This window comes from Gigantopelta aegis, chromosome 7, assembly GCF_016097555.1.
Source record: "Gigantopelta aegis isolate Gae_Host chromosome 7, Gae_host_genome, whole genome shotgun sequence".
In the NCBI taxonomy this organism is placed as follows: Eukaryota; Metazoa; Mollusca; class Gastropoda; order Neomphalida; family Peltospiridae; genus Gigantopelta; species Gigantopelta aegis.
The window spans coordinates 12,572,924-12,645,012 of NC_054705.1; the positions used below are offsets into that span (position 1 = coordinate 12,572,924).

Consider the following 72,089-nt stretch of genomic DNA (forward strand, 5'->3'; position numbering starts at 1 on the left):
TCTCGGGTAATGGCAGCCAAATGTAACTGGGAGATGTTAAATGATGGCACCCCCACTTTTCTTTCTGCCATTTACCATACGAGGACATGTCTGGAGGTAACCATGATTTCTCGGGTAATGGCAGCCAAATGTAACTGGGAGGTGTTAAATCAACTTGGTAGCGACCGGATGCCGATGCAAACTACATATAATGCTAATTATAATTGGGAACAAAATATGAAATTTAAATCTAAGTGGAATTTTAATAAAGCAGATTGGCCGCAGTTTAAGGACATGTTTGTCAAGATTAATGATGAGCAAATTAGAAATAGTAATATTGATAAATTTCCTGATAATCTAATTAACGTAATTATTAATATTGCAGATAAAGCCATCCCAATTTCGAATAATAAAGCTAAAAGTAATTCAGTTCCGCGGTGGTCTGAAGATTTAACTAAACTAAAAATGGAAAGAAAGAAATTTAGGAAAACACTTAAGAAAAATAAATGTCAAGATAATATTGATAATTTTAAAAATGCTAAGTACCAATTGGTACACACTATTGCAAAAGCAGGTACCGTGATTATATTCCTGTTTATACAGGCGAATCACGGGATGGGAATTCTGTGGCTTGTGCTACAGTTTTTCCGTCAGACACAATACTGTCCATGAGACTGCCTGGCTCGGCATCGATTCTTAGTGCTGAAGTTTGTGCAGTCATTAAAGCCTTGGAAGAAATAACGGATTCTAGTGCATCCAAATTTATTATTTTTACGGACTCACTTTCGTGTCTTCAAGCTTTACGAAGTATGAAGCTGGACCATCCCTTAATTGGAATGGTGATACGAAAGTGTATCTTTTTTCTATTGCCAATAAAGATGTTGTATTTTGTTTGGTTCCCAGCCATGTTGGTATCAGGGGTAATGAAAAGGCAGATTCTGCTGCCAAGTATGCTATGGATTTGCCTCATGCCAGGGTTGGTGTACCTTATACTGATTTTAAACTTAGTATCAACCAATATATCTTTTCGACTTGACAACGTGATTGGGACGGTGCGGTTGCGAACAAGATTCATGCTATCAAGCCAGTCTTGGGAGAGTGGTAGTCCTCCTATAGACAGTGCAGAAAGGATGAGGTAGTCTTGTGTCGTGCCCGCATCGGTCATACTTACTTGATCCATTCATTTATTTTGAAGAAGGATCATCCACCTCAGTGTGAGTACTGTCAGTGTACTCTGACAGTACACCACATTTTGGTGGAGTGTACCCATCTGAAAGAAAATCGAAAAGATATATTTTGACCACGAAATGTGTTGGAATCGTTTTGATTCCATCCAGAACTTATTTTACAGTTCCTACGTGATACTGCGTTTTATTGTACATTTTTACTATTATCTAACTGTGATATTTGTATTTGTGCACAGTTCTTTTAATTTAACTATTGGATTTTTATATTGACGTTGATCATCAATTTGTTTGTATTTACCATAGCGTGACACTCAATAACCGATGCATTTTTCGTGCTGGGGTGTCGTTAAACATTCATTCATTCATTCATTCTTAACATTACATCTCAGTTTACCATGCCATAAATTGGCCCATATTGTTTCACTAGTGCAATCTGTATTCCAAAGACCATTAAGTGGAACATATTATTTATTAAATGGAGGAAACGTAATTTACTGTTCCTTCGAAATAATGATATTCAGTCTAACAAAATGTGTAAAACACATTGAAATAAAACATTAAAGTATAGTTATTAGTGGTCTGCATGTATACGTTCTTGACATTACTGAATAGTCCCAAACAGTGCCCCATGACTCGTATATAAAAACCCCATGATATGTGCTGTCCTCTGTGGAAAAATGTATAATAATGGAAAAACTGTCAATTACGAAATGGTTGACATCCAACTGCTGATGAATAATTTATCAATGTACTCTAGTGGTGTCACAAAGCAAAAAGAAACTTTAGCTTTATAACTACATGTTAAAAGGCATTCGCAGTATCCAGTTAAGTGTGAAGATTGATAATAAAATAACTGATTAACACTAACTGTGGGTTATATTCGTTAACCCACGGTGTGCTAATCACTGGTTAAAAAACCGTTGCTGAAACACTTTAACTCTGGGTTAGCCAACTCAGGGTTAGTCTTCAATAATTCTGGGTTAAGTGCAGTTGGCCAGTCAAAAGTAAAAGGAAGTTTACTGTTGTCAACATTAAATTTGCCTGTCCGTACTGCTAGTGCTTCAGTAATTTCAGTAATTTCCAAAAACAGAAAAGATGAGGAATGCGATTTATTGGTAATGTTAGATAATTGTAGATAACGATGCGTAAAATATTGAGACAATTAGTGAAAACAATAAGACAAAAACTAGCGGGAAAATGCAGTTGCGAAAACATGCAACACTATTAATGATATAAACATCACACACATTATAGGCCTACTTTTACAAGTCAGTGTATGCACTAGAGCTTCAACAAGGCCACCGGCGTAGGAAGCGGGGGAAGAAGGGGACGTCACACGAAATAGGGGTCCTACTTGAAAACGGAAACCAGTCTAGCAAGTCGTTTTCGTATACAGTTAAACAAAAAAGAATAACATCAAAATACGGCGTATTCAACCTGCATTAACTATGGAACTACAAAAAAAAAAAAAAAAACAAATACAAAAAACTGATCGACTTTTTTCTTGTTTGTTGTACCGTAGACCTAATATTTTTGGGTTGCTATATTTTTTCATAATGCATGTTTTGTTAATGTTGTACTGCACATATACGTTGTGAATGATCAGTAAACGTGTTCACTAATTTTCATCTCAATACCCAGTGAAGCATGACGTTGAGTGCACGGAATGCAGTTTGCCATAATAAGGCCCGTGCAAATGAAACGTGCACGGAATTTTATAAACCTTTTTGTTTCTGATAGCTAAAGTGTCACCACACCAAAAACATACCATACTTTTATGAAATTGTTTCAAACAAAATGCCTAGACTCATTGAAAACGAACAGAATCAGGCTCTTGGGATGTTGCGTGCGAACATGTCCATGCGTCAGGTAGCTAGACACTTTCAGTGTCACGCATCTACTGTTTTGAGGCTTATGAATAGAGTGCAATAGACGGGTGTAACCAGAGATGGCCCAAGACCCGGCAAGCCCAGGATAATTACTCAACGACAAGACAACTTCATAAGGACGCGGCACCTCAAAAATCGATTACTGAGCGCAACGTCTACCGCGAGACAAGTTAGGGAACATCACGGGTAGGTTTCTTACAACTGGCACACCAATTCACGTTTTCACAGTCCATATCTTTTATGTCCACTAAAAAGACATTTTCCTGCTTTTAGCCGCACCATTCACCCGGAAACTGTTCGACGTCGCCTGAAGGAGAGACAAATTTACGCACGCCGACCCTATAAAGGACCTGTCCTAACTCTTAGACACAGAGCTCAGCACTTACAGTGGTGCAGGAGACATGTCCGATGGACAAGGAATCGTTGGGGCAACGTACTCTTTTCCGATGAATCGAGATTCAATTTGAGTATAGCTGACGGGCGAAAAAGTGTTTGGCGTCGACGCGGGGAGAGATATGCAGACTTGTGTCATGGAGCATGACAGATGGGGCAACGGGAGTGTCCATCTTTGGGCAGGTATCGCCTCCAACCGCCGTACACCCCTTATAAGTTTCCAACATGCAGTTAATGCACAACGATACAGAGATGAAATCTTGGCACCAGTTGTTTTACCATTTATGCAACACCACATGCCCAACGGTATTTTTCAGCACGATAACGCCCGTCCCCACACCGCTAGGCTGACGACAGAGTTTCTACAAGCGAACAACGTCGGCGTCATGGATTGGCCTTCTCTTTCTCCCGACCTGAATCCTATCGAGCACCTCTGGGATGAACTGGGACGACGGGTCTATACAAGGAATCCCCAACCAGCTAACCTGCAATAACTGGAGCAGGCCCTTATCCAAGAGTGGCAGCGCATACCCCAAGGGATGGTTCAATCAATGCGTAGGCAATGTAACGTGTGCATTCAATCGCGTGGCGGTCATACCAGATATTGAATTTTTGAAAATTGGTTTAAGCACAACTTTTTTTCGCTCATGCTTAAATCCTCAGACTTACCTTAAATTAACTTTAATGTAAAAAGCATTAATATGTGGTCTGTCATAAAATGTAAAATGATTTGTTTTAATAATTAAATGAAATATAGAATGTTTGATACAATAAGTGTTGCGTTTTTAAAGCGGTTCAGTATATATATATATATATATATATATATATATATATATATATATATATATAAACCATCGCTGCTGGTACTGGATCAAAAAATGTGGGGGCACATGACCCCTTCCCTTGCCTTTCCCCCGGTTCCTACGCCAGTGACATGGCATAGTTACCTATCATAAAATTGCAAACGCCAAAGTGTTGGCGAGTATATAGTGGAAACAAATTTAGTATTATTGAAATATTATATTACTTTATTTAATTTTTAAAATTATTATTTGTAAATAATTGGGGGGGGGGGGGGGGGTAATTAATACATATTTAATAAGTTAATTAACATTTATTTCCATTTGTTTCTCAAATGTTGTTCAGTGCCATATTAATAAACTGTATAATTAATAAAAAAGAAAACGGACCTAGATGGAAGAACATCTTACTCCATCCTCTTTTTGGAATCAATCTTAAAATCTACAGATATAAAATAAATTCAGTAGAAAATAATTTCATTATATAGGTCGATTGCCGACATAATTGATATGTATCCCAGCTAGCCCCTTGCCTCTCCCACCTTCCCCACCTCCACCGAGCTATAAATATCAATCCATTTCCTAGTTATGAATTTTTAAAAATGAATGCATTATCATTAAAAACAAATAATTTCAAAGCAAAAATATGCAATACGTTACTTTTACTTTGTGGGCTATATTTGATGCCTATTGCATTATTATTATTATTTTTTTTCAAAGCACAAATATGCAATACATTACTTTTATTTTCTGGGCTATATTTGACGCCTATTGCATTTGTTTATTTTTCAAAGCACAAATATGCAATACGTTACTTTTATTTTGTGAGTTATATTTCATGACTATTGCAGGTCAACGAGTTTTACGTACCATAGATATACAGCGTACGTGTACTTTGGACTATTGAAACAGTAAAATAATATTTACTTTTTAAATTTGATTTTCTTATTTTTTCCAGTGGCTTCCCAATATAGATCACACACACATGGACTGAACATTACTAACAGTCTGTTGGTAATGTTGAAGCAACGGGCGAAGAACAGGTCTAAACTCTATAGTGTTAAATTCATAACTGTTTTAAAAATGAAATAATTGTGTTCCCTGGTTGAATGATAATAGCAATGATATACATGTATATCAAAGGCGTAGCGTCAATTACGCAGAGTACGCACGTGCGTAATCCAAACAATCCGGGAATAGGTCAAGACTGTCTGTAATTGTTCTATAAAATATCATATTTCCTTTTTCAGTAATTAAGTTCCCCCAATAAAGCGACGTGCGTAATGCTAAAACATTTCTGGCTACGCCCCTGTGTATTCAAGAATAGTAAAAACTCGAGTGTTAAAACAGTTATTTTTAATAATGGTCTTCACTCTTGAATAGTCTAATTATAATTCCACACCCATATTAATTAGACTTCAAAAAATGTGTGTGTGTGGTGGGGGGGGGGGGGGGGGGCACACTTTTATATTTACACACTTTTACACTATTATAAAGCAAATATAAAGCAAAATACCTGAAAAGTGTGTGTGTGTGTGGGGGGGGGGGGGCACGTCCCCTTCTTCCCCCGCTTCCTACGCCGGTGGCCTTATTGGAGCTCTATTGCATACACTGACTTGTAAAAGTAGGCCTATAATGTGTGTGATGTTTATATAATTTATATTGTTGTATATAATACGTGGGCATTATTATTATTATTATTATTTTAAATCGAAATTCCCACTATCTCGCCCCTGCGTGTGCTGTAACCTCACCGTGGTGCAGGGGTGTAACATTCTCTTTGAGAATGGCCAATACAGCACAAAATTGAAGTTTTGAGTAAAATTCAGTATCCGTAAAATTCTGTGATATTTGTGTTTTTGCACAGTTCTTTACACTGTTTTTGTTTAAGTCTTGAATTTTTATATTGATGTTGATCATCACTTTATTTATTTGCATTACCATAGTTTGACACCCAATAGCCGATGTATTGTTCGTGCTGGGGTGTCCTTAAACATTCATTCATTCATTCATTCATTTCCACTATCGCAAACGCTAAATAGAGGTGAAAAATAGCAAACTGGTGCGTTTGTAACTTGTGGTTTGCTTTTCAAAACTCATTTGGCATAGCAAAATGGTCTATAAAATGTTTATAAGTATTTCGCGCCCTAAAGTGTAAACGTCATAGTTTTAAAATTGACGTCATCTTGACGAGCTGTTATCGTTGACGTCTTACTGGAACGCCACATTGGAAAAACCGACGAAGTTTTTGAGTAAGTGTAATAATTTTATTGGTTGTTTAGCATTTATGTTTCACTCTGATAAAGTATAAATGTCTATCACCTCAAAAATTATAGCATTCGTTTAAACTTTACTTTGTGAGTTCAGTGATGGTACGCTAACAAATGTCCTTTGCGTGCCATGAATAAAGTCAAGGTCATGAGGTCGACTAAGGTCAACGACAGTCACTTTTCGCAGCCTTGTTTTGGCTTCGTACACAATAAACAAAGCATATCCAACGGCAATGGCGTAGCCAGCATTAGGCAGACGAGGCGCCTTGCATCGTTTGTAATTTCCCCAGATTTATTTGATATTTTCCGATGACACTGATATTTATTTTACAGGTCTAGGTTTTACTCGGCATTTTTTCCTCTTTGGCTACGCCCCAGAACGGTAATGATGTATTCAACAAAATGTTTTTTTTTTTCTTTCTTTCTTTTATTTCATCTTTATTTCAAGTATTTAACATTTGAAAAAATACGATATTTAGGCTACACCTCGGATGCACGATGAAAATATTACATTCTGGTCCGTCCCGTGTCCTAATGTCGGTAATTAACAGAAGCTAGTGCAACTATAATCCATCCCACAAAGAACACCTTTTCTTTCATGCTATGGAATTTACCACAAGTTATTTATTTCTTATTTATTCGCAGACACTAAAACACTTTTACTTTTCGTCTTAGGCCACATAAAAAAAAGAAAGTTGGTTAGCGTCCCCGCCCGCCCCTACGAAACACACCCGACCCGAAACTAGTTTTTTGCTCTTTTTTTTGAAAAAAATCATAAAAAAATATCTTTTCACATTCAAATTTGGCGCCGTTTTGCAAGACGTATTACGTAAACGTCCTCGGTGTTTTTGTGTTTGACGTCATCATTTCAAGAGTAGTATGTCGGGGAACTTATATGTTTATTGTGATATACAAATCGGCTTTAAATGCCTATTGTGATCGCAGTAATAGTCCGTGAGGGCTCTATCAAGACTGTAAAGGACTGGTTTGGGTGCAATATCGAGTTGGATGTTACAATCTCGGACTTCTATGCGAACTTCTCAGACGGCAAGTAGGCCTATGATGGGGATAGGGAGCCATTGCCTGACGATACACGCGGTAATTTTGTATTAAAGCAATGATTTACTAAATTGAATGCACTGTAAACATCACTCAAACCCTGTTTCATAGTGATTTGGGCAATGTTTGTAAATCTGTGAGAAGAGTGAAGAAATAAAATAATTTTGAGGAGAAAGCAGTCTTTATTTCATCAATAAAACTCAATGGAAAGTATTAAAAAAAAAAAAAATTAAAAAAAAAAAAAAAAAAAAAAAAAAAAACCCATCCCTCCCTCCCCAAACTTTAAAACAAAAAGGACGCTAACCAACTTCTTTTTTTTTATGTGGCCTTACGTCAAACCTAACTGAACATATTTACAAAAAAAAAAAATAATTTTTGCATTAATCACAAGTGATTATTTGAAGCAACGCTAAATTACTATTTACCATAGGCACTTGATGACAGGATAATTTAAATATTGTCCATATACCACAATATACCCCTCAAAAAACCCTCTTAGCACGCACTAGCCTACATACAAACCCTTGAAAATATTGCTGTTGTCAAAGAGGAATAGAAAAAAAAAAGAAGAACGAAAAAAAAAATAATGATAACCACTAGCACATAGCCTATATTGTTACAAGGCTTAACCTATTAACAAGCGTTTTCCCTACACTGAACGCAAAAATATAAATTTGAAAACTGACTTGAAATAATTTATGTTTAATTAATAAAACATTTCAAATCTTTGAACTGGTTTATGAAGTTGCAATAAAATGTCAAATGTAGATATTATACAAAGTAATTAAAGAACTTACATTTTCAAAGTCGAATATATAATAATAGAAAAGGCATGCAACTTGGTACTCATCTAGGACGGAAGTGACCTTTAATATTCCAGGTCAGCCAGGTCAACCAATGGGAATTTTTTTTGTTAGCACCGTCAGATCAACGTAAAGGTGAGTAATGAACAAGCGGTAGATTTGTTTTTCATTATCTAATGTCATGGTATGTGGTGAACAATAGAATTATTTGATAACGTGTTGCTTTATAACCTAATGTAGTCTACATTTTTATACTGGTGTTTGTTTTTTTTACTGCAAGGAAATACCTTGAAATGCCACAACAGCGTTAATTGATTTTCAGTACTCCGCGTTAATTAATTTGTAGTTTACTTTTTTATTTCTTTATTTGCGAGTGTGTGTGTGTGTGTGTGTGTGTGTCACTGCAAAATTTATCATTATCATTTCCATTAGTATTATTAGCATTTATTAGAATTGTTAGCATTTATTCAAAACGGTCCCGTTTTACGTCCTCGTAAGGCAGTGTTACAAACAATTGTACGACGTATACTTGTTTATATTTTTATATTAATATTTACTTTTGTGCTAGGCCAAAGAAATAAAATTAAAAAAATTAAATACATTTTTAAAATGTGTGTGTGTGTGTGTGTGTGTGTGTGTGTGTGTGTGTGTGTGTGTGTGAAAACTTCATATTTTTTGCATACGTACTTTATGGATGGCCCAGGAATGGAAAACTTGTTTAATGCATTATTGTTGTACCATGAACATATTCAGTACTTTTTTTTTTTTTTATAATGTTACACTTTTCGAAATTTCCATGAACATTACATAATTGTGTCACTTGCATATTGACATTTATTTTCATTCTCATTTATACGTTATTTAATACACAAACATTCACTTTTTTTTCTTCTTTTTTTTAATTCAATTTTTGTTTGTTTATTTCTGTATTGAAATAATTTATTTATATATATTTTATCATTAATATCATTATCGCACATCGAATTCACTGGAAGTTATGCCTAGAGTCAAGCAAGATACCGAAACACATGTGTTTTTATTTTTACCTTGTGTAGTGTGAATAAATTAAGTTTCAAATATACATGCCTAGAGACGCCTTTTCGAGGCAATATAGTGTTACTTTGCTACTTTTCTGTTTGGAACTCCTTGTGTGATAATTTCTTATGTTTAACAATTATAAAAGGTGATTTAAAATTTGCCCAATTCTGAATAACGACATTTATTCCTATTAGTAATAGTACCAAACACTTAGGCCTACATATATGGTTGCAAACGATCCATTAAGCATTTTTACACGGAATACAGCTAATTTTGAGGGTAGAATGATGGAATTACATGTGAAAAGTTTCTCATATTAGCACATTTTGGCCGAATATCTCTATCACTTTTAGCCCGATTTTGATTTTCTGTTCCAGCATTTTTGACGTAGTTGCACCTTCCGCTCCTGTCCCCGTCTCACAAGCTTATGTTTAACTGGAACGCAATAAGTTAGAAACCTCAATTCCATTGCTTATGTCACCGCCACTGGCGTAGCCATGGTTGAAATTGGGGACGGTGTGCTCATATTTGCAGTTATAAACAAGAAGAATTTTTTTTTTGCAACCCTAACCTGATAAACAGTGGTTGAAATAATAAAACATTTTTAGGGCAAAGTGATTTCGGCCTTGGGTTTGAGGAAATGTTTGGGAGCACCAAGACAACTGGTCAGCGCGCTGTAATGCAACTTCATTCAGATATCTTAAATGTTATATACTGACCTAACATAGCGACCATTACATATATTTACTGGATATTAAACGAGTTTTCATTTGATTTTGTATAATGTTTATTTTCCTAGTGAAGTAATTTTTATTTTTCACGAGTGACATAAACATTATACTAAATGTTAGCGAGTTTAATGTTCTATTTATTACCCGTAAACAATCTTAATTTATATCACTCAACTTGTCTGCTTGATGTCCCTGTAAGGTGCTAGTGCCCCATTCGATCAAAAGAAATAAATGTTTCATTTAACGACGCACTCAGCACATTTTATTTACGGTTATATGGCGTCAGACATATGGTTAAGGACCACACAGATTTTCATAGGAAACCCGGGCGTTGTCGCCACTACATGGCAGGATAGCACAAACCTTTGTTGAACCAGTAATGGATCACTGGTCGGTGCAAGTGGCTTACACCTACTCATTGAGCCTTGCGTAGCACTAAATCAGGGTTTGGTGTCTGGATTAAAAATCCCATGCCTCGACTGGGATCGGAACCCAATAACTACCAGCCTGTAGACCGATGGCCTAACCACGACGCCACCGAGGCCGGTCCCATTCGATCACATCACAAATCAATGTGCTCTAGTGGTGTTGTTAGAAATGTATTATTCACCCTACACATAAATAAAACTTTATAGGGGGTGGGGTCAAATCATGCTCGCCTACAAACAAAAAAATGCTCGATGGAAATATTTAAAACTATACCCTCACCATGCTAAGCTTTAGTCTGTCGTTTGCTTTGTATTCAGCATTAACTCCGTGATTAAGGCCTAATTAATACCAAGATAGCACACTATTTTGCATTATTTTGATTTAAGTTATTTATTACAAATATTAAAAACATGTAATTTAAAAGTTATTGTCAATATATATGTATATATTATTTTTATTTTATTTTTTTAATTTTATTTTATTCCAGTACTAATGTCTCTATACCTGTTCGGTACTTTTGGCTTCTTCTGTTCACTTTTTGTTATTTTGTACGATCTTTTTCCGGCGTTATTTATTTAATTTCTGATTGGTTGACCTGAAAGGTTAAACTTTACTTCCGTCCGAGATGGTCGGAGTTGCAAACCTTCTTCTTTTTATGGTCCTGATGAAGTGTTTTTAATACCTGATTATATCAAAGTCATAAGGTATTTTTCAAGAAGCATATGATACAAATTAAGCTGTAAAAGTATTTTTTTACTTTTTTTTTACATTTTTCTCATGTATTTTCGTGTTTTAAAATTTGCATTATGGGCGGGGTAAAATCCTCATTTCGTCATGGCCGGGAATAAAACGCGAATCAAAATGCTTAGGATAGGGTGCTGTTAAAAGAAAAAAAGAAAAAAAAAAGTACTGAATGTTTATCGGACATTGGGCTTTTAATCACAGTGACTAACTCAATGCAGCAACCACCGTATCATGTACTAGTGTCATTTGGAAATGGTTTATTATCCTGTCATCAAGTACCTATGCTATTTACTAACGCTGTAACGGAAAAACAAAAACGTTTTATAGTTGACGACAATACAATGTTACCGATCAAAATAAGTCTGACAAATTATACGAATTTCCTAATTCATCGCTGATATCAAATCAGAAGACTATTTCTTGTCATTGTATCATTCAATTATTTCTATTTATGGCAAAACATTCATAAATTATATATTTATAACCATTTTTCTTAACGCTTCTCACCAAGTATCAAGCAAAATGGTGGTAGCTGCTGTCAAAGTTAGAAAGAACTCTAAATGAACGCTGGCGACTCTGTAGAAATAATAAAATACCATGTGCAAGAATACCGGCGAAGTTTATCTTAAGTAATATTAATCATTGCTATATAGTTACTTTGTCAATGAGTAAAACGTCTATCAAAAACATATCACTAACAATACAAAAAATAAATAAAATAAATTTAAGGATGGTTTCACGTATAAAGAAAAGTAAACTTGTCAGTGGCGTAGGAAGATGCCAACAGGTGTGTGTGGGAGCAAACTTTTATATTTACACACTTTTACATTATTATAAAACAAATATAAAGCGAAATATCTGAAAAGTGTAGAGGGCACATGCCCCCCCCCCCCCCCCCCTGCCACCCAGTTAAAAAATACAGTGACTGGTATTACCAACATTTTAATATACTTGTACAATTGAGGTCAACTGCAGATGTTTAAATATTGAAGGAAAAAAAGTCTATTCACAATAGCTTATATTGAAATAATATGTATGCTTACCCAACAGGTTTTGTTAAAATAGGTCATTTTTGGATGGTTAACCTCATCAGGTGGATAAGTTATTTGAAATTTAGTACTTAATAAAAACAAACTAATATCCGCCATTTTAGACCCAGAATAAAATGCACAAACAGGGAGATGTGTAAAATTATTTAATAATTCTAAACATCTGAATTTTGTGTTGTAGTCAATCAGCAATGGATTAACAACAATTATATCACAAAATAGACACTAGTCACGATGTCACCACCACTGTTTTTCAATAACTAATTGCGGTCTCTTTAATTTCTGATCTTGCAACTGAATAAAAAAAGAAGAAGCAATTAAAATGAGTTCTGTTGTGTTTTGTACAAAGTTATTTCAACGTATTTTGTACCAGTTACAAATACTGATATTTTTGTAGTACTACAGATAAATGTGGAAACATTGCAGGAACACTGCAATGGACTGGTGGCAGTGTGTGGCACTACCAGGCGTAGGAAACGGGGGGGGGGGGGGGGGGGGGGGGGGGCGTGGTCAAGGGGACATGTGCCCCCCACTTTTCAGATATTTTGCTTTATATTCTCTTTATAATAGTGTAAACGTGTGTAAATATAAAAGTGTGCGCCCCCCCCCCACACACACACACACACACACACACACACAAACACACACACACACACTTGTTGGCACCTTCCTACGCCAGTGATTAGTCTTCATGTGCATGTATTAATAATGTGAAAGTTGACATTTTGACCTGGGTATCATCTCGGTATGTATTTTGGCGCGCTATCTTTAAATAGCTATTGTGCATCATCAAAGAAAAGCTATGACGTCAAATGCATAAGTTTTTGTTGACGGAAGTATTTTTTATTGATAAAAATAAAGACATGTTTACAATTTGCTAGTTTGCGGTAAGTATCAACAATTAAAATACCATGTAACTAAAAGTACTATTTTCCGTAAGTCACTTTTTTTTATCATACATAAACATCTCTGTATCTCCAAATGTTTACAATAAATTGTACTCACCTGCAGCACGAGACATTGTGGTCTGCTACTAATGAAATAAACACAAGATCATTATACCTCTCGTACGTCAATATATTTCTATGGACGCCCCAATGAGTCCCTGTCCTTATTTTGCATGCACTGCATACGATTATATTCGGTCAGTATTAAACGACGTTCAAGTGCACATTACATCTTAAAATAATATCTATTCAACAGGAAATGTCCAGCGGACATTGTTGTGAATATTAGTAATAATTATCAACAAACAAAATACCTCCAAGTGTTGTCAAATTTACCCTATCAACGTACAAATAGTGACTATGTTTGCACTGGGCTATATGGTTTACATGTGACGATAGGGTTAAAATGTATTTTAATGGTGTAATTTTTGACCTGTTTCATTAATATGGAATTTATGGACCACCATACAACGTTTCCAGTTGTTTGGAGTTATGTTTCTTGTACAGCACAAATTGAAATTTTGAGTAAAAGTCAGTATCTATCTGTGACATTTGTATTTTTGCACAGTTCTTTACACTGTTTTTATTTAAATCTTGAATTCATAATAACAATCATTGAAAATGTAAACAATTATCCGCCATCTTGGATTGCAGTAAACACATAATGTTGTTGGTAACGGCGATCAAAGTTATACAATAAATCAAAACGTCTAAATTTGTTCATATACCGCATGAGTAATAATTTAAATATAATTACCTCACAAAAATAAATATTTGGAATAAAGACAACAACACTATTTTTCAGTAATTAAATGCGGTATAGTTACTTTTTTTTATTTTGCCACTGAATAAAACGTAAAGTGGCAAGTAACATGAGTTCTATATTTGGTATAAATATTTATCAATGTATTTCATGCATGTTACAAGTACTGATGTTCTTGCAATACTAAACATAAATGTTTTATACCCCGTTGATGGAACACGTATTTTTCAACAATCACATACGGCAATGGTTTAACGAAAGTGGGTGGCGATACCAGTCTTCCGGTGCTGTCTGTACAGTATAGGCCTAAACTTTACCTTTGTGTAATTTTTGTCTGATGCAGATTTCAAATTACTTAGCGATTGTAGACTATTTTTCACTGTCATACACTAGTACAATAATACGCTTTAACACTAGAGTATTATCGGTATACCGATGTGCCGTTGTTGTTGTTTTTCTGTCGCGGTACGTACCGGTACATTTTGTACTGCACCGGTATACTTCGGGACTTTCCGTGGACGATAACTTTACGGAAATTCCCTAGAAATCAGTGTCATGAAATAAAACACATAATTTCGAGAAATTATTTAAAAAGCAAAATAGTAAATGTCAAATATTAATGATTGTCTGCGTTCCAGAAAAAAATCTTTGAAGAAATAAAAAATGTTTTCCCAAAATACCTAGAATCTGAAAACGTTGCCACTAACAAAAACATGGTAGATGACGAGTTTGTTACATACCTGCGAAATCAGACGTTTGCAGGGCTCGCCCTGTCGTTCGTCAAAGTGGCAAATTGCGAAAAATAATATAATTTGGCAAACAAATATTCAGTTTTAAAGTTTTTTAATGTCGATTTTTTGTCATCAAATATTCTTTGAACCAATTGATTGATCCCCGCCTCGCTGTATAAATAAGCGCCATTTGCATGTTCGGGTCGCCAGTCTACTATTCATTGAGAAACTGGCTGTCGTAAAGCTAGAAAATGCGATAAAATAATATGAAATACTGTTCAAAACATGTTGCATTGTTGATACTAAATGTTTGATTACTAGTTACAACATGGTTTACTTTTTCGAGTCATGTTTGGAGTGTTTTGTTTTATCAGACAATGTTGTAAAATCTAGATCACGTGGATGAGTTCATTTCCATGAAGTGAGTGTGTTAATGAGGATTAGGCCTGCATATTGTTTCCCACATATATACAATCATTATTATTTGAAACTTTCAAAGTGTACAGATTTTAGTTTAGGCATATTCAGCGGGGAAATGATAATTTATTGATGCTATGTCTACTAATAATATATTAGCACCGACATGATACATCCCTCCGCCCCTTGCAGATAAAAATACAAAAGTTTCGGAGCAAATTGGCATGAATTAATGAAACTGAGAGCTTTTTCCAGTTGTGAATGTCTCAAAGACAGTCACATGCCAGTGTTTTGACAACAATAACGTTACATATAAATACGTTTTCTTTGTCTTTATTTTGGGTGACTGGCTATAATCTATAGTTGGACACAAAAACAATTATAAATAGTATTCGATATAAAACATACATATAAGTGAGGAGGAGGGGAGTGGATATGGGATGTGTTACAAAACGATGTAATGGGGTAGACTATGCTATGCTTAAGAGTTACGTAGTTTAAAAAAACAAATAACATGAAAACCCAACTATCTCATTTTTATTCATAAAATAAAATACCGCCAGTGTGGCCATTTTGTTTCTAATTTTTGTGTTGTTCCCATAGCCCATAGCCTATAGCCTGTAACGGCAGCGTTTCTGTCGGAAAGAAATGTTTGGGTATGGCACTATACAATTGAATGCAACCACATGACCTCCCCCAGAAAGAAATGGGTTAAGTTTAGGGTTAGAATTAAGAAAATCATATAGTAATAATAAGGTTAACTAAAAAAATCCCTGTGGCAGAAACCCTGATGGGCCTGTAAAACTGGCACGATATCTGGAGGATTGGGTGGAACAGGCTAACATTTGTATCTTTATATAAGATTGTAATATAGGATTGTCCCTTTATATTTCCATTTATTTTTCAGGCATGGCCCGTAGGCGCCTCATCTTATCCATCACCGTGGTGTTATCTACCTGTCTCGTTGCTGTCACATTCGATACAGGTAAATTAAGTGTTCTAGGCAGTACATTTTGTCTTTCTAATTGTACTTACCTTTGTTTTACACCCATTAGCCAGTATTTGTTTGATGCTCAGGTGTCCTTAAACGTCCATCCATCCATCCATCCATCCATTCGTTCCTTCGTACATTCATCCATCAATTTATTCATTCATGTATTCATTCAATCATTTTAATTATACAATATCATTGCATACATGTCTGTTCATTATGATTGTTAGGGCATAGCTGATGGTATAATTTATGATATAATTTCCCATTGACTGGTCCAAATTTCTAAAAAAGATGCATTATATCAACACTTTTGTGTCTAACGTTGCAGTTGATCTTACATAACCGATGAACAAAAAACAAAAAAACAAAACAAACAAAAACCAGCAGTATCACAGGCCAGGCTTTGGCCGTGCCAATATTTGGTTCAATCTTTAATTTTAAAAAAAACACTCACCAAAAATAACTCTGAAACAAACAACTAAAAAAACCATTTACCAGAATTTGTCATGATGAATTTTACTTGATCGATGCAACACACACACACACACACACACACACACACACACACACACACACACACACAGTCCCACCGTGTCCGACACTGCATGATGTTAGTCCTGATCAAAATATAATATCGCCAAACAGTGTCATCGAATTTTACACATCTCTGCTTGAACATAAGCGATAGTTTAAAAATAACAAAAATAACAAAAATAAAAAATTACAAAAACAATATTATCGAAAATATATCTGTACCCTTCTTCAGAATTTGACAAAATATTAAATTTGTTGCTAATTACTGCGAAATGAAAAACAAAAGGGGAAAAAAAAGTCAACACCGGTTGTCACTCAAGTTCTTTTTTGCTTAAAGTTATACAACTTGTAAGCTTTATATATATATATATATATATATATATATATATATATATATAAAAAAACCCCAGCAAAATATAATAAATACATATTTACAATATCTGATAATGGTGGGGAGCGCTATAGCACTATCTAAAATACATTCATGCATGAAAAATAAATACATATCTAAAATAAACGAAATAAACCGTACACATATGCATGATAAATAATTACGTCGGTAGTAATATGGAAGATATTAAATATAAACACATCATGTGCGTAAGGAAACTAAATACACACATACAACACAAATCTTAAAAAGAAAAATAATAAAAACTAACAGTAATAAGATCATAATAAATAAATAAATAAATAAATAAATAAACTAAAATATAATATAATACAATAAAATAATAACAAATATTAAAGAGAAAAAACACACAAACTATATAGCATCTTATGTGGGTATATATGTAAAAAAAAAAAAAAAAAAAAAAAAAAATAGAGCGAGTTTTAACGACTAAACGGGTAGGTGTAAGACCACTACACGCTCTTCTCTCTCCACTAATCACTAACCAACTAACAACTAACTCGCCGTTCTGGACAGACAGCCCAGCACAGTATGCTTATGCTTGAACATTAATTGGATATAACAGGGCCGTAGCTGGAATTTTTTGTTGGGGTGGGGGGGGGGGGGGGGGGGGCAACTGAGTAGCTAATAGTCTAAAACTCCTTAAACAGTTAAGAAGATAATTTTCTTTAAGCTTCTAGAATGCTTTCCGGCTAGCTACGGCCCTGTATAAGCACCATAATAAGTTGAAATGAAATATTTGCAGATATATCAGCCGAGTTGACTGGCTCGTCAGCTGTGGGACATGAGGGCGGCTCCTACAACTTCATCTGCACAGTCAGAAATGCTATTGGTTTTACTGACAACATACAGTTCCACAGTGGTTTAAACGGGCACATTGTGGTATCCTTATTTCAAGACGACTCCAGCTGTCGGGAATACACCGATGAACATAAGGCCCACATAACTCGATGTGGATCGGGAACAAACGAATGGTCCGCTGAAACAAAGAGATATCACATGGGGGTCCACAGTCTGAAGAAAACGGACCTCACTGGCTGGTGGTGCTATTTGCCTAACTCGGGAGTACACAGCAATACTTTAGATCTTAGTAAGTACTGTTAATGCATTTTCCTATACACCTGTTGTAGTTACTTACGATCTGACATGACAATACAGACCGCAAAAGATCATTTTATAATTACTCACCAGTTGGCTAGTAAACGAAAACCAAATCACTAGCCAACTCAGGATCGTTACTTACCAGACAACATATCAAGTATTAATATTAATATACCTGAAAGGACGGCTTTTGATCACCAACCTCTATTGTTTTACTTTACTTTACTTTACTTTAATTTACTCAAATGCAGATGCAGTCACTAGCGTTATATATTACATAATGGAAATTATCTGTATTCTTATTGGTTAAAAACAAGTCACATGACCTTCCATAAATAATGATATTGCCCTTAGACGGTCCCACCGGTCCATCAAAAGTGATATTGCCATGACCAATGAAAATAAAGATGAGACAAAATTCACTTCAATTAATGAGTAGGTAACGTAATGCAACGTCAACTGCTAATTGTAGTGTAAACAAGCACATACGACAAAAACAAGGTCGTTAATCGTCAAATTGTATAAGAAATATCTCACAGATTTAGAAATGTACATAATACATCAAAATACAATTGGAATCAGCACTCTCAGGATGTTATGTTCCAAATAAGAAAATGCATTTGGAGGTAATCGGTAACTCTTCAGTATTAAATGTATGTTCAGATTTATCACATTTCGTGTTTTATTTTGCTATTAATATGATTTTGACACTCTTGTTGGTTATAATGTCTCTAATTTGATTTTTGTCTTGGTAATGCTTCAACTGTTTATTTCCGCATTCCCTTGCGTGTTATACGATGTCATAGGATTACTTGACTTCACTAAATCCCCAAATCCCGTATTTCGATTCTGATAAACAAAGCAAGAATGTACATGTCTTATGGATGACATTATGTAACAAAACAATTACTGACCACATTTCGGACAATATCATGTTTTATGGACCGAATAAATTGATAGTGAGCGTTGGGCTCGGTCAATATCAATTGCTTCGGTCCATAAAACATATTACCCTCAATGACGGTCAATAATTGATAAAAGTTCCTGTGCATCATTAAAATTTCAGTGAGACGTATATTTATAAAATTTTAAAATATTGTGTTTTACATAGATGTACTATTATCTGTGAAAAGTACAGTGATCCCCTCCTGTCTTCTGAACCTGAAATACGGTCTGCACAATGTTTGGTGCGCCGTCGGTGACGATATAACAGAACAACGTATTGACGTCATGTCATGATCGTACTTTGTGATCACCTAATCGGTTGCGTAAAGTTCTTCCACGGATTGGCCTTAACACAGGGATGTATTGGGATGTTAAACTTGTCATTTCCAAATGATTCCACATGTGTACCCGCTTGATATTGACGATTGGTTAACGTGACGTCACGTGTCGACTCACTAAACATGGAAGATCCCTAGTATTCTTAAACTGTCGAGAACATGTCCGCAGACACTGCATAGTTTTCTGATGAACACCAATGAACACCAAAATGACTAGCAACAATGTTTGAGCCATTCTAACTGCAATCATGCCCATCTTTCGAAGAAGTTAATTTTCTTCGAGGCGTGACATCACACTGATGACGATCAGATGCCAACAAAAGTGACGAGAATGTATACAATAGTTTTAGTGAACCAATGGTAAGAAAAATGATGTCAAAGAGGAGCACGTGACCAAGAATGCTAGTAATGCAACTTATGATCACAAAGCATGAATAGCTCGTGCAATTGCCTGGGCACTGCTGGGATATGGAAGGAAGTGGTAACACGTTTATTTACTGAATTTATTATGACCAGATGTCAAGTAAATTATACTCTATATGCAATTATTTTGTGCACAGGAACATTTTTCCGCGATATATATATATATATATATATATATATATATATATATATATATATATATATATATATATATTACATTTTCAGTGCAATCAAAGTATGTGATATTTTTCAGACCATATACTTTAAGAATTTGATAACTTTGCAAATTAGCAAACGTATTTGTGTGACACTCCATGATTGACGTATGCATTCATAGTCATCCAATAAAAACATTTCAATGGCAGTTTGACACTGAAAGCTGTCCAGCGTTGAGAAAACAAAAAATGTTAGGCAAAACTTTATTTTGATGTAAGGACATCCAAAATGACGTCATTGGAGTTTGACCTCATTTCCATTCAAAAATACACCGCGCCACATATTCTTACGTCATTTGAATATCTAGTAATGGCGGACTGGAATTAAAGTTGAATTAAAGTTGCGTGTACAGTTTACAAAAACACGTTGTATTAAGCTTAAGCTTATATGATAAAGAGATTATTACCCTCGTGTATTTCGGTATCGTCAATGTCATATATTAGGAATAAAAATACAATTTTTATTACTAATATATGATTTTGACGATACCAAAAAACACTCTGGTAATAACCTGTAGATATCCTATAACTTGCCCATGATATCCATGGCATAAACCCATGTGATATGTTAGTGTATTAACCAGGTTAATAATGGTATGCAAATTTAAATTTGCAAGGCCTACAAGACATGTGTGTGTAACATTTTCAAAGATTTATTTAAAATGCATGACGTCAAACTAATTTGTGCTAATCGTGATGACCTCATATTACCGATGGCGGCGACTTTAGTACAGCGAATTACTAAAAATTGAATTATAATGATATTTTGGAAACGTTATAGGATAAATATAATTCGCTACTCGTGTTTTTTAATATCTAAAGTGTCAGCCCCGTGTTGGTAATCGGTGTTTGTCTTGGCAGAGCCTCCACAAATACCGATTAACATAATATCAGTTGATATGTTCCATATTAAAAAAAATACTTGTGACGAATCCTCTCTCACATATCTTTACCAAAGGTCTGTCCATCAGATTGTTTATGATTGGAAACTGGCAGGAGTATATAACCATTTCTTCTCCCATGTTCACAACAGGATTACCCACTTCAAGTCTGTCCTAATATTAGTGTTTTGATGGAAACTGGCAGGAGTAACCAATTTCTTTGATGTGTTGGTCAAGTATCCTAATATTCTTTGAATGGGTGCAATTCTTTGATGTGTTGGTAATATTTATCTTTGAATGTAAATGAGTTATTTCCCAGTGTTAGTTGTGACGATTTCAAAACAAATTCTTCAGCCAAATTGTTTTCGTATTCAGTATGTTATGGCTTCGAGCCCTAGCTTATATGGGATGTTAGTATATAGTGTCTTGTTATATTATTGGACTGGTGAATCAAGCAGTCTGTCATCCCAAATAAGTGATTTTAGAATACTATGAATGAATTACTTACACATTTGAGTAGGGATCGTTAATCCACCTAGTTTGGTCTCATTGGCAAATCACACGAGTTTGCATTTTCTGAAGTATCTTGTTCTTCTACTTCACTTTTTATTTTATAACTTTTATCAATCTTACGAGTCTAATAGTCGATAGAAAGTTGCAGTCTATGGATCACAGCTGATTAAAAACAATCACTTTTCCTTTAGGTGAAGCTCAGTAGATAATGTTTTAACGTGTTTAGTTTTTAATATTTGTTGGACATTGGATACTTTGTTGGAAAGAAAGCAAGAAATGTTTTATTTAACAACGCACTCAACACATTTTATTTTACGATTATATGGCGTCAGACATATGGTTAAGGACCACATAGAATTTTTAGAGGAAACCCACTGTCCCCACTACATGGGCTACTCTTTCCAATTAGCAGCAAGGGATCTTTTATTTGCGCTTCGCACAGGCAGGATAGCACAAATCATGGCCTTTGTTGAACCAGGATTTGGAGTCGGTATCTGGATTAAAAATCCCATGCCTCGACTGGGATCCGAACCCATTACCTACCAGCCTGTAGACCGATGGCCTAACCACGACGCCACAGTGGTCGGTTACTTTGTTGGATGTCTCTATAAATATCAAGAGTCCATTATAGGTCATGGGCTACATAGTCCTAGTGCAACCGCCGCCTCCTCCCCCCCACCCCCAACTCTACTACATTATGATTTTCTAGAAGCCCCAATATGTTCTCAACATGAAACTATCTGCTAACAGTGAACAAATTGGGATCCACTACTCATCTGTCATTAGTGTTTGAGGGTACTCCATAAAATGTAATGTTTTTCGTTGACGTCGGGCCATAATTGGTACCCTCTAAATTTTGTTCAGCACATGGCATATTTAATATAGGATATCCACTAAAACATATGACTAAATCATCACTAAATGACCACACCCCAATTTCCCGTTCAACTCCCCATAAAATATCTCAATGTCTATATTTTGTTTTTCAGAAGACCACACTGAATGTCTGTTACCTGCTAACTTGATAGTTTGTCATATTATTTCATTTGACACCAATACCTGTGTTTATTAAAATTATACAAGTTGAATTTTTTCCCTAATTATAAAACAGCTTATCCACAAAAGTTAAAGCAGATTTTAAAAGAGAAACAAGGTTCAAAGGAACAATATAAACTGCTATGCAAAACATCACAAATACCAAAATCACAATTAAAATATCAGGAAAAAGTGTTTAACTATTCATTACAGGAATGGAAAATATATTATAGCATGCCCTTTAAATGTACTAGAGATACAACTTTGTGGTGGTTTCAGTACAGAATATTGCATCGAATATTCGCAACTAACCATTTTTTATTCACTATATAGATACCAATAAATGTACTTTCTGTAATCTGCTGCCAGAGACAATGAAACACTTATTCTATGATTGTCATTTTGTTAAAAAGAACCTATGGAAATCTATTGCAAATTAGATAAAACAAATACTATGGGTGAACATATTACTTTTGATAAACAAGTTTACCTAATGAACAAAACAGTGTAGTAAATTGGATGATTATTAGTATAAAATATTATATTTATTCTATAAAAATCAAAAACAAAAATTGAACTTACGGTCATTACAACGGACAATTAAAAACAAATTAGAAATTCAAAGGTGTATTCTGCTTAAAAACTGTGAATACGAATATTTTGAAACATATTGGAAGAAATGGTATAATTTATTGATTGACAATTTTACATGAACTTTTTCAACTGGCTTAGAGACAAACATTAAAAGATAAAATTTGCAACCCGTTATTCTGTTCTTTCACTCCTGATATTTCGTTTTTTTCCTTTCTTCTTTCTCTTCTTTCTTAATCCCAGAAATAATTAAAACTAATTACCGACATGTATGAAAACTGATGTACATGGATATTTGTGTGTGTGTGAGGAGAGGGAGGAGGGGGAGGGGGGTGAGAGTAGGTGCGTGGTTGAGAGAGCTTTTTCAATGCAATATATGTTTTAAACATGAACATTGTGTACATGTAAATATTCTGTATATACAGTGCATATATATATATATATATATATATATATATATATATATATATATATATATATACGAAATATAATAAAAATATGTGTACGTCAGTGAGCTCAGGGCACCTCAACCCTGACACTGCCAAATATTTCTGGGGACAATTAAAAAAAAAAAAAAAAAAAAAAAAAAAACAACACCAACAAAACCCCCCAAACAAGGTGTGGTGTTTTACAGGGGTTTTCCGAATTTTACTCTTGTAATCCAAAATGTCGGTCTCAGATTTGGTCTCTTTAGAAAAACAGTGTTTAGTTTATGTTTGAAGGAACTTTTTCCAAGGAATCCGATGTTGCCAACCGATTTTTGATCAAATGTGTCCATCTTCATTTTCGATGGTTTAGCATGAACAGTTATATATGTAAATTCTGGTTGATTAAAAAAAAGAGAAAAGTTTCTGCCCTTTTAAATTAATTCAAATAATAGCTAATTCAATCGAATTCAGAATCCAACATGACAGCCATATTGCTCAACATTGAAAATCGTTGCCAAATTGGTGAAATATTATGACGAGTTCACCAAACCCTTTTCAAATGCTCTTAATATTTTGATCTTGTATATGTATTGCTACAGTATCGCACAATAAAATGCACAATGAAATCGAACATTTACTTAAAATGGTTACTGCAGTAAAACAAAATATGAAGGTGTTTCCAAAGTATCTGTTAAATCAATTGTCACGGGGATTCTATAATACCCGTAACTGAATAAAACACGATTGTCCAAATATCTCTCCTAACTGTATATCTATTAGATCTCTCTGTAACGGTCAGTTCAAAACCGCTTTGGCTCGTCTAGGTATGATCAGAGATACGATCTTATATAAAGTATATATTATTATAGCACGTTTAGTTCACTAGAAAACACAACAAAAACACAATACACTTTAGAATCTGTATTAACCTACGCTGACAAATGTACTGCCGCAGTAGTTAATTAATAACAACAACAATAACAACCCAGAACTGATCACTTAATTAGTTAATCTCTAGGTGTCTAGTTTACACAATATGCTAATCACTTCACCGTGACACAACACCCACACGTGTGATAATTGAGAAACGCTTCCAAGGGAACTTAATTGATAAAGGAATTACAGCTCTATTCCTAACTGGTTAATTTTTAATTAACCCTAACTACTCATTCAGTAACCTTGTAACACAGAATTAATACTGGTACCTATCACAATAAAGACAATAACCTACAGTTTACCTAGGTCTTCTAGGATGACTGGCTAAGCTTTATATTACCAAATACTCGTATAATGTTAGAACAAAAAGTCTACGATTTACTTCGTCAGATGACCGAAGACACTGTCTAAAGAATATTGGTATAATACAGTATTAAAATATTTAAAGTCACATCAATCACATCAAGGTTATACACAGAGCAGAAAATATATATTTACCAAAGTCCCGTCTGAACTAATATAGATCGTTCAGTGGACGACGTCCGTGATCCCCTGGAGCCTTCCTAGTTCTCCTCGATATATCTAAAACACTAGCTATTTATTAAAAAACAGAATATCGCCTGGGGGTACAAGGCGGTCCTCCCCCCTATCAAGTGATATATCCCCAACTCCCAGAGACGCATTTTTGTCTTTGATCGCCAGACTACTGACGCCTTGGTCGCCAAAATCACGGTCGTCGAAACCGTACTCGCGGAGGTATTACGTAACTACTAGCCACATGGCCTCCACAGCTGGACTAAGTGCATATTGAAATGCCCGATCGCGCGAAGGTATTACGTAACAAATCGCCCATCTGGGCTAAGTGCATTTTGGAACTGCACACGGCCTTCTAAAACAATTAATATCGCCACAGGCGAAAAGAAATTAAGAGCATGTACCGTCACATCAATGTTGGAAATTGACCCCCCAGAAATGCTTGTCGTATCCAGTCCTTTTCAATAACAGTACTGCCTTACTCAATGATGCTGAACAAATCTCAGAATTGAGGATGTTATTAAATATTCTTTTAATATAAGGAAATGGGAGTTCACTAAATTCTATGAAAAATTCATTTATAACTGCGTCAAACCAAAGACTTTTTTGACAATTTAAATGTTTTATTGCAGAAGTTAATTCAGCATCTGTAATTTCCTTGTCCAGTTGTTGATATAGTGTTTCATTGTTATTGAGTTTACAACTCATATCAACATGAACTTCATAACGGATAATATCAGAACTACCCGAACCTTTAAAATGTAAAAAAAAAGTATGAAGAGGCATTTTAGTAATTGTCTTCTTTGATTTAGAAAAGATACGATCAAATTCTTTAGGGTTATACTTTTTCAAATATTCAAGCTTGTCGCCCTGCCAGGTATTGTTTTGTCTTTTAAGATGTTTTTCGAACTTTTTGTATGCAGGTTTACATCTGTGTAAGTTATTAATATTATCAGGACATGTACAGAGGTTATTACCAGAGTGTTTTTCAGTGTCGTCAATATCATAAATTAGGATATATGCATACATATATATATATATATATATATATATATATATAGAGAGAGAGAGAGAGAGAGAGAGAGAGAGAGAGAGAGAGAGAGAGAGAGAGAGAGAGAGAGAGAGAGAGAGAGAGAGAGAGAGAGAGAGAGAGAGAGAGAGAAAAGAAGAGGATTCTTCAGGTGTTTTCTTAATATGGAAAATATCAACCGAGTGCATGTTAATCGGTATTTTTGGAGCTTCTGCCGATTAAATAGTTGAGGTTGATATTTTACAAGAGTAATAAGAGTAGCGAATTATATTTATCCTATAACACTTCTTCTAAAATAACATTTTCACTCGATATTTAGTAAATTACAGTACTAAAGTCGCCTCCATCGGTAAGATGATGTCATTACGAATAGCACAAATTACTTCGACGTCATGCACTTTAACTATACTAAGCATTGTGAAAACGTTACGCTCAGGTATACAGGTCTGTATTGAAATTTGTTTTGTTTAACGACACCACATTGATTAATTAATCATCAGCTATTGGATGGCAAACATTTGTAATTCTGACTCCTGGTCATCAGAGGAAATCTGCTACATTTTGTTTTCAAATGCAGCAAGGGATCTTTAATATGCACTTTCCTACAGTCAGGAAAACACATACCACGACCTTTTTTTAAATTGTGGTGCACTGGTTGGAAAGAGAAACCCCAATCAGCTGAATGGATCCACCGAGGTGGTTCGATCCTGCGACACAAGCACCTCAAGCGAGCATATGTAGTTGTGTATTTAATACATACACTAAATTGGAATTTTATTTCCAAATAATAGTTTAAGAAATGTAACACTGCTAGCTAATGCCGGAAATTTCTCAATTTACACAACTAGGTCAGCTGTGTTTCTACGCGGACTGATGAACCACCAATTATTACACATAGGAATATAAGTCTATTTAAACAATAAACATAAATAAGAAAACAATTGTGAAACGTTACCTACACTTTTAATGATATTGTTTAAAATGTCTTTTATAGACAATGCAATAGGTAAAATTCACGAACAATGTAATATTTAATTTGCTCGTAATACGTCACAAAACCTTCAGCGCGCCAGTTTTATAAACAAAGAAAAAGCGAAAGAAAAATGTCAAGAATTGTTCACTGTCTGTGTCTTCATCGGTGTGTTTTCTTTTATTGATGTTCATGGAATTACTCGTTGCTGAAAAGTTGAAGTTTATATTAAATGTGCTTCTATAAATCATGGCTCCACTGAATAATCTGGTTGCCAGTTCATCCATGCTTTCTACGTGAGGAGACGGTGCATGTGACGTCATTGGTGCTAATCGTGGATGTATCGCCTGGTATTGTTTGTGAATTTCGAATCTGTAGATCTATTAAATGACCGAGATGTATTATTTCCTGTGAGGATTGTGCACATTTAGGTTTGCATGTGAACAGATGCCACTGCATAATTGTTAATTATGTTGACATTTGTGTGGCCTGAGAGTTGACAAATTGTTGTTGGATTAACACCCGCGTGCACCAGCTGTATGCTTGAAATTTTCCTGGCACTGTTATTTGGTTTTTAACCCACTAGATCAGCATTTTGTGCCATGTTTTTCATGATAGTGCCTAAAGAATTAATCCCAAGAGGTTGTCGTTTGAACCATACTGAGCTTTCGGATAGTTTGTTGTGTGGTTGCTACTGTAGCTAAGTAAAGGCTAAGGCTGTCCATGTGTGTTGTTCCACGGGGCCGTTGATGAGTTTAACTTTTATAAATTTCTAAGCAGCGGCGATCAGGACAACTAACATTTGGAAAGGTTTTTGGATTAAAAGCTCGTTGGCGAGTAGTGTTCCCTTCTCTAGTTTAGGTATCGCGCTCATTAAATTGCAAATATTCGTCACCGTTTCCGTCTGTTTTCAGTTCAAAAATAGTCATTTGTAAATAATGATAAGTAAATAAATAAGTAAATAAATAAAATGAAATAATTTGATTTTTAAAAATACACAATAAATGTTCCGCAAAATAGCATTTAAACAATTTATAACAGTTAACTGCTTTAATAGGCAATGCAAACCAAGGACCATCTTTAGTTACATATCTCTAAGGGCATTCCCAATAACCATATGCTATAAATAGTAGTATTGAATATGGCATAGTTCCGGCAGCTGAGTTGAATACGGAAAAGTGTATATCATTTTCGAATTTTGTATTTATATATACTCTGTCAAAAAAGAAACGCATAGCCGAAATATTCATGGAATTTTGTCTTTAATACAGAGTGGCATAATTTCGTTATTTATGATCGTATCACAGTCAAATTTGACATGAGTATGTGACAGTGTGGACTGGCGGCATAGACTGAATGAGTCTCTGAATCCGGGCATGTGGAATCCTAGCCCATTCTTCCTGCAGTGTATGTGACATTTGCGGAAGCGTCTGAGGCTCTGGGTCACTGGCGTACACGTCTGTACAGTTCATCCGATAAATGTTCAGTGGGGTTGAGATCTGGCGATCTTGATGGCCATGGCAGCACATTAATGTCCTCATTCTGTAGGAAATCCATTGTTACACGTGTCGTATGCGGCCTGGCATTGTCCTGCTGAAAGAGTTCTCTCTGTCGTTCCAAAATTGGAAGCATGCAGGCCTCCCATACCTCCTATATTTCCTATATTTTTATAGGATCCTATAAAGCTCCTATATTGACATTCCTTGCCTATATTTGACTCGATTGTTTGCCAAAATGCCGATGAACAAAATATGTTACTGAGTTACATTCGCAGTGAAAGGCAGCCAGCCTGTCAGAAATTCAAAGATGCTTTGAATGTGCACCAACTTTAGAATGATCCTGTATATCGGCATGGACTGCTGGCAAGCCTTGGCATATATTTGTTCAAGATTGAAAATTGACATGAAAACCATGGTCCCCAGCAGGGCCAGTAAAACTAGCCCTCCAATTTAACTGCACAGCCAAAATCAATACTAGTATGTTCTTTGTTGAATAATAAACATGCATATAGTCTGTTTGTGTCAAAAGGAAACCGATGAATTGGCATATAACTTCATAATGAATAAAGTTAAAATTCATATTAGCAACATATTAAATTAAGTTTTAAACCCATACCAATCCAAATCACATTTACAAAAATAAAATAAAAAGTAGTTACTTTAAAAGTTACCATTAAATGATACAGATTAAATATCATTTTTAATACAGGTATACGAAAGAAAATACTAGAACAGCCAAGGTATGCAGCTTCACTTGCATTGTCTAAAGGTAAAACTGCGCGTTTTAGTATATTAGTTTGGAATGGCAGTCTTCTTTGTGCACCTTTGAAGAGGTGGTTCAATATGGAGAACTCTCCCATAAAGGATTTCCCTGGGAGTGGCGGTCCTCCTAAAGATGAGGCACTAGATAAAGAGTCATGGAATCAACCACTATTTTGCCAAATACCCAAATGACTGCATTGTGCAGAGATACGGCCCTGATCTCGTATTACGGTTTTGTCGTTCAGATTACATTGGATATATCCTTTGCCGTTTTATAAATATATATTGTTTTTATTTGAACTGATTTTTTTACGCCCAAAAACGTTATTTCAGATGATATGGGTTTAAAATTTAATAAATTAATATGTATGAATTTTATTTTTAGGCCTACATGTCTGATCCGTAACCATATGTCCGACGCCATATAACCATAAATAAAATGTGTCGAGTGCATCAATAAATAAAGCATTTCCTTTAGACCTACATGCCAGTTAACTGACTTTTGAAATAATCCATGTAGTAATGGAACATTTCATTGTTAGTACAAGATAAAATTTGATTTTGTCCAAGAATAATATAAGCTAATTACATATGATTGATTTGTACCATAACATTGAATATTGTCAAAAAGTAGGTCTACTAAATAATTATGGCGTATCCAGTCCATTAAACGGACAACTTAAAAAAAAAACCCAAAACATAATATGTCTGCAATATAGACCGTGGGCCCACTATAACCCCCCTGCTCCCCCCCCCCCCCGGGATTTTTTAAAGATGAGTGTAGGCACCCTATTTATTTTTAACAGGGCAAATTTCTGATCTAGGTGAATGTTCCACATAATTTTTTAAAATATTTGAAAATAATTCTCGACTATATCACTGCTTTTACTTTAAAGCTGGGTTACTGGTGAATGTATTCCACCAAAAAATAATAAATTTTTGGCATCTGACTAAGCATAGTGAGTCAATGAATTTGAAATGTCCTGAGTATTACAAACATAGTATATGAAAAAACTGCATGGAAATGTTCAAGTTAACATCCAGACATAATTTGAACAGGTTTAAGACCAAATTATGAATGCTATTCATGCTAAATTACATGTTCATAACAACAAACCACAAAGCAATGCAATATATGTGGTATGGATATAGTACCGGGGGTATACTCACCAGCAAAAGTTACACAGTTCCCGATATACGCAATTCTCTATGTACATGTGTATATACCTAAAACATTCTAATCCTTTTATTATTGTATTATGTTTAATATCTGAAGGCAGCATTACTTAAATATAGTGCAGTACATGCTGTATAAACCATTTACATGGATATTTTGAATATTTTTATATTACACACAAGTCTTACAAACATAAAAAGTGAATTTACATACCATTCTAGGCAAGTGTGCATTACATATATAATTTATCTGTCTCACAACAGTTCATCTTACAATAGCTAGGTTTTTTGTTGCTTTTTGTAATATTTTAGAATTGCAGTTCTATTTATATTATACTTAACTTATGTTTTGGTGTATATATTTGATATCTACATAGAATATTGTCATCAGGCAAATATCTAGCACTATAAAAATCTAACTTTCATTCCCAATTCTCAATCATTTTATGTGACCCAAATATGATATATCTGAAGTTTACAATTTTCTATTTCTACATCCTTCCTTTTATTCTACTAAGTAGATGTTAATAGCAATTACAAAACAATATAATATGAGGTATGGATAATTATATACTTCTCAAAATAAGTTACTAGTAAGCAATGCCAGAAATGTATTAATTTCTATGTATACACATACTTAGGATTGCCTGAAGCTTTTATTATTAAAAAAACAAATTGAACTGGCTTTTTTCTATAACATATTGAGCTTCATTATTCAAATATGGTTAAGTATATGAAGTTTATATACTATCTTCACAAATTTATGAAGATGTCCCTCTAAGTACCTTTCCTCGGCGTGTATGTTAAAACATTTACAATTCATCTATCTCACAGAAGCTTGTACTATTTTAAAAAACATTTGTATTTAAATTCTGCTTAATTTATGCTTAGGTTTATATAATTGACATCATATATAGTCATCAGGCATATCTAGTACTTGACTTTCTTTCCTATTTCAGTCTTATCATCTGATTCAAATATAATGTCTATTATGTTCACAATATCTGTAATTTCTTATTTTGTCCTCTGGCTCCGTATTCATAAACGTACTTAAGTCAATGTATGATACTTATTTATGTACTTTAAGTATGTATTTAGGTATCATACATTGACTTAAGTACGTTTATGAATATGGAGCCTGGGCCTTTGCTCTTGTTCCTCCCTCAATATGTCAACAGCTCAAGTTATCAGATCACAAACCATCCAATTCAGCTTCAGTATTTCTTTGGACATTTCTCAGCCATTTCTATGTGGTTGAGGAATACCCTGGACTTTGTGATATGACTAATACCATATGAGACCATGGCAATTTGCTCTCTTCCAATTTGCTCTGTTGGTACAGCATATTTTCAGGGAATATCTACTGGATGGAAGGTTTGCATCTAATCCACAGTAGCATAATAACAGCATTCGTGGTTTGGCACTAAATTTCTCATGTGAAAGGGGTTCTTCCAAGCCACACTTGATCTAAGGAATCCCTACAAAGGTCTTAAGAGACTGGACGACCATTTAAATGAAAAAAAAGAAAACTCTGCCCTCAGCTTCTTGGGAAGAGGGTTCTATTTGTGAGACAAAGTACATGTTTCAAATGCAAACCATGTCTGAGGGTGTTGTAAAGTGCACAAGAAGATGCAGAAACAAAGATTATACTTCAATGTCTGTACATTGCTGCCATCTCACCATCCCAGATACGGACATTTGTATACACTCAATTTGGCAACCAGAGGCATCTTATAGATGTGCACAGCATCATTAAGGATGCAGGGAAGACACCAACTAGCAATTCTAGCTGCGCTTGCCATTACTGGCTATGATACCAACAGTGCTTTTATGCAGAATGGAAAAGTGGAGGTTTTGAACATTCTCAAGCAACACCAAGACTTCCTTGAAATGTTGTTAGCTCATTGATGTTCATATATTTAAGAAGCAGATCATTTCATATACCTTCTCTATGGGAGTGCAGGTGCGAATAACATACAAAAAGATCATGACTTGAGACATATTTGGAAATGTTTGTTACCAAACCAAGGATAATAATATTGAACTACAGTAGAGTATAAATCAGCCTTCTCCACTCTACATGTATGTATTCACTGAGAATGCTCTGAGAATGCACATAAAGATAACAAATTGCCAAGTTGTCATTTGGTATCAGTCATGTCAGGCATACCAGGCTATTCCCCAACCAAATTGTCATATGGCTGATAAATTTTAGAAGGCACACTAGAGATGAAATAGTGATATGATACCATGAGAGCTGATGGACATACTGATGGGGGAACCAGAGCAGAGCCTGGAGAAGAAGAATACCAGAAATTGTGAACATGACAGACATATTTTAATTGCATGAAAATGCAAAGGAATATGAAAGGAAGTCAAAACTTTCCTAGACAATATTTGATGTAAAAACTAATTATATACACTTGAGCATAAGTTAAGCACAATGTAAATATAAAGGCAAATCTAAAAATATTACAAACACAGACTAGTATAAGATGAACTTCTGTGGGATAGATGATTTGTACATGTAATGCAAAAGAAATTATGGTAGGTACACAAAACTCATGCTTTAAATTTTTAACACTGGTGTTTAGTAAAGAGGGACATATTCATAATATTGATGCACATACATGTATACTCAACAAAATTAATTAAGGGCTAGTAAACTTTCTTGTATTATAATATAATTCTTTGATACTATCATATTATTTTAGCATGTTTTGGTCATATATATGGCTTCTATACATTGTTTCAGTAAACGTTTACTGGTTATACATGCAAAAAAAACTGGGATTTCACATACTTATGAAAAATATTGAAATGAGCATTAGGCAAGTACTCGTTACACATTTGTTCAGAATGTTTTTTTGTCATTGTGTTCCCTCAAAATTGTTATTTAAGTCATCAAGTTTAAGAACATGCCACAATGCTGACAACGTTCAACGGAAGAAGTTGTATTTTGCTCCATATTTAAAGGAAAATGCTAAAATATATATTGGACCTTAATTAATTTTGTTGAGTATAGTATAGGCAGATATACTGAACCATATTTGAATAATGCTGCCTCAGTATATTAAATACAGTGCAATTTTTAATAGTAAAAGGTTCAAGCAGCCCAAAATATGTGTAAATATAGAAATAATGCATTTCAGGCATTGATTAACTTTTGCCGATGAGTATATCATTATTCATATCACATATTGCATTGTTATTTGGTTTGTTACTATCAACATCTAGTATAGGATGAATATCATTCACTTTGGCGTTATATCTGTTAAAAATTTATATGGATGACAACTTTATCACTATATTTAATTTTTCAATATAGTGTTTTTGGGACAAAAAATGTGCAACGGTACTCCCATTCAAATGGCGATATTTTTTTAATCCACCAACATTTTTGCTGCAGATAAGCAGATATTAAATTCATATATAATGAGGTATCTAAAAATACTTGTCTCCAAAAATCCCGGGGGGGGGGGGGGGGGGTCGGTATGTGGCCCATGGACTAATACGTTTTGAGCTATATTTTTTTTGAAACCCCAGACCAAAATCACAGAAGCTGAGGCCGAGTCTAGTCAGTCTGACATTGTCAAAAATTGTCAGAACATGTTCTATAATGTTGTCTGTTGCCAGATCTGTAGTTCGCGCCAGCACAAAAGCGGTGTGTTTTGTCACATTCGATTCAGTTTCAGTGCAATTATTTTTCACCTGGCCCCATACTCGTCAGACTCTAAAATCGATGGTCGCCCAACGGACTACCTTTGTAAAATTCATAGTCGCCCTTAGCCAATAACTGCGACTGCTAATTTTTAACCCTGTTTGTCGAGGTAGTAGATGGTATCTTGTGTACATATGCAAGGTAAGAACATACTATTAGTAATGTAAATGTCTTTGAAAACCGTGTAAAATGGCTATAATCATGATAATTGGTCCAAATTTTCCTATAAAATTCCTATATTTCCTATATTTTCATGTGTAAAAGTGGCTGGGAGGCCTGATCATATGACGGCGAAGAATTTCATCCCGGTAGCGTACAGCTGTCAGGCTGCCTTGCACGAACACAAGTTCACTTCTGCCAGTGTATGAGATGGCTCCCCACATCATGATACTCCCTCCACCGAATCTGTCAACTTGGGCGACACAGTTGTTGGCAAAACGTTCACTGCGGCGTCTATAAACACGTTGTTGTCCATCATGTCGCTGTAGAAGGAAACGTGACTCGTCGCTGAACCATACTCGCAGCCAGTTTCCCAAGTTCCGCCCTTGTACATTTGTGCGCCAGCGAACACGTAAATGTCGATGTCTCCTAGCCCATAAACCAACTTCTAAAAGTTGGTTCCGAATGGTTTGTGCAGACACCCTTCTCAAACCAGGTATTCGTCAAGCAGCGATCTTGTGCTGCAGTTGTTATGCGAGGTCTTCCACTTCTGGGCCAGTTTTCAGCTGACTGAAACTGCTGGTACCTGTCCCAGAGACGTAAAATGGTGCTCTGGTGGACGTTCATCTGGCGTAGGACATCTGGCGTAGGACATCTGACTGCGATTCACCTAACTGGAGGCGGCCTATTGCAATGTTTCGATTCGGCAGGCTTAGTCTTGGCATCTTGTAACTCGTCTAGCCGAAATGGAAATCACATGCATTCGCCAAAATCTGACCGTTTCACGCTGATTTCCTGCAGTTGTCGCACAACGAGCCACAATGTGCGTTAAATTTGTTTTAGGGTGCATTTAGGCATGCTGTTCCATTCCAGGAACAGTATTAAACATGGTCATTCAGCATTGTACAAAACACACGATATTTTGTAAAATCAAACACTTTTCTTCTTTCCCTATCACCTATACGTTTCTTTTTTGACAGAGTATAGTAAGATTTAATGGGTATGTAATAAATAAATATATGAACGCTGAATGTAAAGTTGCTATTGAAATATTTTTGTTTGATGACTATGAATGCATACGTAAGTTATGGTGTGTGTGAGTTTGCTTAAATCTTATTTGCAAAGTTATCAAATTCTAAAAGTATGTGATCTATAAAATATCACATACAGTGTTTATGTTTTATAGCTGGCTTCAATGTAATTATCAGTTGTTCGGATGAAGCATCAGCCGGACAAACTACACATTTGACTTGTGTGGTTACTGCTGAAGACAAACCCGACGCAATATTCATATATCCTCTGGCTGGTAAAACAAAAGGAAGAGTGTCCTGTGACTTAGAGAAAAAGAAATGTCATAATGCCGGTTCGCAAGGGTTATACAGTGCTGAATTCACTACTGATAATAAGATCACTCTGACCATACATTCGTTTGACCTCGAGAGGGATGAAGGGATATGGAAATGTATTAGTGGAAGCCAAGGAGATACGTGTTACAAGTCTGGCTTGGGTAAAGTACATCTACTGTTTGTTTGTTCTATTTTCGACTCCCTTGTAACGTTTTCACTCACAGAAGTATTAAAGGTCTATGTTCTATGTTTTGTTTGTAAGTCACAATCCCGATAACAGATCAAACTTCCATTCCTCAGAATCCTAGTCTGGGTTGCTTTCCTGGGCAATAGCAATTTCTGTTCGGTATTTGATAATAATAATAATAATAATAATTCAACTACACATGGAAAGTCATAGAAGGTCATAATATTGCTTCCGCCCCTGATTTCACCCTGAAAAAAGACACCTGGAGATACAATTTTAATAAAATGTACAATTCTTAAATTGGTAAAACGATCGTTGTATAGGAGATGACCGAAAATAAGTTGTTGAATGGAACTCATCTGCGCGGACTATCACTGCACTATTCAAAACAATAAACACAATGCCGTACACTAAAGCCTAGCCCTGACCACGTAAGCTTGATAATCTACCGCTAAACGTAATCAAATAAACATTAGATTCATGTTTTGTACTTTAACTGGTTCATCAATATATATATATATATATATATATATATATATATATATATATTTATTTATTTATTTAAGAATTGACCGCAATTATCTTTTCATTCATGCAAGTATGAACCGAAAAAACGATGTGCACATTGTATGAGCCCGCGTAGAGGGTCATACAAAAGTGTGCACATCGTTTTTTCGGTTCATACTTGCATGAACCAAAACATAATTGCGGTCAAATCTTATAATTAAATTTATATGCATACTTTAACAATACATAACTGAATTTATTTAGTTTAGTTTTAAATATGCCTGTAGTATTGGTTGTGTAAATTTCATTGATATTTATGTCGCGTAAGAATGCGAACATTCATTCACTATTATTTGAATCAGGTGATTTTTTTGTAAATGACGTCATTTCCTTTAGCTGCTGTGCATTTTTACGGATCATTTATTTCGGCCTATATTGGACGGAATTGTCCTATTCGTGTTTAGTTTATATTTTATGAAACTGAATGAAGGGAACGTGTCTAACATTTATGCTGTCGGTGGAACAGCTGATGAACATCGCTTACAAGTAAGTTACAGGCGTGAAGTTTCCTACATGATTTCTTTGGCCAACTACAGAGTCTCATGTCATTATTAGCGAAGATGTTTTTTTTTGTGTGTGTGTTTTTTGTTCAATCAATGCGTATAGATCCATATGTCTACTCTGCTATAGCATTTTCCATTAATTTATCGTGTACATTTTTTGTAGCTTTCACGTGTGTTTTCTTCAAAATATCTAAATATGATTGCCAGAATAATCCGGCTTGTTGCACAAAAGTAGTGCGAGTCGGGGGGGGGGGGGGGGGGGGGGGGGGGGTAGTAGGCGTGGCTTAATTTGTTTGGGTTCAACGAGATATGAACGAAAAAAAAAAGCACCTCTGGACCAATCATATATATATATATATATATATATATATATATATATATTTATATATTGGAAGGATCTGACAATGTAATGATTTTATTATATTAATGTTGGTAAACAGTACTACAGAATAGTTTGTGTATACTAATTGATATGGTATACACATCAGTTACAAAACTGAGTAGTTGGTTAATTACGTAATGTGTTTATTTAGCTGTATGTATGATGCTGTTAGTAAATGTTAACTTATGGGTCAGTTTACACACGGTGCGATTTCGTCATGGGGCGAAAAGGAAACTTCATAACTTTGAACATTTGTTGTGATATTCACGCGTGACAGTTATTATTCGAAGGACAATTACCTGAAAAGACATGTTTGTAATTGTTTGCCAACAGAGGAACAGAGGATTCCACATCGTATTGTCCGTGGTGAAGATGAATAAACTGTGGGAAGACACATGTCTGAACGGCCATCATTACTACATTAGCGACGATTCGTGTTACGGCAATTATTGTCGTTTAATATAGTTATTTACATATGATGTTACCGATAAAGTATTAGCATTTAGTTATGCTATGTAATTAATTTAAGTAGATGTTTAATAGAAGTAAAACCTAATTAATTATCTATTTCTACTTATTAATTATTTAGTAATTAGGTCGTTTTACGGCAACAACTATAGACACGCACAGCGCATGTGCGATAGCCCAGCAAGGGTGGGTCAGGTCAACCGCATTGCTGGAATTCCAGCCAGAGCTGATTATTCAGCTGTGCTGGGGTCGTTTGCATATATAAGCGGTTGTTTGACAGCGCCGGTCAGTGAAGCCACAAAAGTTTATTACGGGTACGTGGGTGTATTTCTATGTTTACAAACTAAACAATTATTTCAGCAAAGTTACAAAAGGGATTATAACGGCTTCACTCATTTTTATAAGATTATTTAAAAGTAATTCTTGGCTAGATTGCATGTCTTGATCAGTAATAACGGAGTTCTTACCGTTTGACAGTTCTATTTATAGGACTAAATTCGACACGTAAAGTAAATAACAGTACACCTAGAAAACGTTGTTGTATACCAAAACAAGCATTGAAATTATAGAATGCAGTTTGGAAGATTGACATTAAATACTAATGAACATTTGTTGTTCAAATCTTTAATGACAAAAATGATTATTTAGAAGAAAAATAAGAAGTATAAAGAAACGGATAAAGTACACGTTTGGTATAAAAAAAATAGCATGCAAATTTGCATATTGGGGAAACAGCTTCAGTAGTAAAGTCAGTGTTATGAATTAGTGATAATGTAGAAATTAGAATTAGTTATACAGAATAAGAAAAATTGTTGAGAATACACCAAGATTGAAATATATTGTTTGTGCAGAAATAAATAAACAAATATTATTTATTTACATCTTGTTTGGTTACTCATTTGCCTTTCAAACCACTCATGATTCATCCTGACAAATGAATTATTATTTCTCTAATGAGAGTTGTTATCAATGTATGGCCACGGTCGTTACAATATATATTTTATATTTGTGACGACTGATAATAGTGGGTTGTTTTCATAATATATTATTTTATATGTATTTTCCTTTACCTGTATATAACAGTCACATGACCATAACGGGCACTTTTGTCTAGTACCTTCAGTGGCCGTTATATACAGGTTCGACCTTGCGTGTACATACTACTACTACTAATATATATATATATATATATATATATATATATAGAGAGAGAGAGAGAGAGAGAGAGAGAGAGAGAGAGAGAGAGAGAGAGAGAGAGAGAGAGAGAGAGAGAGAGGGGGGGGGGGGGGATTTTAAATAATGGAAAATATCAACCGAGTCTATGTTAATATGTAAATACAGATTAACTAGACGAGGTTAATATTTTACATATTAAAAAAACACGAGTAGCGAATTCTATTTATCCTATAACACTTCTGAAATAACATTTTAATTAAATGTTTAGTAAAGCACAGTACTAAAGTCGTCGCCATCGATAATATGACGCCATCACGATTAAAACAGATTAGTTTTACGTCACGCATTTTAAATAAATAATTGAAAACGTTACGCTCAGGTGTACGGGTCTTGTTGGCCTGTAAGCAAATGGCCTATCCACAGCAACACATTACCTAAAGACCTTGCAATTTTGCTGGGTTAATAAAGTAAATTATCACATGAGTTTATGACATGAATATCATGGGTAAGTTATAGGATAAATAAATAAATAAATAAATATATATATATATATATATATATATATATATATATATATATATATATATATGTGCCTATACACACACACACACACGCACGCACGCACACACAGTCAGTGGGCCCATCGGGCTATTTCTCCCAGCCATTGCACCGCATCTGGTATATCAAATACCGTAGTATGTGCTATCCTGTCTGTTGGATGGTGCATATAAAGATCCCTTGTTGCTAATGGAAAAAAAATGTATTGGCTCCCTCTCTAAGATTTTATGTAAAAATTACCAGATGTTTGATATCTAGTGGAGTCGTTAAAGAAAGAAAACTTTAAACATGTAACGTACTCGTGTTTCAAATGTTATACTTTTTTTTTTTTTAGAACATTTGTCAGTTTTGCAACACGGGGTGCCCGAGAAACCAATTGCTAGATTTCACAATTTGGAAATGTCAATAAAACAAGTAAAAACCGCCTAAGGCCCAAAACACACCGTAGCTGTGCCTGGGTCTGGGATGACCAGTTGAAATTGAAACGCGCACTGTATCAAACATGACAAAGCACAATGCATCTGTGCTGGCGCGAACTACAGACCTGGCAACAGACGACGTAGAGCATGCGCTATATTTTCACAATGCCAGACTGGCAGCTGCAGCATGTGTTAGCAATATTTTAATTTGTTTTTGTTTATTATAAACAACAAGAAAGATATGTATCAATTTAAATATGATGCTGGTAGTTATTGTTGGTGTTTACAGAAGAAACTCTATCTAAAGATATGAGCGCAGTTAATATATATTGGAAACACATAAGAGTTACAGATCCAGACGTCAAAATACATGGTGTCTTTGCCAGACCAAGGCATGCTGGTGTATTTCGTGCCTAAACTGATTTTAGCAGTGATATTACTCTTTCAATAAAATATCCGCATGCGCATCACTAAAATGTAAACGATAATCATATGGTCATGGAATTGTGTTACAGGGTAATGGAAAAGTTATAGGAATCACCTTGAAAAACGTGTACGAACCCTGACTTTCAAAATGTGATATTTGCTTTAGACAAATTATCTTGTTATTTTATATAAGATTTATATTGCTGAGTGTGTACTTCTCTGGCGTTTGTGCCTTTTTGACAATAATGCTGAAGGTGCGTTTGCAGAGAGGATGAAGTCGGGTTGTCAAAACACCCCATCTTCAAAACAAATTTCCACTTGCCACAGTTTAGACCCCCACCCACTGCATAATTGACTGACCATGTGTCTGTTTTGTCCATTCTGCAAACTAATTTGGTTTAACGTATGCCATGTCAGACTCTGGGCTCTGTGTTTTCTTAGTCCGAATACACCATATCATCGATAAACATTCTGTTGTGTGGTTTTCATAAATTAATAGAAATACCAATGACTAAACTTGGGTTTTAACAGCCCAGTAAGTGATTACACCGACTAAACAAAACAGTAACACACCGATTCTCAATAATATGCACACTCAATTTACAGAGGTAATTTTCATAATGACACTTTTACACCTGACAGTTTTGGTCACAATAAGCATGCAGGAGCCCTTTTTGGGGGAGGGTGGGTAGGCTGATTGTTATTGCCCGAATAAAATGAAAATCTCCGTAACAGAAGCATATCGTATAATTGCATTACTACCAAGAAGCTAAAAAGGATTCCAAACAAACCAATCTTCATTTTTACACGGATTGCAACTAATATTGTGAGTAGAATGATGGAAATACATGGTGAGGTTTTCAATCCAGCTCAGTTTGCCCGAACGTGACCCCCCTGACCACAACTCCACCCCGTCTCGTACTCTTAGGGCATTCCCAAAGGCCAGGTATAACAATGCAGAGGCCCTTCCACCACCCACACACCCCACTCGTCTCTTATGCTTATGGTGGTTTAGATTGCCATAACGCAGTCTGTGATAACCAATGTCAAGTGTTTTGATGCAACTTGCAATGGGAAATAATCAGAAACTTTCCGACAGGTGGCACTCGTGTATTATACAACATTCCGGTTTCTAAATTTGTATTGTCGTAACGCACCGATCGGTATATCCACTCTATTATTCCCGACCTAATTGTGAGCATGTATGTGACTGAAGCGTAGAACGGCTAAAAATTTAAGTAAATAATAAAAATCTTCGAAATTCCACAGTTGGGTGTTTTAAAAAAAAAAAAAAGTTCAGTCGTATCGTGGGTTTTCCCAACCACATAGGCTACTCCCTACCGTTCTTACAACTTTCTATCATATATCCACCATGCCAAAACAATTAAATACGTACACATTTGACTGATAATACTTGTTTGCAATAATTATGAGTGTTTCCAATAAAAAAAACCCGGTAACAACATTTAATAAACTTTTAATTTGTAAAACGCCACGTTCCATTCTTCGCTGTTTACTTCCGGGTTCTATTCAATGTTTGTTATATTTAATATGAAGATATACGTGTTTAAGACCACACATTATTCGTTTGCAGAGTAGTGTAAATTCAACCAAATTTGTCAACATAATTATTTTTTTAATAAACTATTTCAATGAAATAAAAATTTAGAAAAACCCAACCAAAACCCAACCCAATGAAAGTTATGGTAACACAAATAAATAAATAAATAAATAAATAGATACAGTAGAATCTCATTGGCTCGAACACTGTCGGTGCATCAAAGTCTGTTCGACCCATCGGGTAGTTCGAACCATGCATTCCGCTGTTGTCGGGTACTTCTGTAACACAGAAATCAATCGGACAACCTCGCATGTTTCCCTATAATCGGCTGGGCGAGATGATCCGATTGACTCATGAGTTAATTGTTGTTACTTGTAAGGTTCATTCATCTAACGATTAACGCATTACAATTGTCTGTACCTGAAATATAATTACCGACAGGTGCTAAATTAACAACACGATAAGCGTGAAAGGGTTGACGAAAAAATTATATGTAAATTATTGTTTTATATTTCTTTGCATAGACGTAGCCGTTAGAGCTAAATATGTTTAACACATCTAACAGAAAGCTTCTGTTCGATCCCAGGGGTATTCGACCAATCAGCACCAAAATAAAGGGTTTAATAGAGAGAAAAATCGGAACACTTGTTCTTGGTTCGAGAATACCGGTAGGTTCGACTGTTGGGTGTTCGAGCCAATGAGATTCTACTGTGTGTGTGTGTGTGTATATATATATATATATATATATTATAAATATAAATTATAAATTGTGTGTGTGTGTGTGTGTGTAATAAAAAAAAAATATATAAACATAATTACAGAAAAAAATATTAAATTTTCAAATGATAACAAATAATAGGAAATTTAAAATATTAAATATACTGTTTTTTGTTCTTAATTTTCTTTTTCTGTTTCACATGTAAGTAGAAATATAACAATGCTTTTTCATGAAAAATTTTTTGAAATTAGAAATGATAGTGGTATTGTTTTGGAATATTTATAATTTGTTAATGTAAATAATTTAGTTTGTGTGTACAAAATAACATAATCTGATAGGAATTATGATTCCACTTAGCCTGTGTAAATTATCTTAATCATGGTTCATACACTTATTTACTAAGTAAATGAATTACTTTCCATGATTTCCACTGATAATGAAATTAACAGCAACTGGAAACTACTTTAGACATTATATAGTTGTTTCACTCTAAAGGATGCAAGAGTAATAAATTATAAATTAAAGAAACAAAATACAGGTATTTTACAAATGTGGATTTCTAAAACCAGATACAACAAGAAATAATTATGACGCATTTAACATTAATTTCAAGAGATGCATTACATGCAGTATTCACACATGGCTTGTTTCATGTTCAATATATGATCACAATTACTTGCTTAGCATGTACATGTATTTGATAAGTAGATAAACAATAACTATCTGGTATTTACATTTTCAGTCCAACAGTGTGGGTTTTATCAATACCGTGCTAGAAGTTATCATAATGTCAACATATTTCCCCCCAAAAATAAAAGTATTGTAACTGTTATACGGCTTAACAGTCACTGCAGAATAAAATGTTGGGTTTTTGCTACATTTGTCCAAAATAGTCTAGTTAGACCAAACAAAAAAAGAAAAAGAAAAGAAAAAGAGACCCCCTCCCCCTACAAAAAAAACAACAACTAAAAAACATTTATTTTAAAAGGTAATAAATAAACTGAGCAAATATTAAAATTTCCAGTTTCAGGATATTTATGTAAATAACTGCTAGATTATAATTTGGAAAGTATTTTGTTATGGTCAGTTTGTTTTTGAGCCAGTAGCAAAAACCAAACAGTTTGTTCTATTATTTATTAAACTACATTTGTAAAATAATTAGGGTAAGCCCCTTTTTTTTAGGTAGGGTCGGTTTCAAGCAACATTTTTTTTTTTACGCCTTAATAGGCACACCACCTCTTCACTATTCTATGTTATGTTGTATATATGCTATTTGCATGTCTCGAACACATTTTTTCCTGTTACTGTGCTCAAAAGTCTGTAGATGCCACAGGCTCGCGCTCTCTCTCTCTCTCTCTCTCTCTCTCTCTCTCTCTCTCTCTCTCTCTCTCTCTCTCTCTCTCTCTCTCTCTCTCTCTCTCTCTCTCTCTCTCTCTCTCTCTCTCTCTCTCTCACACACACACACACACCACAACATTTTAACTGACAGCACACTACTGTAGTACCCCCACCCCATCCCCTTTCAAATACACGTCACTGGCCATGTACATACTTTTTTAAAAGTGTTGTTTCTAAAATTCTTTTTCTTTTAGTTTTGTGAAGTCATTGGTTAAAAATAAATAAATTAGTTACTAAATAAATAATTGACAACAAATATGATCAATGCCATGGGTGGGGTAGGACGAACCCACCAAAACCCTCCCCCTCACCAAAAAGTAGTGAATTTAAACACACAAATAAACAAATGTCCACATAGCATACATGAAAGGAAGAAAATATAATATTTCAACTAGATTTTATTCAAATAATATATAAATAATTAATATTTTTAAAAATCCACACACCAAGAATGGATATGCTTTTTGGCAATGGCATACAAACGTCTCGTTTTCGAGGGATCCACTGTTGTATTTTGTCATATAATAGATCCGGCATTCAGTCCAGACATTATTTGAGCAATGCCTCATCGTCTGAAAAAAAATATGACCACTTTTTCTGTTGGTACTACTAACAGCTGTTTAAAGCGAGACTATAGGATTTATAGTAACGACGCGACCTCTAAGGTGTGTGTGTGTGGGGGGGGGGGGGGGGGGGGGGGTGGGTTTGTGGGCCTTCGCCATTGTTCATCTATAAAAAGCAAATGTTCCATGTTTATTATTCCTGTTAATTGTATTATATTATAGTAACTGGTCACGGTAGTGCAAGATATTAGTACTAAGTACTAGAACTAAGTACAGTTTTCAAAGTTTTCAAGCAAATCATTGGGAATAAAATTCCACTGGACTAGGAATACTAGGATTGAAAGTCCTGGCCGTTGGGAATACTAGGATTGAAAGTCCTGTGGACTAGGCTGTGGACTAGGAGTTCACAGACTTAAATTCCTAGGAATATAAGTTCCACAAACTAGGATTCTGAGGAATGCAAGTCCGAGCGGACAAAGATTAATACAATCAGAGGTTAATCGGATTGTGACTTACAGTCAAAGTATAAACTTATAAAACATATTATTAAACATTATGTTAGTGTATTTAGAAATTGTCTTGTTCTCTTTGCATAATGGTATTGGTTTTTTTTTTTTTTTATTTACCAGTTATATATTTTTTTTCCTCACAATTTTGGGCTCCATGTGTGTCTTTTATGTTTCTTCATGTAGAATATAGAATGCTTTATAACTGTGTTTGTATTATATACTTTTGAAAACAGCAGCATACTCTTTCCACTTCAATATGATAACAAAAATGTAAGATTACAACCCCCCCCCCACCCCCACCCCCCAAGAAAAAAAGCACACAAAAAAACCCAAAACAAAAACAACACAAAACACACACACAAAAAACCAACAACAAACAAACAAAAAAACCCAGCACACAACAACAACAACAACATCAATAAAACAACAACAACAACCCAAAACCCTCACGTGCCTGATCCACTAGTCTATGACATACTAAAATTAATTAAGTTCATAATTAAACTTCTTTTTTATGTAACATTGAGATTTGAACCCACAATATTCGTTAGAGAATCGTACACTTATCTATCACACTACGAGGAAAGGCTGCCAAAAACTCACTTTTTTTCTCGTGTCTTGCTAGCAGTTCGTGCAATTTGCAAAGTATGACAAACAGACATCTATATTCATTTGCCGGACTAGTATTTCTGTCGCTCCTGTAAAATGAATATAAGTCAGGTAGAATACAACTCCTAGGAAAACAAAATACTTAAAAATAAACCAGGTATGAAAGTCTGGGTAGGACTATGCTTCCTAAGGAATGGATGTCCGATGGGACTACTATTCTTAGGGACCGATGTCCTCGGCTTACACGGACCTGCGTTCCTTTTAAACCGGCTCCAATTTCAGCCAGCTAACTTTCACGGAATATTTGGTTGGCTCCAGACGTGGCAGCGTGAAGCACATAAACCAGTCTAACGGACGTATTTCTGCTCGGTCCAGTGTTGAATTCAGCCCAGTGTTATTGCTGGGCCTCTCTATTGCGTTTTGCCGCATTCCACCCCCTCCCCCCCACCCCACCCCCCTCCGAAATATATAGTGGCCCAGATTTTTTTTCAGAGGGGGAAGGGGGCAATCATACCTTTCTGATGGTATGATGAGTTTCGAGTACAGCTGATTGCTGGTGTCTACTAATTTGTTTTTTCTTGGGTTGTTGCGTTGGGTTTTTTTTAGTTCTTTTTTTTTTCTTCTTTTTTTTTTGGGGGGGGGGGGGGGGGGTTGCTTTCTTCATTTGTTTATTGTTTATTTCTTCTTCTTCTTCTTCTTCTTCTTCATTTTTTTAAAGTTGCCCTCTGTGTAATTCATTTGTACTACTGGCCGCTATATTGTTGTTGTTCGGGGGTTTTTCCTTTTGTTTAATGCTCCTTTTTTTTCGCTTTTTTTATCATCAAATTCACATTTTCTAATGTGTTTTTTAGGTACAGTTTCCTCCATGCTGCCAAATACATTCATCATGCTGCAGTTTATTGCCATGTAAGATTACATTGTTCATAATCAACACATATACTGTTTATAGTGTTATTACGACATGCTAGCGTTAAATATGTCAAACTTAAAGAGATTAAAACAAATTAAGAAATAATCATTAAACTGGTATCATGATTGGAAACAATAGTTCCCGTCCTGTCTGGTATTGTGAACAGCAATACCAAATGCAAATGTGTTGTGTGACAATGTAGTTTCCTTGTCCCTATTTGATATGGGTAGCCTATATCTGGTTGCGTCTGGTTTCCTACCTATTTGGACCAAGCACTAACACGATGAATGTGACAAATATTATTGAATGAATGACATTCATTGTAAGTTGTAGAAGCATCACGATGGGTTTACGGATTTTTATACCCTCTGTATGCCCTTGTACCTCGAGCCGAAAACCATACACAGGGTATAAAAATAAATAAACTTCTCGTGATGCTTCTAAAACGAATTTATCTTGCCAACATGGTTAACTATTAACCAATAATTATTAACAATAACAAATTAACGGCAAACTGTAAGGACTACTAACCGTCATTTATATAATGAAAACATGACTATGCGCAAACGACGGCAATCAGATGAGAAAATATAGTTTATCAGAAAAAAACACAAACAAAAAACCAGTTATAAACTTCAAATGTCTTAAATGTGTCATTGTTCGAAACAGATATTAACTGAAGCAATAAAAAATTCTGAAAACTGAAGGTAGTAAACAAATAGTAATAAATAACACCAACGATGTCACACTATAGTGGAAGTCGAAATCAGCTGATCATTTTCCTACAAATAGATTTGCTCTGGACGGGAGTGATCATTTTTTTTTATAAATCATGTTAACAGTTTGAATACAGCAGTTTTGAAAAATCGATGATTGCTAGCGTGTCCCCAGGTCTCAAAGCCCTTAAAAATGGGTTGAACCTGACTTCATCTAACACACCAATGCAGTAAATCCAGGTCCTTGTGAATTTATCATTAAATTAATTCTGCCTAGAAAGTAGTGACTACATTATATGTGTATAAATTGTGTATATAATTATTGTAACAACCCATGTCTTCTCCATTTTCATGGGTTGTTATTTGTCAACAAGGGAATGGTGAAAAAACAAACAGAACCCAGTAAACGAAAAAAAAAAAACCCCACACACACAAAAAACAAAAAAACCGAACCCCAAACCGAAACACAAAATATACCAGGTCAATTACTATTGAGAAAGCTTTTAATTATCTATCATGGTCTCTCATTCAAGAAGCTTTAGATGTTTCTAATTTTATGACTTCTATTAAAATTGGATAAAACATTTTATAAAAATTATTTCTCAGCATTAATGAAAAATGGACATTTATCGGTAGGTTTCAAATTAAATAGAGGTTGTAGGCAATGCGACCCATTTTCTCCTTACATATTTGTAATATGCGTGGTAATAATAAAGGCATTAAGGGACATTAAGGGTATAAATACTGATGGAGAAGAATTCCTGATTTCTCAATTTGCCAACGACACTACTTTTATCTTAGATGGATCTCAAGATTCCCTGTACGATACATTTACTACACTGGATTTCTTTTACAAGAAATATCTGCTCTGAAGCTAAATTATCATTGTGGATGGAAACCAGAATGGGGATCAACCCAATTTATTTTATTAGGTATTAATTTCCCTGTAAATTTACACGGTATTATTAAAGATAATTTAGAATAAAAAAACAGAAGAAATGGAAATTGCAATGAAAGCATGAAACACTGTTTAGCAGACTCACCGTGTTAAAATCACTAATATTACCAAAAATAACAAATTGCTTAATTTCGCTACCATCCCCGTCAGAACAGTTAGTTGGAAAGTTAAATAAACGATTTTACAAATCCATTTCGCAAAATAAACCTGACAAATTAAAAAAGATGTTATAATTCAGGACCACAAAAAACGGGGGATGGGATACAACATTATTAAACGATCTGATTATATAACATTAAAGTCAACGAGGATAAGGTTACTTTTAATCAACAACAACAACAACAACAACAACAAAAACCCTAATTATATATAGCAATCATTTTATTAATTTAAAAATGAAAAATATGACTAACTCACTTTTTGGAAGATGTTCTTGATAGCTGGCGAAATATCCAATGTAAACATCCTAAAGAAAAATGAAAACGACATAAGTAGTATAAACATTTGGTTTAACAGAAACATATTGGGGTTTTTTTTTAAAATAAGAAGCCTGTAAGTTATAAAACAAATATGCAGAACAAAAAGGTTTTTTTTTTTTTTTTTGTTAGTGATTTAGTTAATACTGATGTATGTGATTTTATAGTAAAATTTAATATAAAAACAAACTTTCTAGAGTATGCTTCTTTAATTAATGCAGTGAAATGTTTCATAAGGATATATGGAAAACATAATGATGGAATAAACGAGTCCATTACAAACGATAAACCAATTTACCCCCACAAGCTAAAACAACTTCGTATAGACAAAACGGGATGTAGAGAAATATATAAATTATTATGCTACACACACACAGTCTCAATTAAAAAAAAAGAAAAAAAAAAGAAGGTTTTTGTTATTCACCAGAAGAATGCAATTTACAATATACCTTTTAAATGCGTTAGAGATGTAACTTTCCGTTGGTTTCAATATAAAATTTTACACAGATGTTCCACTACTTACACTTCTATATACAACACATTATATTAATTCAGATAAATGTACTTGTTGTAATAGTATGCCAGAGACCATTGGACATCTATTTTATGATTGTTATTATGTTTAAGAATTTTGGAATAAATATTACAAATTGGATATTCAGTACTATACGAGAGTTTATAAATACAGATAAACATATTGCCATTATGGGTCTGCCTAAGAAAACAATATACATATGCAATTATTAATATAAAATATTATATTTATACCATGAAAATACAAAAACAAAATTTAAACTTCTCTGACTTAAAAGCTATAAATAAAGAAAAGTTGGAAACTGAAAAATGTTTATCATTTAAAAATGGTAATTATGAAGATTTTAAGAAACAACGGGAGCATTGGTATAATTTATTTCAAACATCATAAACGTTTATTAAATCTATCAAACATTGAGATGTTCGCACTTTCTAGACTTTTTTTTATCAATGTTAATTCCGTACATATCATCTTTTCCTTTTCTTGTTCTTTTTGGTCTCAGATAATAATAATAATAATAATAATAATAATAATAATAAATATCAACAATAAAAAACTAAACAAAACACACAACATCAACAACAAAAATATGCATAAGGTCAGTTGATTATATCTATCCGTGTGTATATATTTTGTCATCCTAACCCTGACACTGCCATTCCATATTCTGGGGACAATACATGTTTCTTTAGTACAAGCTGTGATGTATATTTCATTTTAACAACAAAAACTGAGTTTATTTTATTTTTTATTTTTTATTTTTTTTAAATTTCCAGATTATGTACCATGATCGTCACCAAGAACCAACTCTGTGATGTCTTGTAGTTTGTCTGCTGGTTGTCAGCTAGTACAACAGCGTCTCTAACATGTCTGTCAATTCTCCAATCTGGATTGAACATCACTGTTCCAACAATTGCGGCATCTGTTTCAGACTTTTCATCAGGATGTTCTTCACATATTGTATCATATAGCAATAGAAATGTTAACACTTTAATAGCTCAGTTGTGTGACTATGCCAATTACGAACATTTACTGAATTAATATACTATATATTTATTACACATATGGTTAAATATATTTGTACATATCAAAGTGATACGTCCCACTAGAACGTGACGTCATCGACTGGCGCACTACAACCTTACAGGAACATTATCCAAACGGGTTGAGTGATATAAATTAAGATCGATGATGGCTAATAAATATCATATTAAACTCGCTACCATTTGGTATCATGTTTATCTCCCTCGTGGAAATTATTTCACTCCTGACATAAACATGATACGAAGTGAAACTCGTTTAATATCCTATATATCTTTTTGTTTTTTAAATATTGTATGGTAAGTATTGTTTGCTACATAAACCATCTAATTTTCAAGACAAATCATCAGATATATACTAGAGTTTTAACTAAAAAACAACAACAAAAAAACCCAAAACAAAAACAAAACAAAAGAAAAAGAAACGAAAATAAGACTAAATACTGATTTGGTTGTAGATGAGGCTATCTCAAGTTTGCTTTAGAACATTTTAAAAGATGTTGTAACATTATTAATAGTATTATCCATAACTTAAATAAATGGATATATGGTATTGCCTGGTTAATGACAAATGTGAAATAGCTGTACAAATTATTTTGGGAAATTTGAGGCTGACGATATATTTTGGCTAAATTATTGACTAGAACCTGTTTATCAAACGAAGGAAAACATAAATTAAACTGTACAAAATCTGTCATGTTATGTGAGGGTGGCATTTTTTTCTGTAATCCAAAACGTATGGTAATATTTTATCTCGGAGGCCAGAATATATCTATCTACGGTTAAAAAATATATATTAATGACTTCTATGCATGTTTCATCAACATTATAAACTTATCAACAATTCAATATCGACCTTTTGGGACATGGGTGTATAGCGCAAGAGACAGCCGGAGTGGATCGGTTAATGTACTGCCTGTTCGGACCGGTACTACAGCCAGATGCGGTCATATAGCAAAAAAACCCTGATGGAAATGTTCTAAATTTTAGAGTGAACATATATGCTTATATAATGCACGTTCGCAATGGTGTATGTTGTTAGTGCCAACGAGAACCCGTTCTATTGGTAATCTTCATTTGAAGTTGGGCAATTTCAATGGCAGATGGCATATGTGTAGTGAGACCATTATGTAAAACATGAAATTAGTGTTTGTCCCAAAAAATATAAGTTTAGCAAGCCAAAATGAGAATGTACTAGTGTAGCATCCTTATAAAAAGTAAAACGACACCAGTAGAGCACATTGATTTATTAATCATCGGCTACATTTGGTAATTTTGTATGGGACTATTATAGCTTGGTCTCCGACTGTAATGAGAGTGTATATCCTTCCAAATGTCATTGAGAGTACTCAGGCTAACCAGTATAGTGACAAGATCGCGTTGACACTTACCTTTTAAACTGTTTCAGTTATACCAGTTTAGTTAAACTAGTTCAAAGTTTAAGTATGAACGCAGCTCTCGGTTAGTTTTTGTTTGGCGGCAATATCTAAAGTTGTTTGTATTGTAGTAACCCGATCAACAAGTAAACACTGGTACATCAGTATATAGCAGTCCCATGTCAATACTGTAGAGAAAGCTGTATATGTGAGTCACATGTTTATATTATGGAGAAAGCAGTATATAGTAGTCCCATGTCTGTATTGTGGAGAAAGCAGTATATAGCAGTCCCATGTCAGTATTGTGGATAAAGCAGTATACAGTAGTCCCATGTCGGTATTGTGGATAAAGCAGTATATAGTAGTCCCATGTCGGTATTGTGGATAAAGCAGTATATAGTAGTCCTATGGTCACATCACTTAGTACCCCACACACACACACACACCTGTCGAACCGGAGAGCGATATGGGTTTTGTCTCCGTCTATCCGCCCGTGTGTATGTCCATCTGTCCTACATATAACTTTTCAGACTTTCAAGATATTCAGCTGACATTTTGTATATAGCTTTATCGTGTTGTTACAGATCAGGTTCGATTTTCATGAAAATGTGCCCGTTTGTAACAGAGTTATGGCCCTTGAAGTTAGGAGATATAAACATGTGTTGGACCCGGTAGCGGACATGAATGCTTGTTCACGGTGCTTGTCCTGCAAAAGGGCTATGCGTAGAGTTTAGAATATAGACAAACCATGAAATACAATTTCACTTTAACCGTTCTGCTAGAAAAGTAATCTGACTAAGTTCTTGGTTGTTTAAGAGAATGAATATTGTATATTTGGGGTTTTTCAGGTTTATTGTTGACTTCGGATATTAATTAAGGTTATGCATACTGTTCAAAATAATTATGGACTATTTGAATTCAAATGAAGAGGTATAGAAATGAAATATGCATGCAACTGTTGCAAATTATTCGGGGGAACCACTCTTGTCGTCCAGTGCAAGACTTTTTAAAATTAGAAAGAAAGAAATGTTTTATTTAACGACACACTCAACACATTTTATTTACGGTTATATGGCGTCAGACATATGTTTAAGGACCACACAGATTTTGAGAGGAAACCCGCTGTCGCCACTACATGGGCTACTCTTTCCGATTAGCAGCAAGGGATCTTTTATTTGCGCTTCACACAGGCAGGATAGCACAAACCATGGCCTTTGTTGAACAAGTTATGGATCACTGGTCGGTGCAAGTGGTTTACACCTACCCATTGAGCCTTGCGGAGCACTCACTCAGGGTTTGGAGTCGGTATCTGGATTAAAAATTCCATGCCTCGACTGGGATCCGAACCCAGTACCTACCAGCCCGTAGACCGATGGCCTAACCACGACGCCACCGAGGCCGGTTTTTAAAATTATTATTCTAGTTAATTATGGAAATATTATGCGTGGGATCGATACATTTGTAGATATTTGTTACAAATAAATGTGAAAATAACGAAATATTTCAGTTTCAACTTTGACATAGGATCTTTAAGTTGTAAAGAGCGGGGTGTAGCCCAGTGGCAGGCGCGTAGGACGGATTTTCAAAGTGGGGGGGGGGGGGGGGGGGGGGGGGGGGGGCTCATTTTTATGGTTGTGTAATATGTGTTGTGCGAAACCGCGAGCGCCGCAAAATCCCATAAGGAAAATTAAAAAGTATTAACCCCCGTCATAGCGATTCTGGCGTATTTTCGACATTTAAAGTCCCGAAATAACAACTGGCTAGGGGGTGGCTTCTACGGGCCTGAGTGGTAAAGCGTTCAATCGATGCGCGATCGGTGTGGGATCGACCCTCGTCGGTGGGTCCATTGAGCTATTTCTCGTTCCAGCCAGAGCACCATAACTGGTATATCAAAGGCCGTGGTAAGAACTACCCTGCCTGTGGGATTGTGCATATAAAATATCCCATGCTGCTAATCGGAAAGAGTAGCCCATGAAGTGGCGACAGCGGGTTTCCTCTTTCAATATGAGTGTGGTTGTTAACCATATGTCTGACTCCATATAACCGTAAATAAAATGTGTTTAGTGCGTCATTAAATAAAACATGTCTTTCTTTAAGTTGTAAGTCTGGTTTGGTTATATCCCAGACATCACTGCGTCTGTTTTTCCACCCATATTTCTATTTCTATTGACTTGTGTTACGTTTAAACATGGCTTGGAGATTTCTAAATTGACCTAACTCATTGTAAAAGCAAAACAAATTCAGGTATATCATTTCTTTTCTTTTTCTAATAACCCATTATGCCAGTAAATGATGACCTAAATGTATTGCGTGAACGAAATATGAATTATTTATTCATTCAACTTATTTTCGTGCTTATATGCAATTAAGTTTCAAGCACGCTGTCCTAGGCACACACTTCAGCGAACGAAATATGGGTTATGCAAAACCTGACTAGCGCGAGTCGCTTAAATAGCCCATACTTATTTGGAACAGTGTGCTTTTTCATAGCCTACCTATTTGCATTTAAACATTTTTAGATAATTTTAGAATTTGTTTTCTCCTCTCTCTCTCTCTCTCTCTCTCTCTCTCTCTCTCTCTCTCTCTCTCTCTCTCTCTCTCTCTCTCTCTCTCTCTGCGTGTGCGTGTGTATGGTTTTTTCCTTGCATGTGTATTAATATGACATTACATTTTCCAGTCTGGTTGTTTAACGGTTGCAAACGCAGAGAGGTGCTGGGTGTTAAAGGGACATTCCTGAGTTTGCTGCATTGTAAGATGTTTCCGACTAATAAAATATTCCCACGATTAAATTTACATATTAAATGTATTTTCTTGTTTAGAATATCGATTTCTGTATATTCAATGTGTTTCTGGTCGTCTTAATATTTGTAAAAATATTTGTCTTCAATAATTTCGTACATACGAAAAAAATAAATAAATTAGGAAACAATGAAATTTAAGCTAGTACAAATATTAGAACGATCAGAAACATGTTTAATATACAGCCACTAATATTTTATGCAGAACAATTATATTTAATATGTAATTACAATCGTTAAAAAGTCTCTGTTAGTCAATAGCATCTTAAAAATTGCAGCAAACTCAGGAATGTCCCTTTAACTTCTATATGGAAACATGTGATTAATGACAGTTGTCCCACCTGTGGGATTCGGGTGGTTGGGTGCGTACGTAGCACATGTTAAAACGCTGACCTGACGTGCGCTCCAACCGGTTTTCGACGACTGGTGCAGCAACGGCCATGGTATAATGCTATCCTGTCTGTGAAATGGTGCATTATATAAAATAATAACTTTCTGCTGGCAGATAGAATCAGTCAACCATTAGAGTCGTGCTTACATCCACTGAAGGTTCAAGCACGACTGTCCTGGGCACATTCTCCAGGATTCCCCGGTGGATGTGCCTTAGATAGGGGCTGACAGCTAGTTAGGCCTATCTCTCATCTGTGTGGTTCTTAAAGGCACTCTCCTCAGTTTGCAGCCATTGATTACTAAAAAGGCATATTAAAGATATTTTTCTGTTTAGGATTTCTGCGTCTTTATAAGTCATGGAACCTGTTGTTACCGTCCTAATATTTGTAAAAACTCAAACCGGATTTTACCTCCCAATAATTCTGGTGCGTAGGAACAACTATATCACCAAGTATATATTACTATCACCAAGTATATATTACCAAGTATATATTACCTAGTATATATTACCAACTATATATTACCAAGTATATATTACCTAGTATATATTACCTAGTATATATTACCAACTATATATTTCCATGTATATATTACCTAGTATATATTACCAAGTATATAGTACCTAGTATATATCACTAAGTTAAATGAAAAACGACTGCTACAAAGTATACGACTGCAAACACATTGGATATGCAGACACTGGTATTTTAAAGACGAATATGTAGTTGCACTGTAATTTTAGTTACCAAAATGCCTTGTATCAGTCGGAAACACCTTACAATGGCTGAAAACTCAGGATTGTCCTTTCAAACTTCTCGTGCATAATTTATATATACATATAATTATATATTTTAACATATAAATTAGCCATTTGTTTTTAAATGTGTAATATCTGAATGAACATAATATAACAATAATCGCAAAACGTTCGAGGCAACGTGACCCCCCCCCCCCCCCCCCAAAAAAAAAAAAAAAAACTCGAGACAGGGATAACCTAACAAATAGGGTCAATTTTGAAATTTTGAATATTAACGCCAAAAGTATTTTAAAAAAAGAGGGAAAACTGGGGTTAATAAGTTTTGGCTGCGCCCTTAAAAAAAAATATTAGCATTTCTTACCTATATAAATTATTAATATAATATAATTTCGGCGCAAATTTAGATGGGCTGGTCTAAAATTAATAATAATTAGTAACCAGTATTCATTAAGCCCATGGGAGGTTAAGAGAAAAGGGGCTGCCAATCATATTTTAAACATTGGTGTGGCCAGGTGAGGGTCAGGAGGGAGGGGAGGCCGGCCCTACACAAAACCTAAGGCCGAACCGCCTACGCCTATAGCCCCAAAGAATGCCCTAACTCCCGGCATCCTATCACCCCCACCCCCCACCGTGTCCAACCGCAGTTTAGTACAATCCTGGCAGCCTACAGTTTAGGAAGTTATTATAACTTCCCAAACCGGCGTCACTTGAAGAGTGACGCCAAAGGGTTATAAGAATTTAATCGCTGGTGCCACTAGGGGAGTGACGCAAAAAATCCAGCGATGGTTAATTTAATATTTCGTTTTAAATACCAAGCCTGCCAGAAGGAGAGAGGTGAACCCGGCCGATCCATGGAAAAACAGGCGACTCCTCAGTTGTCCTCTAAAACAACATGATTAAGTCATTTAGAAGACGCGGCGAACACTTTAATCTATAATACCTAGGGCAGTAGACGAGGTAAAATTAACCAAGCCACTACCAAAGGCACAGACCAAACACCTGCCCTGTTAAATAACAGAATTTTTTTTTTATTATTAAAAATATAAAATAATGATTAAAATATGGATAAAATATACATAAACCTATCAAATATATTTAATTAGTTTAGTTAATCTGTACGTACGGTTTGCTTAATCCGTACGTACGATTTAGTTAATCCGTACGTACGATTTAACTAAACCGTACATACGATTTAGTTAAACCGTACATAACGTTGGAACTCTTCTGTACCGAAGACAAACATTTGAAAATCATGGACGCTGCGGTGAGCTGCCTGCGTGACAGGGGTTTGTCTTCTGAACACCTAGAGAAGATCAAGGTTTATCGGGTATGTATAATTAGTAGCATTTTCATGTTTCCTGATTTAGTGAAAGCACAATTATTGCAATGACGTCAAACACGGCGAAAACTATTCAACATTAATGGATCACAGATAGGCTAGAGACAAGCACGCATAGGCTACCACTCAACAGCCACCGGTAAAATGCCGGGGTCTGGGACACGAAAATATCATAAGAAAATGGCTTATTATTAACCTGAAATGCATAGCAATCATATTTATATCCAATTTTTCATTCACTTAAATATCTTAGTTCGATCAGTTTACAACAACAAGCGTTTTGCAATATGGCGTCAATTACGGTCGAAGGTCCACTTCTCGCGCCCTGTTGTCTTTTCCTGTCCATGACAGAAATGGCGATATCAGGCATACTACCAATATTGCGTGAATTGCCGTTGCCAGCGTAGAGGTCAGTTGGTACTTTGTAACTACATGATTATCGAAATGCGTTATAAACAAGAAAATAAGAATATTAATAAATGATTAAACACTTGAAAATGTACCACTTTTCACTAATCTAAAATTTCCGATTCCACAATGAGTCACGAATAAAAAATAAAAAAAACCAACAAAACAAAACAATATTAATTTATCATGAAAGTCCTGCAGCAGGGGCCACCAAAAGTCAAGTGTACCGGGGCCGGAAGGATAATATTTGTGATTGGGGTTACAATTGATCTGTGGGGTCAAGAGATCATGAAAATATAAGATGAAATGTTCTACAGTAGGTGCGAACAAGATGGTGCGAACAAGATGGCGGCCATTTTAAAAATGGCCGCCAATTTATTAATGAAATTTTAAATCTGAAATATAACCCTTAGGAAGACGATTTTAGTGTCAACTCTCTGGTTTTGGAGGTGAGTAAGTTCCTTAAGATTGGTTTTGATACAATCAGATTAAAAGGATCACACATATTCAAAATGGCCAACTAAAATTGCAGCTTTTTGCATTAAACTCTATAATAAATTGTCTATTAATAAACTAAAAAAACAATGATGTTTTAACTTAGTTTTTGATAATTAATGAGTATAAAATTAATCTTAGGGATATAGCGTTCATGAAAATATAAGATGATAATCCGTAACCTTTGGTTTTTAATGTGAATACATTCTTTAAGATTGTTTTCGATATAGAAAAATCACAAATATTTAAAATAGCCGACTCAAATGGCAGCTTTTGGCATTAGAATTAAGGAATAACCCTACTGTGTTTTCCGATTTGCGGACGTATATCGGTGGTTTTATTCTCGCAAATTTAGTTTTATTGGCTCCGCTAACGCGTCGCTAATAAAACGGTAAATTTGCGACTGGTTGATTTTAAATAGGAAATTATCACATTTTTTGGTGTAAGAATAAGCATATAAACGTCACCAGCTGGTGACGTCATTAGGGGCCATTCAAATATTACGTAACGCGGGGTGGGGGTGTAAGTCCAAGCGTTATGTGGCGTTACAAGGGGGGGGGGGGGGTGTATTGAACAGCGTTACGTAACACAATTTTGTTTTCTCTTAAACGTATATAACAATATATAATGTAGGTTTTTCGAGGTAAATGTAAACCCAAAATATTTCTTTGTCAACCATAATGGTGATCAATTAAAATGGCGCAAGTGAAAAGCCGCGGGTTTTTTCCATCGTACAGCAATACGTCACTTTAATGACGTCATCGTAGTACACATGGGTATAAATAAACATTGCCACGTTGCTTTGTCTGTGTGTTCGGGGGGGGGGGGGGGGGGGTGTCTCCGAGCGCTACGTAATATTTTAGGGGGTGAATGGTCTAGCGTTACGGGGCATTACAAGGAGGAGGATGGGTGTCTAATTTTGACAATAAAAGCGTTACGTAATATTTGAACGGCCCCTTAGGCAGCCCATTAACAGACGATTTAAAATTTATATTTTCAAGAAATGGCAATGATATATATACATATACAATTACATTGTTAAAGAACATGTAGGCTTGTTATAAAGATTGGTATGGGTATCTGCCATTCGCCGCTTTCATAGCTTAAAGGGATAGGCCTAAGTTCACATACTGGTGACTGCTGCGATCGATCAGTGACCGGACCTTACTTGGGGTGGGTGGGTGCACGTTCATTGCTGCTAACGAAGTGTTAAAAGTTACAATGGCACGAAATAATAACAAAATAGTAACAATAACATTATTTTCATCTGAAGTTAGTTATTTTGTTGAAAATTATTTATATCGACGTTTCAATATAATGGAAGCCGCGTAATTAAAATACTAACGAAAACACCACACATGAGGCTAAGTGACAGCATATTGGATGAGTTTTCGGAATTTTGTTATCGTGATAAATCCTGGTTGCCCATGGCAGCGTACATCTATCGTTCGACTGATCACGAAAATTAACCAATGGAAAAAAAGCTTATATGAAAGTTGTATTAGAATTTAAAATATACAGGGGGAAAAAAACTTGCTTTTATTGCGAGACGAGTGCAGGCAACAGACATGCAAAAGGATTTCCATATGCAATGGCTGCGTTCCTGTAATATACCGGTACACCATAATGTGTTTTTTGCCTGAAACACATTTTATTATTCGTGTATTCTGTTTGAGCAATATCATCTTTGAATTACAGTTGTGTGTTACGAATACACAATTTGTCATCATGTCTAAAATATATGACATAATATTTATGTAAGAAAATATTCAGTGAAATATCTATTGCGTTATTTATGCCTCTCAGTCGATAAAAGACTTGTATATACAACACAACACACTATAGCCGCCGTACGTCGTCTGCTGACTCGTTCCATTCCTTGGTGTTTAAAAAACCGCCGCACAAAACTCCAACCAGGACCCGAATGCCCGTGAACGACACTTGATTGTACTTCAATAATATCAACATTCAATTTTAATAGAAATTAACTGAAAATAAAAATCATTACTTTGCTATCCAGTAATCACGAAATCTACACAAACAAATAATAACACACACACACACACCACACACACACACACACACACACACACAGACGCGCGCGCGCGCGCCCACACGCACATAAACACACACACTTTTAACCTATTGGGGAATCAATTAACAATGTTTCAAACAGATACGTAATGGTATAATTGAATATGTACTCATTTTCGCTAATTCCATATTTCTGCTTTACCAAAAGGAGGAAAGTTGTTATTACTGAAAAGTGGTAAATATTCATATATATATATATATATATATATATATATATATATATATATATACTCTTCAAAAGAAGAAACGCAAAACCACATTGTCGTAACATTTGGAGAATTGATTTAATTATTGAATGGTGAGTCCGATAATTACCAAATGTTGCAGGATTGTTCACAATTCACTCTAGTCCATTGTGAGTAAGTGATAGGACACACCACCAAGGTCAAGGTCATCTGGAGTCAATACCGGGTGTGGCCTCCGCGTGTGTTGACAACTGCCTGGCACCGCCTGCCCATTGAAGCAACCAGAGTACGGATGACGTCCCGGGGGATGGTCAATTTTTCGGCCTGCAAGGCTGCTGCCAGCTCGGGCAGGGTCTGGGGCTGTGGTTTCGCTGTCGGAGGCGTCGGTCCAACTCGTCCATAGATGCTCAATTGGGTTCAAAATCCGGTGATATCGATGGCCAAGGTAGGACATTAATGTTGTTGTTCTGTAGGAAAGCCGTTGTGAGACGTGCTGTGTGAGGCCTGGCGTTGTCATGTTGGAACACTGCGTTGGCGTTGGCCATAACTGGAATGGATGTGTGGCCGGAGGATCTGGTCAATGTAGCCCTGTGCATTCAGGTTGCCCTGCACGTGGACCTCAGTTCTGCCAGTGTGTGAGATGGCTGCCCACACCATGACACTACCCCCACCGAATCTGTCCACTTCCTGCACGCAGTTTGCCGCATAACGTTCACCACGACGCCTATACACGCGACATCTTCCATCATGACGTCGGAGCAGAAATCGGGACTCGTCACTGAACCACACCTGTCTCCATCGCAGTTGAGGCCATTGTCGATGAATCGGCACCACTGCGTCGGAGTCGACGGTGTTGTGGTGTTAAGATGACACCTCGAACTGGACGTCTGGCACGAATGCCTACCTCACGTAGGCGGTTCCGTACGGTCTGGTCTGATATCCTGCGCAAACCTGGTATTGCTGCGGCTGTGGAAGTGGCAGTAGTCAATCGTTCCCGAAGGTGGCGTACCCGGATGTAGCGGTCCTGCCCGGGGGTAGTGACCCGTGGTCGACCGGATCTAGGGAGGTCACGTGTTGATCCATGTTGGTCCCACATGGAGATGGTGCTTGGGGACACATGGAATGCCCTGGCAACGGCCGTTCTGGATTCGCCTGCGTCTAGTCGGCCGATGGCATTGTTTCTCTGCGTTTCACTGAGACGTGGCATGTCCTGGATTGTCAACTGTCGGCCAGATACAGAGGCCAGGCAAGCGAACACCCTGCACTTTTATACTGTCGGTGTTCATGTTGCACGTGCAGACAACGCACGTGCAGTGGTGACATGGTTTGCACGTGGCTGCGTTTTTGCGAATATTCACATTTTGGAACTTTATTGTACAGTAGCTGCGTTTTATCGAATGTAACCGTGGGAATGTGTTTGGGACATGCAATGACCTTATATTCACAAAGCATGAACCGGTAGGAAACATAAAATCGGAGTTATAACCCATTTGTACCCTTTTGCGTTTCTTTTTTTGAAGAGTATATATATATATATATATATATATATATATATATATATATATATGTATGTATCATTAAGTACCTATTCAAAAAGCATTTTTTTTTTTTTTTTTATTATTTAACCAGGAATGAACGACTTGCAAAACTCTTTTGTTTGAGAAAATATTAATTCTCGTACGAAATGATAGCTCACGGAAAAGTGAAAACTAGCCTCCTGTTATTCAGTTCTGTTCCGGTTCGGGATTTACCAACACTCTTTCAATCTGTGGTATTGAATGCAAAGAATGCGTTTTGTGTTTACATGCATGTCACCATTGTTTGTAATAATTTAAAAAATAACTGTGCCACTCTTTTTCAGATTGACATCAATGCTGTTATGCTAATGAATGACACTGAGGTGGAGAAGTACGTACCTGCGTTTGGTGACCGAATTCATCTAAGAGAATTCTGCCAAACACAGTCACTATCAAAGAAAGATGTTTTGTTCAATCGTTTAAGGAAGAGAATGAACTTTGGTCATGGAGACAGTAGATCAATTGATTTTAATAATGTAAGCGAACAAGGAGTCAAAATGTAAGAGGAAATACGAATGCAACGAAACTTACTAGGAAACTTGAATTAGGATGGATACATAATGGCAAGCAAGTTCGGAGCGTGAATGGAGGGGGTAACCGAAAAGTGGAAATCTCAAGAGAATCGAAAAAAGAAGATATTTTGGCCATGGCAAAAGATTTATTCTTCTCCCAAGGGAAATCAAAGAAAGGTCTATCAGTTGCTTCATTGAATGTCGATTTACTTGACTTTGCTCAAACAGAATTTCCTGATGATGTTTCTATTTCGACATTGTATGAGACTATCAAAATAGGTATTTTGAGATTCTACTTGTCTACTACTCCAAAACATTCTTTTCAAGAAGGAACGAGTTCCAATGATGATCATTCCTCAATATTTAAGACGCCTGAAACGGAATCAGATTCAGGAATACAAGGGAGATCTTTTGCAGATATGGACGTCGTAACAAGTAATTTAGCTGTGTCACCATCTAAAAAGGCAGCATATGATCAAAATCCCACATTGTGGCAAATAAAATCCAGTAATGAACTGTCATCAGCAGTGCTAGCACTGGAAAACGAAAACACCGCTGGCAATTTTTATAGTATTTTAGACTTTGAACCAATTGTACTACCAACATAGCAAACTACCTCAAGTACCCAGAACTTGTTTGCTTCAGAGGTTCCTACCTTGGTGGATGATGCTGAAATGTTTTCAGGCATTGGATCACCAGAGACACCTTCACCAAGAGGACCAACCCCGCCTCCTGCTGATGTGAAATCACCAATATCTTTCTCATTTCAAAAATCCTGCCGTTATAGAGACACAAATACAATTTATGTTGTGAACGAAGAAGGTGCTGACCAATCAGGTGTTTCAAGAGATGCATATTCCTCTTTCTGGGTGGAATTTTTCTCGCGAAGTGCCGAAGGAGAAGATGCTAGAGTACCAACATTAAATGCACACTGGCAGGCTGATGAATGGACAGCAGTAGGAAGAATTCTACTCAAGGGGTTCTTGGATCATAATATTTTCCCACTTCAACTAGCACCAGCATTTACAAATGCTGTTGGTTTTGGTGAGCACTCGATTTCACCAGGAACACTGATGGAATCCTTTTTGCTATACCGTAACAAACCAGACCAAGATTTGGTCACATCAGCCATTGATGGGTCTCTTTCAAATGATGTCACCGAGGAGCTAATTAATGTATTGGATAGATTAGGATGTAAGCATATCCCAAGCAAAATATGATGCAAGGCACTTTCCTCCAGATCGCTCACAAAGAATTGATTCAAAAGCCAAAATACGCCGTGGACAAAATAGCCGAAATATCAAGAGATAAGCTTGTGGAACAAATCCCAAATATGCAAGCTATGGAAACAATGTATGAAGAAAAAACACCGACTGTTCGAAAAGTGTTGAAGATGATTCGGGCAAACCCAGCAACACAAGCTGAAAACGAAAGTTTGAAGTTCTTTCAACAGTATATTAAGTCCCAACAAGACCTCACTGCTTTGCGAAAACGTCTTCGGTTTGTTACGGGAACAGATGTAATATGCATTGAAACGATAGTCATCAGTTTTTCGACACTGGATGGTTTAGCAAGACGCCATGTTGCTCACACGTATGGATCTTATCTTGAACTGCCATCAACGTACCAATCATACTCTGAATTGAGATGCGGTTTTAATAACATTTTGAATAACCCATCTTGTATGGAAATGGACATAACCTAAAATTGACGAGTGCACGTACATAACATGTTGGAACATGTTTCTTTATTTGAACTTTGATATTATGACTACAAAATGCCTTTGGTAACTTTAAAAGTAAAAATCATTTATATGTTTTGTTACTGGAATATATTGCAAGCTCGATACAGGATACGCTTTTATTTAATTATTGCTATATCATTTAAGATACTTTTCATGTACCAAAATATCATTCAATTTTGTTTCAAATATTTAAAAAATGATGGATAGGTAGTATTGTACATTGGTTTAATTATGGACAGATGCTTCTAGGATTTAACACTCGCATTTATGTTAACTGATGTGCATTGAACTTTAGCCCATCGCTGTTTATATGAGTGTCATACTGCATAGGGAAATAGAGTCATTTTAACTGTGCTTATAACTTGTGTTAAGTATGTGACGGTATTTGTGTATGCTTACGTAGTTTGGAATGTATATTTTCACTTCTGCTGAATGTTACCGATTTGGGTTGATCCATCATATTACGCCTCCTATACCATGGTCAGCGTGGAATTTCCGAACAGTTACCTTTTTATGATGATAAATGATAATACATAGATCGTACATTTAGTGTTATTTTCTGCATACCATGTTAGATACAGATTACAGAATTACCGATGTACTTTTGATTTTTGATTCTACACCACTTTCAATGTAGAATTTTTGTTACTTTTAATTTAAGCTTGGCTGGTAACATTACCAATATTTTGTTGAGCTGATTAACCCAAGGAACACGAGAGTTCGTTATATATTTCCAAATTACTTTTTTTCGAGATTTTTGATATACGATGCTCATTTATAATCCGTCCCAGCATTGCAAAAACGTGTTTGTTTAGTAACCCAGTTTGACTTGAGGTAAGAAAAAATGTAAAAGCATTTTTGAAATAAGAAAAATACACTATTTTTCTGTTGGATTGAAACAATGATTAACAAATTAATAACAATATAATACTTACAAATAAATCTGAAAATACAACTCGTGGCGCTTGGACTGCCATCAGTTATCCCCTTGCTATGACGTATAACTGATGAACGCTATGAGTTGTAATTTCAGATTATTTTTAAATACTATATTGTTATTAATTTGTTAACACACAACTAGTATATTTTGTTTATTTAAAAAAGTGCGTTTACGGTTGTTGTTGTTGTTTTCTTATGTCAAGTCAAACTAAATTATGTACAAAAACACTTTTTCAAAATGCTCGGATTATAAGTGCATGTATGCTCTTTGAGTTTGAATTAGCAAGATTCGTTGAAATGCATTATGCTGAATGTTTTTAGTTTGAAAAATTAAAATATATATCAATAAGCAACCATATCTTTGTTTTATAGTCCAAAATACGATCATGATTACCACGGTTTCACTACACAGATTACTTCCGGGTGAGAGTTCATTCATCACGGTCCACTATAGTTCCTAACTGTGACACAAGTTATGGTTCACATATTCACTTCTAGGAAATGGTGAAGAATTAAAACAATATGTACGTTTAATGGTAAGCCTTCTGACTGTATTTTGCCCATGCTATTTTGTAATATTGTGCATTGACCTTTTGGGACATGGGTGTATAGCGCAAGAGACAGCTGGATTGAATCGGTTAATGAACCACCTGTTCGGAACGGTACTACAGCCAGATGCGGTCATATAGCAAAAAACTGAGACGGAAATGTTCTCAATTTTGGAGTGAAAATAAATGCTTATACAATGTATGTTCACAGTGGTATGTGTTGTTAGTGCCAACGAGAACTCGTTCTATTGGCAATCTTCATTTGAAGTTGGGTAATTTAACATGGGTTTTAATGGCAGATGTCATCTGTGTAGTGAGACCTAAAGTCCTGAAAAAGTATACACTTCGAAGTTGTACTTATTACATTTGAAATTTCGTGGAATAAAGAACTGACAACACTGCTTAACGTGCTTATATCCAAGTATGGTCCAGACATGTCCGCCCCTGGCCCAATCGCTGGCATGGTAACAGGCATAATAAACATCAAATGTCTTTTGGATGAAAAATAATTATATTGACAATATAATGCAGGCAAAATCTTTAAACAGACTGTACTACAGGTTCCATTAGACCAAATACATTCCTATTGACGACCATAGTAACAATTCTTAATAAAACTAACAGAAGCAACGTTTGAAACCACCGGGTCAGTATATACACTGACAGTGTGGTACCTCCCATTGATAATTATTCGAAGAAACTATACTGTCACGTATCGTTTTAAGCACTTACAGGAAGTTTACAGTACCCACCGTCTGGTCCGCACAAAATGCCAGTGGAAATATGTATTCCCACCCCAGTTACTGACAAGTACACAGTGTCACTAGTGTAATAATTGTTCACGTAATAAAACATGTGGAACTGATGGGGCATTTGTCATATTATTTGCACAAATAACCAGAGTCACATATATCCACCAATCACGGCCATAGTTACGGTTTACTCCTTAAACATTTGACGGTGCACTTCGAACTCTGACCTAACAATCACATGATTGGTACATTACAACCTATATTGAAAAAGTTCCAATTTCAAAAGGTGTCCAATCACATATTTTTAAGAAGGTTATTTTCTTGTGTACTCCAGTATAAAATGATACAGCCAGCAGAGTAAGTGGAACTACAGAGCAGCGTCTTCAATAGTACCTACCAAAATGGATCCACAGCATAATAAATATACATGGGAATGAGGTACATCATATTTTATCCTTGTCTGGTAAGTAACACAGCTGAATAATATAACACCCATGTGGGTTTGTATACTGTATAGGCTACATACTCCAAACTGAGCTATTCAGAATACCCCACACTAGAAGAGCTTTACATGGAGATGCTATGTACTGAGTGAACCACAGAAATCGGGAAAATAGTCCTCATAACATCAAAGTCGCACCCAATTAGTGATGAGGCAGCTGTAACTAGCACCCAATTAATCACTGGAAGCAGTGAAAGACTAATGTCCATTGTGACAAAGTGTACAATATACACAGGGAGAATGAGTCAAAAATGAAGTGACAACGTGTCGACATTACGAAATCTGGCTAATTTGGGGGGTGACAAATGTGTTTGCATGTATCAACACATGGAAAATAAATTGCCTTCTTTTAATATTACTATCCATGCACCAGCAAAGTTTGTCATTTAATTTCAGAACTCAGACTGACAATCATCATAGTTTTAAGCAAACCATTACACATTTATTACAAGGCCAGCAGTGAAAAAATCATTACAATTTGGTTTCAAGAAAGGACATGTTTCATACCACAAGAACGGAAGACCAGTCACAAGGGGGTGGACCACATCAAAAGTGAGAGAGACAGTCAGACTTACAAAGTCAATGACTGAAAGGGTCTTGCACACCAGTGTTCATGGTGTACAGGTGACAAGTTCAGGCTGCGGGTTCCTGTCGGCTTTTGCGTGGACTGCAGAATACCCCAACACAGCTGGAACTGTGTTCTGTGGCTCCCGCTGGTGCAAGGTAAACAATTACCACTGCATGACACATTGATTACAGAAAATAAAATCACTCACTGAACATACATGTAGCATATTAAAGCCCTTTGAGGGCTATTTTCACCAAAAGTTAACTAAAATCATTACACAGACCACGTTATCTGGCCTAAGAATAAATCGCTGAGGTTTTTCGGGCTTAACGTCACCAATTTCAGATTAAGTGGATAAGTGTCTGCATGAAATTTACATCTGCAAGTATCAAACTATGATAAAACATCAAAGAGTAGGAATGTTGCACTATACAAAATACACACTACAGTGTAAGGGGAGATAATCTTCATGAAAAACTACATGAGAATAAATGCATAAAAGTGTAGGGAATACAGTAACAGTGGTTACTTACACTGAAGTTAAATGAGGGTACCTTTGATTAACAGGCCTGAGGCAGACTCCTACAGGCTGATTCACATGGGCAAGCTGGAGGACATGATGAACAGGGTTTGGAGAGAACATGCCAGTGCCGTTCCCAACTGCAATTCAGGTCGACTAGAATTCAACTTTGCCGCAGAAGAGCAAAGAGGTGTCTGCACCCGCCAGCAAGTCCACTGCACATCATGCATGTACAAATCACCAACATTTAATCTGTACACAGAAACACAGACACACACACAGAGGGGCACGGGCAGACGACAAGCACAACCTAATGTCACAGTACAAGTAGGCCTCACAAAGATGCCAATAAGTACGACCAATTTTCGGTTGCTGTGTACCTGCTTAAATATCCCACCACCTTCACATAAGGGCTGTCAGAAAAATAGCAATAAAGTAGCTGACACAATCACACAAGTAAATCAAGAAGACTTGTATGCCAAACGGGAGGAACTTAAAGTAATTAACACAGTCAGGGGTACACAATCCAACATCATCAACATTCAATGTGACGGCATGTATAACAATGCCCTGTATTCTGGCATAGGCAAAACCCCGTTCCAACCTGCCACGCAAGTGGTATATACTGCTGTAGAACACACTACAAAAGACAAAAAGGTTATAGCAATTTCCACAAAAAATAAATTATGTTCAAAACGGCACAGTATAAATGATTCGCAAAAATGTGCGGAAAATATGTCATGTTCGTGTGACATTCCCATGGCAATGTCGATAGAAAATGAAAAGGAATGGGCTAAAGATTGTTTACTACAAATGAAAAGTGACAACAATTTAGAAGTACAATACCTGATGACAGATCCGGACACAAAGGGTTTCAAAGCTGCCACTGAACTGTATCAGAAAAATGTCACCAAAACCGAACCGCATTTTCTTCTCGACACCAGGCATCTTTCTGAAAACCAAAGAAAATTTGTCAAAAATTCTAAATCAGTAGAAACAATGATGCCAGGTAGAACAAAAACAGAGAGAGTTAAATTACAATCTAGGTTTTCCAATGACATTGCCATGAGATGTTAGGCTGAATATGATCAAGCCTTTAAAATGCATGCGGGAAATATTTTTAAATTCATGCGCCATTGTGTCCTGCTACCAGGGCTTACACGACAAGTGTAAAAGATACTCACATGTCTGTAGAAATATTACACACAACTGGATCTCTAAGAGTTGTTTCCTAAATAATAACTTTCAAATAGACACTACAGAAGACAACACCAACACTTTAAGAGCATGTGTCGACTACCGCCTAGGCCCAAAGATACTGCAACACACCAAATTCAACACGAATACACAGAAGTGTGAGGCCGTAAACAGATGCCTAAGACATTCTTTACCGAGACACACAACATTCTCTAGAACTTTTGCCGGCAGAGCTCACAGCGCAGTACACAGCATCAACAACGGGCCCGCTGAATCTGTAATACAGCTGTCACAGCGTATGGGTTGCAGCTTCTCACCTGGAAGTAAAGTTGTAAAATCTTTTTAAAAAATGCAAGAGTACAAATTTGGACAGCGGCTTAAAAAGAAATCTATTGAGTATAAAAGAAAAAGATGTCAAACTAGAAAGTCTCTGTATGCACTGTATACGATTCATCAGGAACAACAAACATATCAGAAAGGCATTATGCTACAACAAAGCACCAAACACAAAAAAGCCGAGCATAATTATGCCAAAAAAAAAAAAATTCAGACAAATAAAAATTAAATACTAAAAGAAAACAGTGATTTTAAAAGCAGTTCACCTCACAGAAGACAGTGTGGTACATGCTGTTGGTTACAAAAGCCTTGCAGTTTGCATTCTTTTCTACCATTATTAGCAAGCCTGGATTCCAAAACCAGGTGACTTGCATTTACACAACAGCGAACATGACATAAATGGCTTATTTCAAAAATCCCATGGTACATAGCCATGTCTGTGAGAAGTAATTTGTTCTCTGCCATGTAGGCCAGGCGATGGGCCTTCTCAACGTTTGCTCCTGGGGAAGAAGGCCACACAATTCTCTGTCTTCCATACCCATCGGGTGTGACACTTCCCTGCCAGACAGTGCATTTGAATTGTCCAACATTAAATTTACTTTTCTTATCAAGCAGATATTTTAAATGGTGCCAAAAGTCATCCATTGTGAATGCTAATAGACTGGTACCAGTATATGTTAATTAACAGACAAACCCGAATATTAATAACAAATTTAATTTTTCATGGAAATTGCTGTATAGGTTCCATTAGACCAAATAAATTCCTATTGACGACCATAGTAACAATTCTTAATAAAACTAACAGAAGCAACGTTTGAAACCACCGGGTCAGTATATACACTGACAGTGTGGTACCTCCCATTGATAATTATTCGAAGAAACTATACTGTCACGTATCGTTTTAAGCACTTACAGGAAGTTTACAGTACACACCGTCTGGTCCGCACAAAATGCCAGTGGAAATTTTTATTCCCACCCCAGTTACTGACAAGTACACAGTGTCACTAGTGTAATAATTGTTCACGTAATAAAACATGTGGAACTGATGGGGCATTTGTCATATTATTTGCACAAATAACCAGAGTCACATATATCCACCAATCACGGCCATAGTTACGGTTTACTCCTTAAACATTTGACGGTGCACTTCGAACTCTGACCTGACAATCACATGATTGGTACATTACAACCTACACAACATTACACATGACAGTTGCAACCAGCTGTAGTTTCACTTTTGTGTTAATACAGTTTGTAATGTTTCATTCATATAAGGCAACTTATATTTCTCTTACACATGTATGTGCATATTGTAACAGGTCATCTTAAAGTCTGATGTACTAACCAAAAACTTCCAGTAGATTATGAGTAGGATTTCAATTCATCCCAAAGATGTTAACATATTTTGCACAATTACATGTATGTTCATCTTTTTTCAAGCATTATCATAGACTGTGATAAATACTTTTTCGCAGGAAGTTATACAATTCGGCACCTTCTAAGGCATCTGTCGGAGGACCTCGGTGATTTTCCTGCATCAGGATATTGCATATTTCGAAGACAGTTTTGTTACAAGGGTATGGACCTTTGGGGGTGCATTCGTCTTTGCAGCTGTATACAGCGTGTGGTTGTACACGACATTGGTGATGTTGTGCATCATACAGATGAGGCAGGTGGTACATTTTAATCGGCCGTCCACTTGGCGTACTTTGGTACTGACTTCGGCGTATCCGATGGGTATTCCATAACTCAACAATCACATCCAGTTCATCCTATGAAAAAAAATGTAATGTCAATTTATTGGTGTACTTTGCGAACACACCCAGCAATATATATATAAACATACATACATACATACATACATACATATACATACATACATACATACATACATACTTACATACATATATATTTTTAAATTATAGTATTATAGTATCATATATTAACAGTGTAAATATATTTTACAAAATATATTATTTAAAAATATTTTTTTTAATGCAAGTAATTATTAATATTACTTATTTGCGAGAGAGAGAGAGAGAGAGAGAGAGAGAGAGAGAGAGAGAGAGAGAGAGAGAGAGAGAGAGAGAGAGAGAGAGAGAGAGAGAGAGAGAGAGAGAGAGAGAGTGAGAGAGAGAGAGACATAGAGAGGGAGAGACAGAGAGAAAGAGAGAGATGAGAGAGAGAGAGAGAGAGAGAGAGAGAGAGAGAGAGAGAGAGAGAGAGAGAGAGAGAGAGAGACAAAGACAGAGAGCAGACACACACACACACACACACACACACACACACACACAGACTGACATATAGAGAGGTAAGTGGGAGAAAGGAGGGAACGGGAGGGATGTATATATATATTCTATAGATTCTATAATCACTCTTTAACATAATCACAACGATGCTGTAACATTTCAAGATTGATATTAAATGTTTAAGAAGATGGAGAATACTTTACAATGACATAATCGACTACTTCACTGTTGATCATCATTTACACGGTTCATCATTTACACTGTAGGCCTACCATGGAAGACGAAGTCACTTTTATAAAATAACATAAAGCAAACCTGTATAATGTGCATGAAACAAAACTGTATCAAGCTC

At 35.7% G+C, this 72,089-nt stretch overlaps 1 protein-coding gene across 1 annotated transcript; it reads left to right on the forward strand.

The window, feature by feature from the left end:
* Positions 1–6,434: 6,434 nt before the first annotated feature.
* Positions 6,435–50,725, forward strand: LOC121377463. The gene is made up of 6 exons (XM_041505460.1): positions 6,435–6,500; positions 16,137–16,214; positions 17,915–18,259; positions 35,613–35,933; positions 46,668–46,722; positions 50,188–50,725. Exons 2-6 carry the CDS (start codon positions 16,139–16,141, stop codon positions 50,234–50,236), a joined length of 846 nt encoding a protein of 281 aa, XP_041361394.1. The 5' UTR covers positions 6,435–6,500; positions 16,137–16,138; the 3' UTR covers positions 50,237–50,725.
* Positions 50,726–72,089: the final 21,364 nt, after the last annotated feature.

Coding starts and splice junctions, on each gene's coding strand:
- LOC121377463 (XM_041505460.1), top strand. CDS start 16,139: ATGGCCCGTAGGCGCCTCATCTTATCCATCACCGTGGTGTTATCTACC. Junction 16,215..17,914: donor TGCTGTCACATTCGATACAG/GTAAATTAAGTG, acceptor AAATATTTGCAG/ATATATCAGCCGAGTTGACT. Junction 18,260..35,612: donor CAGCAATACTTTAGATCTTA/GTAAGTACTGTT, acceptor TATGTTTTATAG/CTGGCTTCAATGTAATTATC.